At 39.8% G+C, this 72,089-nt stretch overlaps 1 protein-coding gene across 1 annotated transcript; it reads right to left on the bottom strand.

Annotated features, from left to right (window-relative positions):
* Window positions 1–15,757: 15,757 nt before the first annotated feature.
* n4bp1 (nedd4 binding protein 1) lies at window positions 15,758–42,970 on the bottom strand. The gene is made up of 12 exons (XM_033635424.2): window positions 42,457–42,970; window positions 38,185–38,412; window positions 37,812–37,985; window positions 33,577–34,088; window positions 31,165–31,519; window positions 30,233–30,568; window positions 26,662–26,897; window positions 18,790–18,920; window positions 18,402–18,498; window positions 17,623–17,730; window positions 16,415–16,516; window positions 15,758–16,299 (listed from the first exon to the last, which is right to left on the bottom strand). Exons 1-12 carry the CDS (start codon window positions 42,766–42,768, stop codon window positions 15,891–15,893), a joined length of 3,000 nt encoding a protein of 999 aa, XP_033491315.2. The 5' UTR covers window positions 42,769–42,970; the 3' UTR covers window positions 15,758–15,890.
* Window positions 42,971–72,089: the final 29,119 nt, after the last annotated feature.

Raw genomic sequence — 72,089 nt, 5'->3', positions numbered from 1 at the left:
AATGCCTGCTGGGAGATGACGGCACGCTGATCCATTATCTCTGTTGAGCCTTTACAGTCTGCTCACTCTCATGCATTATTCTGCCAAATGTGTGGTCACAGATGGTACATAGTAAATGACATCTGGTGAAGCCAGAAGTTGTAAAGTGAAGTGACAGGAAACATGACTGCAGTGGTGATATCTTACTGCACACTGACCCCTAGTGACGAATCTGCAGCAGTGACTCAGACCTGCTGTGCTGTCAGAGTACATGATCGTAGTGTGTGATGGTGATTTCAATCTGATGCTGAAGCAGTGTGTGAGGTATGGAACAGTGATAGCAATAAGGCCCAAAATGTGTGTTTAGGCTTCACTCACTAGTTTTACCTGAAGTCCAAACATCTACACTGCAGCTAAACACCAACCATGACCACATGAGGACTAGTGTGCACTGTGCAAACACAAACACATGCACAGTGACATCAGGGGGAGGATGTTCAACTGCTAACATCAAGTGGTGGAATGTAACTGAGTACATTACCTCTTGTAATGTACTTCACTTCACATTTGAGCTACTTTACAGAGTATTTCCATTTAGTGCAACTTTCTACTTGGACTCTGTTACATCTCAGAGGCAAATATTACTTTTTACTGCACTACTACATTTGTCTGACAGCTTTAGTTACTTTAAAGATGACAGTTTCCCCCATCTTCCTATTCCATGAAAATGTAGCTCCAGAAGTGTTGAATTTAAGTGTTTGTGATAAACTGAAGGATGAAGTGTTCCTTGTTCCCATGTGTTGAGAAAATGTTCCTTCTTTTTAAGGTAAATAAATTATTTAAAAACCCTGTTGGATCATCTGGAAAATGAACCATCACACAGCTGAAAACTATAGGGTGGGACATGCTGAAATTAACAGCAACATTTCCACACATTTAGCTCCAAACAATACTTGAGAAAAGTGGTGTGATTCTTTTTTTTAAGTCACTTTTTGTTTTACTAGATTGACAGCAATATTTGTGAACTGTGTCATATTTACTTTTCTTGTGAAAAAATACATTTGCTATAATACCAATGTAAAAATCTAAATCTAAATGTTAAATCTAAACTTGTTGGGTGGAAATCATTCATCATTAAAGTGATACATCAGGTGTTTCTGAAAGCTCATACACATCACCTATCTATGGAAACACCTACAGTACACACAAATGCCCAACAGCCTCCATATACCATCAATGTACTGATCTCTCAGTCGCTCACGCACACGCACGCACGTGCGTCAGTAAAAGCCATGGCAACAGAACGGCTCTACTGAGGGTATATAAAGGCTGCAGACCTTTCAAACTCCCCTTTTGCACTTGGACTTGACACGAGTTGAACTGCAAAACCTTCTGCTGGAAAGTTGGAAACAACCTGTAGCAAAAAAACACTTGGATCACTGAGCTGAAGAAAAACCTAACGAGGTCAACTTCAACTCCACCAAACCTTACCTGCTGACAACATGGCGTCCGGACCCCCTGCGATGGAGCACCTGACCAGAGCCTGGCGGTGGATGACTTCCTTTGCCGGTAAGATATCTTTTATTAATATCATGTCAAATTTAGCCTTTTTATGTTCCTTAAATCCTTAAAAGATCATTTCAGTTAAAATGTACATTGAATTATGGTTAATTGTTGAATGTAAAGACAGTTAGGCTATGTTAGTCGACCTGTCGGAAAACACTGTTGTTTTTGAGTGAAACTCGACTAAAATAAAATGTAAAATAATTATTTTATAGCCTTTTGAGAATGCGCTGAATGCGGGACAGGTGTGAAAGGTGTAAACAATGGTGTAGTGATTAGAAAACACTGTTATCTTTTTTTTGAGGGTATTGCATTTTCCAAATTGGTCATCGACATTTTTGGGAAAAAGATGGCGACTCGGCCTTTGTTTTTTTGAATGATGCCAAAAATATGTTGATCTTGTGCGCCATGGAGACGATGGAACGTTTAGAAAAGTTGAGGATGCTGCTTAAAATGTATCTGGTATGTTGTCGGGTCCTTTTGTCACATTAGTGAACTAATTTTCCGAAATTCCACAAAATGCACAAACAGATGAATATATTGCTCTGAGTCTGGATAAAAGAGATGAAGTGAACTGAAGTGTGTGACAGTTACTGGACCTACAACCAAAGCTGTTACCTGACATGTTAGTATTGTGTGAATCTATTGAAATCTGCTTCACTCGTTCATGTGGTATTTTCTGATCAAGTGAAGAAATGAGGGAGGTTTTTCATGTAGTAACTGTGCGCGTCCTGCGTCCAAAGTGCAACTTTGCAACTTATAAATTAGGAGAGTGACGTTAACTGAATAGAAACAATTAGTGTGCCGAGAAAACACAGATTTTGCTGCGATTATTTTCTGGAGAGGCTCTTTTATCGATGGTGCATAATTCATTAAAAGTGCCCACGTTTTATTGTGCGTAACTGCGTGCGCAGGTCTGTGTGCTCTAATGCTTTGGCTCCATCTCAGTGAGCACGGTTACATGCGCACAATAATCAGATAACTGGGAATAATCAGGTAGGCTAATGGTAATAATCCGATTTGACGCGTTTACGTGCACTTCAATAATCTGATAATCAGAAAAACCTGGTTTACATGATTCAGTCCTTCAGTTGGATTTCTCCCCAAGTACATGACATAAAACTCAAACTTCCTGTTACAGTAGGTACTCATATCCTTGAAAAACCTCGAAAAGTACGCATGTCATATATTTGCAAAATAAAGCACTCATCATGCTGACAGCTTATATTCTTACAGTACTGTTTGTTTAATCGTTAACAAATACATGTGAGAGCATTCTAATGTGTAGTTTATCAATGTGGAGCCAATTTTACATACTTTGGGTAGATTTGGAGTAAAAGTACTGCAAAGTGCAATATGCAAGTGTATTGTATATAAACTTGTCACACAAAGTGCATAGCATATAAGTAAGATAAAATAAAAGTGACAATTTAAACACTGAGAATATAAAAAAATATATTATTTTACTATATTACTCAGTGTTTAACACAGCTTATCTTGGAGGCAGTGACATCCTCTTAGAAACACAGTGTCAGATTGTCTCTCCTCTCATGACACAACTGTGGCTGATTGTTCTGACCACTAGTCTGACTTTTATTGTGGTTATAAGAAACAAGATGTGTTGTCAGAGGCAAAACCAGCAATGTGAGCATGATTATTATTATGTAGAATTGTGGGCAACATTTTCTTGGATAGTCTGCACACAGATAGTTTAAAGAGTATTTGTAACAACAACAGCTTATTGGTTGAGATTCAACAATTTGGTCTGTTTTATGAAGTTGAGAATGTGACTTTATTTTAAATTTATCTTTTCTTCTTCTTCTTCTTTAGGTGGCAATGCGAGCTCCCCCGATGACCGAGTCCTGCCTGTCGGGGTGGATGACGGGATCCAGGAGGCCAGGCCTGGCACCTGGTTGGGTGAGCTTTGGTTCCCACTACTGCACCCTGGGTTGGTGGGTCCTGCATTCCCTTATCCTGCCTTCTACCCTGCTCCCTATGTTCCTTACACTATTCCCCCTGCTTTGCTTTCCTCCCTGCTTTCCGCCCTCCATTTCCTCCTGCTTTCCCTCCCGCTTTCCCTCCTGCTTTTCTTCCTGCATTTCCTCCTGCAATTCCTCCTGCCTTTCCCCCGGCTTTCCTTCCTGCTTTTCCTTCTGCTGATCTGCATCTTTTCGCTGCTCCTCCTGCTGCTCCTTCTGCTGCTCCTCCTGCTGCTCCAGCTGCTCCTGAATCTGCTCATTCACCTGCTCCTCCACCTGCTCCTCCAGGTGTTTCACCACACTCATCTTCATGCCCTTCATACTGCTCTTGCAGCATGATGAGCACCTGTTTCTTACTCTGATGCTAACCTCTTGTAAGATGTTGAGCCTCTGATTGCAGGGTAGATGGCCACAAAGAGGACCAGGGAAGACAGCGATGGGGAGGAGGTTGTGAAGAGGGAGAGTGGGGCTGAGGGGTGACTCAGATTGAGTCTACGATGGTCTGGCATGAAAAATGTCAGCAGGACTAGTGATTCCCATGACAGCCTTTGTGTCTGGCAAGGCTGGTGACACCCCAGGTAGCGTCTTGCACTGGGACCATTGGATTCACCCTTTTCAACCCTGAGGGCTGGCCTTTGCGTCTGGCTGGGCAAGCAAAGCCTCAGGTAGCCTTTGCGTCTGGCGGGGCTTTTAGGACCCCAGGTAGCGTCTTGCACTGGGACTTTTGTAAGTGTCTCCTCATTTTTGCACGGTGGATCGATGAATGTTTTCTCCATCCTGAGTGTCGGCCTTTGCGTCTGGCAAGGCTGGTGATGCCACAGGGAGTCTTTGCGTCTGGCGGGGCTGTCGACCCACCGTGCATGTAGCCTTTGCGTCTGGCTGGGCTGAGGTAAATAAGGTAGCCTTTGTGTCTGGCGGGGCTGAGGTATATAAGGTAGCCTTTGCGTCTGGTGGAGCTTTTAAGACCCCAGGTAGCGTCTTGCACTGGGATTTTTAGGGAGTATCTCCTCATTCATTGCACGGTGGATTGATCAACCTTTCTTTCAACCTGAGGGCTGGCCTTTGCGTCTGGCAAGGCCTCCGATGACCCAGGTAGCCCTTGCGTCTGGCGGGGCTGTTGACACCCCGTGCATGTAGCCTTTACGTCTGGTGGGGCTGAGGAAGATGAAGTTGCCTTTGCGTCTGGCGGGGCGACGAACTGTCACCTTGGTCTGTGTTCAAATGAACACTAGCACCAGATCTCTCTCACACATATACACACATGCACACATGCACGCACACACACACACACACACACACACATAGTCCTCTCTAGGTCAACAATGAAGACGACGTCAGTGACAGAAAATGAAAGCTGCAAAATTCAAAAAGAAGGCAGGACACCACTCTCAGACCACCAGATGACTGAACATTTTCCTCCAGAAACTAAAATGCCTTCATATGGCTAAAAGGTATAGTAACTATTTTAAACATATTATACTCATAATATTCAGTAATTCAAAGAGTATATGTCTTACCAACATTTGTTTTGTCATACTCTAAAGGTTCATCTCACTCCACCACCTGAGCTGCTGCTGTTCACCATGGACGAAAAAAGTAAGTACGAGCTTCTGCCTCAGAAAGAAAGTGATTTAGAATAGGATATAATACAAAGACATAAATAGTAATCAATGCTGATGTATGAGCCTGTTAATGCATATATTACTAACTAACCAACTAACCAACTAACTAACTAACCAACTAACTAACTAACCATTATTCATGTTCCCTCTCTCCCTGAGCTGCTGCTGTTCACCATGGACGAAAAAAGTAAGTACGAGCTTCTGTGTTTTTTTCTGTGATTTAGAATAGGATACAAATACATAAATAGTAATCAATGCTGATGCATGAGCCTGTTAATGCATATTACTAACTAACTAACTAAGTAACTAAGTAACTAACTAACTAACTATTATTTATGTTCCCTGTCTTACTACACCACCTGAGCTGCTGCTGTTTGCTGCGGACTAAAGAAGAGTCTGAGCTTTTGACTTATAAAGATAATGTATGTTATTGTGTAAACTAGCCACATATGCACCTGTTTATCCTGATGTGATCACTCATTCAATAAGTCAAAGATGATCTGTTGCACTCTCAGTCTGCAGGATTATGTGAACCACTCCAACCACTCCTCTTAAAGCTAACTGCTTGTTCTCCTCTTGTGTGCAGGGGCTCCTGAGAGTGGATGTGAACCAAACCACAGAAAGCTGCCATCCCAGCCGTCCACCCGAGCGCACTCTCTCCCACTAATGTCTGAACTGCACTGGTTTGGTGTTGCATTCAATAAAACACTCAGACATATACAGTGACACTATGTATTGTGACATTTATTTTATCTTCAGTGATGTTGAGTTCATGTGAAGCTTTTTAAATAGTGAATCAGCTGCAGGTGTCATAACATGTATAAAACAGCTTTGCCACCTGGAGTCTCTTTAAACAAGCAGCTACACTGAGTCATCTGGTTCACTATGTCATTTTAAAACAATGCCACATATCCAGAAGTTCTGAAAAACCATCATATCATCAGATCATGGATGAATTGGGGAGGATGTAAACACTGCGGAAAGGGGAGAGGAAGTGTTCTGAGGCCTTCGGCCACTGCAAAAGATCAATCACACACATGCACACACACCTCCTTTATATCAACAGGCCAGCAACAACGTCCAGGGCTGTAAAATGAAGCTAACACAAAAGTGCCAGTTTCTGGAATGGCCACTTGAGACTGGCCCCCAGTCCCCACAGACCCCCATGTTTAAATGCCCAACTACAGCAGAAATAAACATGTTTACTGCCTGGTACAAAAAGTGGTTTTGGTCTCTGCAGCTAATTCCCCTTTTCACAACAAGTGTATTAGGGAATGGATATTTGTTTAACTCACCTTTTTACATTTCATTAAGGCCTAAAGTTACACATGACAAAGGGCGTGGCTGCTTTGAGTGACAGGTTGTGTGCTCATAGTGTCAGGGGCCTCTTTGTCAGATCCAAACTTCGCTACTCTACAGTGCCTCTTGCCCAAATATATTCACTTCTGACTCTAAAAAGCCAAATTTGTGACAGGCGGAATACTGAACTTGAAGCTTCAAAGCAGGGGTCCACAAACCAGTGGGTTACATTACAATAGCTATGTCCATTATTTTAATAGTCTATGGTACCAGGACATTTAGACATTGAATTGACATGGGGTTTGATGCATTTAAAAGGCTCATTCTGTTACCATGTTTGTGAAATAAATCACAGTTAACAGTTTTGTGTAATACGAGTATTTTATTAAATAATGAAGCATTACTTTGGGTGTGTAAAGCCTAGTTCACATTACACGATTTTCACCGCGATTTTGACGTCACAGAGGATTTTGAGAGCCGCCTTGGGTCGGAGGTGAGTCGGCATGTAGTCTGCCACGACGGAAAACATTCTGAGTAAGGCAAGTGCAGGGTTGCCACTTGCCAGGTCCGCTTATTAGCCGCGACTTTGGGCGTGTTTCTAAAGTGGAGTTGCTTATTTGGGCTTGCTCTCTAAACATCACCTTTCTCTATATCAGTCTAATAAGTTACTTAAATGCATGATAGTCACTTCTTTTGGGCTTGTTTCCATAGCCCTGGTTGCTTGTTTCTCTTCCAAGATCTGGCAAGACTGACAAGCCGGCAAGCAACAACAACAATGGCAGCGTCCACAAGATCACGGGGAGCGCGTTGTGTTTGAATCCAGGCCCTGCAGGCAGATCTGATTCAACACTGGGAAGAATATCCATGCCTTTACGATGTGTCGTCTCCAAGTTTGGTGACGTCACCACCTTATCTGGGGTTCTGTCGGCGAGGGCTTGGTGGAGAAATCTTGTGATGTGCACACACAGGTTGTAACGCAGAGACTCCTGCTGACAGAAACACACTCAAAAGATTACGATAGTCTCTGTGACACAAAATCAGGGTGAAAATCGTGTAACGTGAACTAGGCTTAAGACAAAAAAAAAAATCATGCTCCCTCCATAAATACAACAAGACTAAAAGTCTGTGGCCATGCTGTGAGGATGTAATGATCACTTCACGCATAAAATGTGGGAAGGGTGAAACATGGAGAAAAAACATTGCTTTGTTTGACCTGAGGGTGGCATCAGAGGTACGGCCGCTGCCTGAGAAAAGAGAATATTTCAGATGAAAACAGAGGATGCTCAGTGCTTCTTCCTGCAGTACTGAGTGTGTAAAAGGCTCTCAGCAGTCTGTCGTCATGTCTGTACCTAATCCCCCACATCAGTACACATGTGGTCCTTCAGGTTCAGTGACCTTTTTACATTTCCACATGTCAATCTGTAGAAATCAAACCTAAATCATGTTGTTTGTCAAGTTTTGGACAAAAAGATGATCTGTACAGAGACCTCAGTAATTACTTGCATCAGAGCAGGTCATATCTTCAGTTTCTTTTCTATTAAAATATGTTTACCACAGTGATGGTCTTTCGAGAACTTGCACTGTTTGGCTGTCTCACTTTGACCCACTACATTCAGTGGTTTTCCCAGTTTAATCAAGGCTATGAAGATCTCTACTATAAATAGTCCCAACAGGTATCAACAGGTCAGTCTCCTTTGTGTATAAAAATATGAGAGTCAACATAAATATCTCTGTTGGTCTCTCTTCTCCAGATCAGTTTCAGCTGAGTCTACACTTGTGTTTCTCTTATGATGATCAAATCCACAGTGTTTGGAGACATCTTCAGGAGGGACACTGCAGTCCCATGATCAATATTCACAAAGCTGTATCTGTCTGCCTGCAAGAAAAGACTGAATTTTGGTCATCATGGAGAAAAAGAGCTGAATGATGTTTTCTACAGACAGCAGAATACCTGGATCAAGGATGCTGGCGATAACATGGAAACCATCTGCACTGAGAGATACCACTGGAGGTAAGACCTTACCAGTGACCCCACGGTTGTAGCATTCAGTGTCCCACCCCACCACAAGAAAGCTGCACCTTTCCTGCAGGTGCACTACATGTGTGCTGCAGCAATAAAGTCAGTAGGGGGCGCTCAGCTCACACACAACTCCCGACTGCACTTAGGCTGTGGCATGTTACGTATCTGTGGGAGAAAGTTTTCTTATTTTCTTATGCATCAGGATGCCTGTTTCTCTCAAACTCCTGACTGGAGGCTGCTGGGCTGTAGACTACCATCTGCCTTTGTTACACACAGTGTTTCTGTATGTAACTGACAGCACGGAGTTTTATCAGTGAGAGAGTCTGACACATTCTGTGACTCTGTGAACATGTACCAGGGGGGTCATAAACAAATATTGTTATTGTCATTTTCAGTAGAAATTACTGGGAAAACTGTAGTTATAATTACCATCAGAAGGACCAGTGTTATGTAATGGTACAAGGGTTACTGGAGGGCAGCGTGTGAAATTCTGTCTGTAGTTACACTGACAGAACGTAACCAAAGCAAAAGCTCATGCCCGTAACTCAAAACATATTCATGCAAACCATCAAAACTAATGACACAAAACTTCCATGCAAAACAAGAGAAGGACAACATGTGCGACTTTAAAACATTAAAGTGACAGAATCTGATGAAAAAAAAATCCAAATGTGCAAAAATTTATCATCACTAACACAACTGAAACCGTTCAGTGACAAATTTCACACACATTATAAAAAGGAGCCATGATGAAAATACAACTATCGCTCTAGGAACTGACTTTTGGTGTTGGTTAAAAGATAGATTGGGCACCAGTCAGTGCGCATGACAGTTAATTTTGGTAATAATTTATCTTGATAAAGAGACAACCCTAAATGTAAATACTTTTTGGGTTGCTCACTGAACACATGACATCCTATTACAAAAATCAGAGAAAGAGAATTTGTGTGAGAGAGTTTATCTTTACCAGCACATTCACAATGTGTGTGACAACAATGCAGACAATCAGCTGTGTGTTTGCAATTTGAGTATTACAGAGGGGTTTCTTCACAGAAGTCAGAGTGACAGACCAAGTAAAACAACACTTTCTCAGTGTAAAGGCTGGAGCCATCACACAAACACCTACAGTACCAAATCAGACAGTAGCAACTACTGAGAGTCATCCTGGGGAAAGTGCAGTGCTGCAGGTAACATGTGGATCTACTGAAGCTGTGGTAAGTGTAGGCCAATCTGACCTGGAAGCTGCTAGCAAGGATCCAGGACTTTACAGTTGTGCTATGAATATGCCAGCTGGGCAGCTGGTGACATAGCTCTATGGCAATGTCGGTCTGTCACTGGCTGGTCCACCACTTTGGTCCAGACTAAAATATCTCATCAAATACTGGATGCATTGTCAAGTCTTTCACCAGCTGCAGATTGACATTTGTGGTTTTGACTGAAATATCTCAACAGCTGTTGGATAAGTTGTCTGACCCCCCTCATGTAAATCTGTAATAGCTTTGGTGACCCCATTCAGGTTAAAATTTGAATTCAGTGTCCAATGCAAGACAACAACATACCCATCAGCCTCAGCTGTGCTATGTTTTTTGTGCTAATTAGCAAATGTTATCAGGCTAACATGTTAAACTAAGATGGTAAACATGGTAAACATTATACCTGCTTAACATTAGCATGTTAGCGTCGCCTTTATGAATCCATCAATCAATCAATTTGTCACATGAAACATAAGATGCAGTTCCAGTAAATTGTTATTCGGGCAGTTCCTTCAGTTTGTGCATTTAAAGAACGTAATAATGAATATACAACGATCATCCAAAACATTAAAACCACTGACAGTTGAAGTGAATGACTTTGATTATTTTGTTCCAATGCATTGTTCCGCTGAGATCCCTTTGGTTCTGGCATTCATGTGGATACCACCTGACATGTTCCACCCACTCAAAAACCGTTGCAGACCAAGTACCCCCCCTCATGGCAACAGTACTGCCCAATGTGTATGTGTATGAGTGCGCAGTCTTACGCAGTGCTGGCCTGGTGTATACAGTACCTTCCTCCCAACCTCAGCAAGGTGTAAACACAGTTATCTGGTTGGCTGGGATCTTTAATGATTCTCCTGGCCTTTTGGCAGAACATGGTCTACACATCCTTTGTGCAGGGTAGAGTAGCACCTATAATGTTCAGCTGAATGAACCACTCTTGGCAGAGCCTCGCAATCCTGTTTGGTGCTGTTTCCGTACCAAGCAGTGTTGTTCCCCTCGATGGTGCAAGAGTAGAATTCCTCAGTATTTGAGGGAATACCCAGAATTTCCTCAGTTGTCTAAGGTAAAACAGTCTCTGCCTTGCCTTTCTCACAACTGGCCCTCAGTGATGTGGACACCAAGGTAACCCATGTGAAGATGTCCACCCTCTCCACACTGACACATTGGTATCAAGGGGGTGTAGCTCCTTCTCTGGTTCTTTCCAAAGTCCACTATCATCTTCTTAATTTTGCTGAGGTTCAGGAGCAGGTTGTTGTCCTGACCCCAGTGAGTCAGGTCCTCTGCTTCTTTCAGGTACCCCTTTTTTATTGTTATCTGTGATCAGGGCCACCACAGCTGGGCAAGTCTGAAGTGGCTGTTTAGTTGTGTGTGTACAGGGAGTAATGCAGGGGGCTCAAAATGAAGCCCTGTGGAGCTCCAGTGTTAAAAATGAGGATGGAAGAGGTGTGTCCATGTTAGCATGCTTAGTACGGGTCCATGTCATTGGTTCGACAGCCCATTGGTTCGACATCCCATTAGTCCAACTGTCCGCGGTGCTGAACGGCTCACGGCAGGCGTATGGTGCGCCGCGACCGGCTTGAGGTGGAGCAGGCTCACGGCTTATTTGTTTGCCACTTTCTTTTTCATTTTAACCCACAACATGATCTTTTCCTGACCCTAACCAAGTGGTTTTTGTGCCTAAACCTAACCAGACCTTAACCACAGGGCATCATGATGATTTCGGAACGGACTTCGGAACAATGAGTTTAATATGGTCGGAACAATGGGATGTCGGACCAATGGGCTGTCGAACCAATGGGCAGTTCCCGCTTAGTACAGCCTCACAGAGCTGCTAGCATGGCTGCGGACTTTTAGACTTGTTTCCAGTGAAGCAACAACACTTATTTCTGGGTTACGGTATACCTTGCTGCAACTAAGAAAAAAAAGGGGTCAAAAGATGTCAGGCAACTGCCCAATACTTTTGCATCAGGAAAATAAATCAAGCAATGTAGCTTAGTTACGTGATAACAGACATGAATATAAAATAGAATGTTACTAACTTGTAACCACCATTAACCCATTTAGAGGAATAGTTTTAAATTGTACTTTTTCTTTTTCTTGCTACATGAGAAGATCAGTATCACTCATGTCTGTACAATGAATATGAAGCTACCACCAGCAGCCAGTTAGCATAGGTTAGCCTAGTTTAGCTTAGCATATAGACTGAGTACAGGAGGAACAGCTAGCCTGCCTCCGTACACAGATGATAAAATTCTACTAACTGCAACTTCAAAGCTCATTTATTAACACATAATGTAAAGCTGACACTTTGTGGTTTTATTGGTGGTATGTGCCTGAGTATTTCTTGGCCAGGACCAGTATCCTGAAGCTAAGCTTAACCAGTTGCTTGATATTTCACTGTACAGACATCAGTTAGACCAGTCTTCAAATCTGTCTCTCAGAAAAAAAGGCTCATGAGCACATTTCCAGAAATATCACAAACTTTTTCAGTGGGTGATGACTAACTTTTGGCAGTCACAGTAATGTTGCCTCTGAAACAGGAATTAAAGAAGCAATCATTTGAATCACTGTAGATGAGCAAATATGCAAATAAACAGTAAGCACTACACAGCCATGCAAAACGTTTTATGGGGACAGCCGCATTTATTTTGTTTTTTCACATACATAAAACCCTATGTGCACCGTAGCCAAAAATGCTTGTATTTACAAAAAAGAAATCAATATACACAAAAGAATTATAATACAACAAAAGAGAAAATCCTTCAGTAATCCTTACAACAACAACATAGCAAGTACGAACAAAACGTATTTTTCAACACCTTGTAAAGTTTTTGTGCAGATATTCTTTTTCTTACAAGGAGATAAAGTGTGTGTATATTACAAAACTCAGATGCACATCAAATATGCAAGCTGCGGCCCACATTCTCTGGGTGTGTGAGGGTAAAAAAAAAAACCCCCACTACAAGCTTTCTGATGAATCATCAGTGAAACCTTGTTTTACTCACTACACCATCACTTACCTTCAGTGCATGGAATTGAGCTATTTAACACTAATTACAAATGTAACTTAAGTATATCTGTCTTCTTTGCGAGATGTTTTTTTTGGTGAGCAAACGTACTGTATGGTTAGTGATTTCAAATTGAAGTGGGTCGTTCAACTCAACAAAGGATAAATCCAAACTCTTGTAGTGTAGTGGACTGACATATGCACTGCCTTAAGACCACAGAGGACAAACCAAAGCATCTTAGAACAAAATGCTGATGTAGAACCAGTGACCGCATCCTCCTGAAAACATAGTGTATCAAACTGGAACAACTGATGCTGGGAACAGATTCAACCAAATCCAAAATGCTCGTCTCAGTCACAGACTATCACAGCAGTAAATCAAGTTTCAGTACCTGAGTTCTTCCCCAGCTTTTCAGAGATCACTTAAAAACAGAAGGTTTTAGAAGCAACACATCTTCAGTGACAGAGAATGTTGGGGTCGGGGTTATGATGATACTCAAATACTCTAAAACTTCCGGAAACACTTTATTTGGATAGACTGCCTACAAATAGTTTAGAGAGTGTTTGTGACATTTCAACAGGTTATTAGCTGAGATTCAACTATTACTATTTAACTGTTTGACTACAGATGTTTTTAGTGTAAAATCCACTACATATTCTCTACATATTCTGAGAATGTCGTAAATTGTCACATATACTCTCTACATAACCTGTTAAACATCTACAGAATAAAACAAAACAGCTGAATTGTTGAATCTCAACTAATAATCTGTTGAAATGTTACAAATACTCTTTATCTGCAGAAGACTACCTAAATACAATAGTACCTAATTTCCTTCTGATTATTGAGCCAATTTCTGCCAAACCATTAAACTCTACAGTAAAGCATCATCAATGTAAAAAAACAACAACTCTGTGACTGGAAAACAGATTCTTTATGAAAAAAAAAAAAAAAAAATTTTTTTTAAAATCAATCTATAATTAGGTAGACACTTTATGAAGAATTGGAGGTGTATAAAAACATCTGGATTCAGCAGTCATATTTGGCGTGAAGGCCAGGATATACAGGGAACATTTTAAAGGGATAGAGATGGGCAGTGCTGTGTTCGGCCCTTTCTACACGTATACAGATATATTTGAAAACATATATTTTCCTCTACTTTTTGGTTACTAAAACAGACTTTATTCACGTGTGGATTTTTCAAAACTCTATTGACGGTGTATCTGTGTGGACTTGTACAACAGAGTGTTGGGCAAACATGATGTCATCCCCTCAATTCAAGCATGTCAATTGTTGCTTTGTGTAATGAGCATGCAAAAGAAATAACAACAATGGCGGACAACCGGTTTGTTAAGTTTTGTCAGCACTGCTTTTTCTAATGACTGGGTCCACACCATTAGCACACTGACCTACGCCTGTGATGCACTGAGTAGGCGGAGTCTGCACACCATTTGACAGTAATGGGAGCCAGCAGATGCGTGTGTATACGTCATTGCTACCACATAGCCCTAACAAACACAAACAAGTCAAGGGAGATTGATAAGACAGAACTGATGAATGTCGTTCAGGCTTACATAAAATAATTTTGAACATCACTGTCCATGTAGGCAATTATTTGTCAACTAGAAAAGCTACCCTGGCTTTTGCCCTATAGGCCAGCATTGTTTGTTTTGTCAGAAAATTACGTGATGGCTGCTGCTGGCTGACAGATTACACTCCATTTAAACACCTTGCCCGGCCCTCACCATTATGTGTGAAACAGTGCACTGGCGCACTGAAATGGAGCAGCCCCACTACTTTACCCTGAAACTTAGTACTGCTGCACCTCTTCACAGACAAACAGAGCCGTCTGCAGCACCCAGTGTTATTTGGTCTACCAGAAATGTCAGTTTTGAAGAGTAGAAGAAAAACCTTTACACGTTTAGAGCATCACAGAGAGTTCCTCTGTGCTCATATCAAAGGGGAATCAATAGTGAATAGATCTCTAGTTGTTTTGACGTGTTTGGACTCATTGTAAAAAAAAAAAAAAAAAAAAAACAACAGGAAAAATATCAGATTTTAAATGTATCTGAGTACGTATAGCTGAGGCCTTAATTAGAGAAATGGATTGTTATGTGTGATTATTTCAGCCTTTATATATACTGTACATTTTGTATAATACAAATACTAAACTAAATCTAAAATAATGAGAACTACATATGCTCAGAAATGCCCATCAATATAGCTTTAAAATACTGGCCTTACACACGCTTTAAGGTGTTTCTTTAATGTAGTTATCTGCAAAACTCTTGTTGTGTCTCAGATGTGTCTCTACAAATGTGGCTTTTGAGATTTCTGTCCAACATAAACTGTCACAAATAGTGATTTTATGATGCTAATGATGCTGGTGATCTCATCATGCTTCCTAAAGTACACTGCCAAGGAAAAGGAATAAATAAAATAAAATCAGTGGTACTTTTAAACTCAGTCGATGACTCCAAACTGCTGAAACTGCTCCCAGTTCAAAAACCTAGAACTGCCTATCAGTGAACTCACCATTACAGAACAGAACAAGTGTATACCTAAAATTCTGAAAGCATAAAAACATGCAAACCCTGTCTGTCCCAAGTTAAACCTCTTAAAAGCTCAGAGCTTGGATATTCAACGAGGTGTTTGAGTCTGATGGTAAACAAGGTTTTGGAGAGGGAACCCATCATGTGCTGAGCTTCAGTCACAGTCACCAGTGTGACCAGTTCACTGTTGTTGGTCCAAAATATTTTTCTCCCAGTGCTGGTCCCACATTCAAGGAACCTCTGGACTGTTGTCAAAGATCTGTAATGACTTATAACCAATTAAACAATATAGACTTTGCTGCTTGACACGTATGGTAATTTGTTGATATTTTGGTTCTGTAGACACCAGTGTGGCTCACCTTAATCAGTTTATGAGCAAAGAAGAGGGAGAGAAAAATCTTTAAAAAAAAAAATAAAATCTTTTTGCCAATAGCAGCTAGCAGTTTGATGATCAGTCTTCATTTAAAATAATATTAAAGTTAAACTTTTCATTCCCTCCAGGCTCAAAGAAATGATAAAATAAATTATTTCTATGCTGACACGTAATATTCTTGCATATGTGTGCATATGTACTGTGTGTCTGCTGATTCTCATTGCTGAGCCAGTTATTTATCCCAGCAGCAGCCCGGACAGGGCGTTCAGGTCTCTCATGTACGGGTTGTCACTGAGGATGCGGTCGATCCGTTGCTTCTGGTCGGGGAAGATGTCATACAGCTTTCTCTTCAGCTCTGATGTCTCCCCTGGCGACCGCTGGGGAGGAGGTGAGGGCGAAGGGGAAGGGGAACGGCGGGGCGGGTGCCATTCGGGGGGACCGGAATGGGGCCAGTGTGCAGTGGGGTGAGGCATCAGGGAGGGAGGGGGCCGGGGCGTGGAGGCGGGGGTCCGAGGAGCCGAGTGGAGGGCCTGGACGTAAACTGGCTGCTGTTGCTGCTGCTGCTGCTGCTGCTGCTGCTGCTGCTGCTGGGAGGACGGCCGGAAGTCTGGGGGTCTCAGTGGGGGAGGAGTGACTGGAGCTCTTCTGACAGGAATAAAAGAGAGAAAGGAAGAGTGTGAAAGGTGCAACAGGCCGATCATTTATCATATAAATGCAAATATTTACACAACATTAAAATCATAAAAAGGTTTCCTGTTACCCTTTTTCTTTACGCAGAAAGGTGTCTAGATGAGGTCCGTTTTTCCCCAGAGGGTCATCAGGGATCATGAAGTGGTCCTCCACAAAAGTAAACTGAAGCAACCTATCAGTGAAAAGGAAAAAAACAACTATTTTATAAAGTGAAATATTTTAATTTTTATTTCTTAACAATAAAGACAAATAAGGGCACAGAGCAAAAGCCTTTGTATTTTGAGCTCCCCTTCGTCCATGACCAGATTAGTGCAAACTCCAAGCTGTCTTTAACGTGGCAATTTACTAGTCCTTCTCTGAATTTGTGCGCTACTACAGTAAAGGCTGATGCAGCACATGTGGGTAATGACGACAGGACATCGATATGTCGTATATAGTTCTTCAGTACGCTAACATACTGAAATGTATGTAACACCAAAACTAACCAAATGTATACGATGTAATGGAAATGTGAAACTTTGTTTGGACTTTCAGATATGAAAAAGCTTTAGGACAGTGAAGTGTCACAGTGAGACTTTTGTCACAGTGGTCCAAAGTTGATGCACATGATTCAACCTGGATTCACTGCCGTCCTCTGGAGGAGGGCTGAACACATATCAAGCTAGTCAGCCTGAATTAGTCAGACTTGTGTCTCCAGAAATTAACCTATAACAGCAGCATCATAAAGCCTGACTGGGTCACACAGAGGTTGAACCAGTAGGGCCTGACAGATGCTGGTTTTCTGTATTTCACCAAATCAGCTATGAGTGTGTTGCTGTGATTGTTCTAACAATATTAAATTTTCATATATTTTAAAAAATAAAAGTCAAAATTAACCTGCAAAAACTACAGCTGCAACTTTATTTGCATGTGATCATAAAAAAGTCATCTCTCTCTCTCTCTCTATATATATATATATGGTCTGTATATTTTGTATCAAATAGTTTTGAAAACTTTTAATTTTATTTTAAATCAAACAAAAAAATCTCAAATCAGACAATGTTTCTGATGATGCTAAAGTGTTTTTTTTCTTTTTTTTTGCTATTTATGTTAAGTTCTTCCTTAAAGTGCTACAAGAATGTTAATAAATGTAAATAAACCATCATTAAATATAAACCACTCTTCATGATGTGTCATCTAGCTGGCAGTGCGCCTCTGTGGACTTTCCAGTATCATGTTAGGTAATGGAACCTTTAAGTGAATGACTGACTGAGCTGTGTAAATATAACGCACAATCACCTCTCTTGAATGATCTTGCGCCAGGTGTCTGAGGTGTCAACAAAGTCCCTCAGGTTGTCGTTGGTTACAATGATCCCGTCTGTTTTCTCTGCGAGGTGGAGCAGGAACCTGATGGAGAGACAGTGTGTGGATGAGACGCTCAGGATTTTCCCTGTGTTCAAAGGTCAGAAGCTCGCTCCCAGCTCAGCTGCTAAGCACACAGATGGGAATCCACCAGTGGAAGAACACCTTGACTGCTGAGTCAGCATGAGTTTTGAAGTTGATATTTTCTTTTTTTTAAACTAACTTTTAAACAAGTTACTGAGAGATTTGGCTTTCAAAACTCACAATCAGGCCTGAACACCTTCCCAAAATCACAAAACAGAGCAGTTTTTGAAGTATTTCAATCATAACACAACACTTTTTACTAGCATCTGTTTAATCTGTCCTCTGGTTAGTGAGCTTCCTCATATCCATTATGAAAATACAGTATGACTGTAGTTGCTGATGGGCGGTGAGAGCAAGTGACACAATGATAAATATTTGCGTAGGAGGAAGATAAGCTCATAATGGAATCAAAATGCCCAGCAATAACAGAGTAGTTCAAACCCTGGCTCTGAAGGAGTTCCACCCACTGCTCCATGACTGAAACTCTTGTGCCTACAGAACTCTGCTTGCGTTGTTTTTGCAGTCTAGATATGAATAATTTGAATTTGGTGGACTCTCTCCTCAAAGAAGTCTGGTTTGATCAAAAGTTTAGGACTGTGTGTGTTTGTGTGTGTGCGTGTGTCTGTGTGTACCTGTCGTCATGTGAGGATATCCTCTGACCGCACACCTCTCTGGAGGGAGTGAAGGAGAGCAGCCGCAGGTCTTCTAGCTGGTTTAGAAAATGTTGCTCTGTAATAAAATAACAATTATATTAATATTACCTGTTAATTAATTTGAAAAGCAAGAAAATGTGCACGCACGCACGCATGCATGCACGCTTTAGTTTGATCCTGTGGACAGTGTGTATAAAAAGGTCAATATGCTTTTTAAAACACATGCAAATCACCCACACAGCTGAAAGTCAGCACATCGAGCTAATCACTCTTTGAATACAAACACAATGTGCTATAGCAAAGAGCCAAAACAGTGATATGTTTTTACTCTTCTCTTACTTAAAGACTGCCCAGTATACATGTGTACCTGTTGTGAGTCGGTCTCTCTTCTGACGCCACTGAGGGACAAATACTGTGATCTCCCTGTGGCCCCGCCTCCAAAACGTCTCCACAGCCAGCGCTATGCCTCGACAGGAGAAGAACCGATGAAGACCGTGACTGTAGAGACGAGGATGAAAAGAAGAGGGAGAAGAGGGACATGGTTAGAAGGAGGAACGTGTAGATAAATCAGTATTATGTTTGACAATGCTTACATATACATATACAGTACAGGCCAAAAGTTTGGACACACCTTCTCATTCAATGCGTTTTCTTTATTTTCATGACTATTTACATTGTAGATTCTCACTGAAGGCATCAAAACTATGAATGAACACATGTGGAGTTATGTACTTAACAAAAAAAGGTGAAATAACTGAAAACATGTTTTATATTCTAGTTTCTTCAAAATAGCCACCCTTTGCTCTGATTACTGCTTTGCACACTCTTGGCATTCTCTCCATGAGCTTCAAGAGGTAGTCACCTGAAATGGTTTCCACTTCACAGGTGTGCCTTATCAGGGTTAATTAGTGGAATTTCTTGCTTTATCAATGGGGTTGGGACCATCAGTTGTGTTGTGCAGAAGTCAGGTTAATACACAGCCGACAGCCCTATTGGACAACTGTTAAAATTCATATTATGGCAAGAACCAATCAGCTAACTAAAGAAAAACGAACGCAAGCGCTACAACGAAACTGGCACACATGAGGACCGACCCAGGAAAGGAAGACCAAGAGTCACCTCTGCTTCTGAGGATAAGTTCATCCGAGTCACCAGCCTCAGAAATCGCAAGTTAACAGCAGCTCAGATCAGAGACCAGATGAATGCCACACAGAGTTTTAGCAGCAGACCCATCTCTAGAACAACTGTTAAGAGGAGACTGTGCGAATCAGGCCTTCATGGTCAAATAGCTGCTAGGAAACCACTGCTAAGGAGAGGCAACAAGCAGAAGAGATTTGTTTGGGCCAAGAAACACAAGGAATGGACATTAGACCAGTGGAAATCTGTGCTTTGGTCTGATGAGTCCAAATTTGAGATCTTTGGTTCCAACCGCCGTGTCTTTGTGAGACGCAGAAAAGGTGAACGGATGGATTCCACATGCCTGGTTCCCACTGTGAAGCATGGAGGAGGAGGTGTGATGGTGTGGGGGTGTTTTGCTGGTGACACTGTTGGGGATTTATTCAAAATTGAAGGCACACTGAACCAGCATGGCTACCACAGCATCCTGCAGCGACATGCCATCCCATCCGGTTTGCGTTTAGTTGGACAATCATTTATTTTTCAACAGGACAATGACCCCAAACACACCTCCAGGCTGTGTAAGGGCTATTTGACCAAGAGGGAGAGTGATGGAGTGCTGCGGCAGATGACCTGGCCTCCACAGTCACCGGACCTGAACCCAATCGAGATGGTTTGGGGTGAGCTGGACCGCAGAGTGAAGGCAAAGGGGCCAACAAGTGCTAAACACCTCTGGGAACTCCTTCAAGACTGTTGGAAAACCATTTCAGGTGACTACCTCTTGAAGCTCATGGAGAGAATGCCAAGAGTGTGCAAAGCAGTAATCAGAGCAAAGGGTGGCTATTTTGAAGAAACTAGAATATAAAACATGTTTTCAGTTATTTCACCTTTTTTTGTTAAGTACATAACTCCACATGTGTTCATTCATAGTTTTGATGCCTTCAGTGAGAATCTACAATGTAAATAGTCATGAAAATAAAGAAAACGCATTGAATGAGAAGGTGTGTCCAAACTTTTGGCCTGTACTGTATATACATATATATATATATTTGTAAGTAATTTACAACAACTTAAAAAACAGCGAAAGAGCACCAACAAAACTGATAGGCTTTTAGGCCCAGGACACGAGCACGTACCTGACTAAAAAAGGACTTGTCACTTGTACAAATGCACCGTGTGGTTGTAGTGCCACACCAATCTCTGGTCTTATTTTACTTTACATAAAAAAAAAAATCCAATAAATTCAATGCAGTGAGGTATACAGATTTTAATTGCTGGTATCAGAGAGCACTGGTATCAGCAGATGGCCGATTCGTGTTGGGAAATAAAAAGTTGGATCAGTGAATCCTCACATACTGAATCACCACAAGAGAAATGACAAGTCACTACGATTTAGAGCTGCAACGATGAATCCATTAATTGTAAACTATCAAATTAATTGCAGACTAATTTGATAACCAAGTTGTGGTTTGAGAAGTTTTTTCCTCTTATTCCAGCTTGTTAAATTAGAAGAACAATAACAATAAACTGAATATCTTTCAGTTGTCGACAAAACGTCATCCAAATCGACACTTTCTACCACTTTCAAACACATGATAGAATAAACAACTTATTGTGAAAATAATCAACAGATTAATCAACAATGAAAATACCTGTTAGTTGCAGGCCTAACAGGTTCTAACATTTTGTTTAGCCTGCATTAGCAGCACCTCAGGGGATTAGAGTCAGAATAAGGAAGTAAAACAAGAGATTTAGAAATAAACTACAGAATTGGGGAAATAAGACAGTGCGGCATGTAAACATGTTATAGAAGTTCAGAATATTTAAAATATTAGCAGGACAGCAATGAATGTTAAACTGGCTTCAGTGGTCTCCGCAGCAACAGACGTTCCAATGACAAACCTGGGAGTTATTTTAGTAGTACTTACACAAAATGTCACATAAACACACACACACACACACACACACACACCATCAGCTGACCCAGATTGTTGGTGGTGACGTACGTGGCCTGTATGTGCACGTCAGACAGCTGTAATACAGCTAATGTGTACCCAGGGCAGAAAGCCACAAAACAACACAAACAACAAACATCAGCAGAGATCAGAAACTCCCTGAGAGCAGCCAGCCTCAGCGAGCAGGAAGCTGGCTGCTGCTGCAAGCCACAAACCCCAAACACCAGTGACATCCTCTGCAATGACTTATTGTCAAATATTCTTAAGAGTACATGTATCTTACCACATATATCTCATTACTACACCTTCAAATCTTTTCACTAATCATCACCTCAGGATAAACAGAGCACACATCTGTCTTTCTGACAGTGATAATCTTTTATAATTCATAATCATAATTCAGAATCAGGATTATTTTCAGGGGTTTAGTTCGACTGTGTGTCAAATCTGAAATTACAATTGCAGAACATGAAAAGAATTTTGCAACCATTTAGCAGCAGAAAACATGGCTGTCACAATACCCCGTTTTCTTCACAAGAAGAAAACAGGATGGAATACAACTTAAGGGAAATTGCGGTTTATTTCAACCCGTCTCCTATCGTCCTAAATTTGTTTCAAGTGACTAGTGACATAGAAATAATAGTTAGCATGTTAGCCGTTTGCCTAGATACAGCCGTAACGTCAGACCTGTTAAAATGTAATTGAACGGGCATCCTTTCAAGTGCAGAGTTAGTCCACTAAACAAGCTTTTTCTCCACAAAGACGGCCTCATATCATTAGGATAAATGTCAGAGAACATATAGAAAACGACATGTAAACGTGTTGTCTTAGCTTACCGGTGTGGTGCCATGTTTGTTGTTTACCATTTGGCTAAGGCTGCAACCGGTCCCATTCCTTGCAACAGAGGTATTCCTCTTCTGTGGGCATTGGGGTACAGCATTCACAGGTAACGTTACACCACCGATCTCCAGAGCTAAAGCCTTCCAGCAGCCATTCCTCCTCTGTCGTCCTCTAACGTTACCTGTTGTGCCTCTCTCTCTCTCCTCCTCCATTCTTCAATTTCACGAAGCTCTTCGTCAGTGTATTCTGGCTCAAATAAATAAGGGCGGCCATTGCCTCTCGATGTGGAAAGCCTATATACTAACATTCCACATTTAGGTGTTCTTCAGAGTTGTTGTCTTACCTTACGGTGTGTTTACCATTTATATCTGCTTCCTAAAGTGTGGCCGAAATATCGCGAGAACAAGCAGCGATCTCATACCATGCCTGAAATCTCACGAGAACAAGCAGCAGCAGCTGCAAGGCAGAACCGGACAGTAGCCTGAAAGGTTCATTCATTTATTTTATGAAAGATTTATAGAATAATGGCTGACTTTTTGCCAGACTTTGACTTTGTGGAGGAGGAATTTGATTTTGCAGAGTTTGATCGCCGCCCTTATTTATTTGAGCCAGAATACACTGATGAAGAGCTTTGTGAAATTGAAGAATGGAGGAGGAGGAGAGAGAGGCATAACAGGTAGAGGACGACAGATGAGGAATGGCTGCTGGAAGGCTTTAGCTCTGGAGATTGGTGGTGTAACGTTACATGTGAATGCTGTACCCCAATGCCCACAGAAGAGGAATACCTCTGTTGCAAGGAATGGGACCGGTTGCAGCCTTAGCCAAATGGTAAACAACAAACATGGCACCACACCGGTAAGCTAAGACAACACGTTTACATGTCGTTTTCATGCTCTCTGACATTTATCCTAACGATATGAGGCGGTCTTTGTGGAGAAAAAGCTTGTTTAGTGGACTAACTCTGCACTTGAAAGGATGCCCGTTCAATTACGTTTTAACAGGTCTGACGCTACGGCTGTATCTAGGCTAACGGCTAACATGCTAACTATTATTTCTATGTCACTAGTGACTTGAAACAAATTTAGGACGATAGGAGACGGGTTGAAATAAACCGAAATTTCCCTTTAAGACTGAATGGCCAACTACATGCACCTGCTGGTTAGTAGGGTGAATCCAAAAAGTCAGACTAGTGCTTGAGAAGCTTTTTGCAAACTCATGTTCTCAGATAAATATTTAAAAAAATGTTCTAAATGGTCAAATTGTTGCCTTATAAATGGAGCTTCTGTTCAGTGTTCTTTCCTTTTTCTCATTTGAACTTCTGTCAGTTATATCTCAACTGGCAACTTCTGTGTGCACTGAGTTACTATCTTGATCAGCAATCTGGCCTCACATGAGCTGTGGTGAAACACAGCAAACAGCCTGTGGAGCTGCTTGTTACACACAGTGGTGTGACCCAAAATATTTCGCAGGTCTCCAGCAAAGTGACGTAGGTCCAGACGGAAAAAAAAGGCACCCCTGGCACAAATAGCTGGTGATGGGGACAGTACTGAAGGGTTTACACCGCGGAAAGAACACTGATCTATGTATTCCCCTAGTCACTGTCCAAGCACTTGCACAGCTCATGTAAATGATAACAAATTTGTTTTCTGTGACACAGCACTACAAGCACAGACATATAAACACAAGGTAGATAACACACAAAGACCAACAGTCGTAAACACACACACGCATGCACTAGAGAACAAGATCATTTCAGCTTGTGGTCAGAGCAGCAATGCAACATCGAGGGAAGTTCCGCCTGTTGAAAAGAGAAAGTGATGAAGGACACCACAGCAGGAAGAGATTACAGTGAAATCACCATGGAAACACGGACGTAATCTGATGAGGAAAAACATCTCCGAGCTCATTAAGATAAGTTTACATGGCCAAATACCCTCTTTCAGGATCAGGACATACCCTCACCCTCAAACCCTAGGGACATCATCATCAATTTGAAGCAATTGTGGAGTTTTGTTTTCAATAAAACTAACACTACAAATAAAATAATTTAAAGATCCATATCTATCAGCATATTTTGTTGTCTTGAGTACTGTGGTTTTAACAGGCTATTGAATTATAACTGTGTGTCCCACTTGGCATAATGTAATAGAAACAATAATGATGAAAATTTTTTGTTCATCCTGTAGGACAGATTTTGAGTCAAAGGTGACCTCTGCTTTTCTGTTTAGGAATAATTCTACAAAGGAGGGAGGAAGGATAAAATGGAAGAGGGAGGGAGAGTGGGCGTGACAGAATGTGGAAGGAAGTGGTTGCAAAAGTGAAAAGTCAAGACAAGGTCATCCGGGATGAAGATTGTGATGACACATCAGCAGAGAGTGAGGAGAAGAACAACAGGCTGTGCTCTATCCGTCCTTTGTTGCACAATTTTTGCATAAAACAGAAACTACAAAGTCAGATTTTTTTTTACTAGACGAGGCCTTTCTTCCCAAAAACACCCCCATAATACTCCCCCACTCATTAAATCATGTTGTTATAACTGCTTTCGCTTTGTCAGGCTCACACACACTCATACACACAAAGGTGATGAGTAACAACATTTTGCGAGTGTGTGGGCTAAGTTTTGGTGCACCTACAGGGTTGTAGCTGCAGCCCACGCACAGTAACAGGTGGCCCATTTAGATTGAGAATATGATTGAGAGTGTTTGTGATCTTCACTGATGATAATGGGAAGGGTGATGGTTTCATGTGTAAAAGGAAAAACGCGGTACATTTACAGCGGGTGTGTTATTGTCATCACAGGAGCTATAACTCTTTACACCTATACCAGGAAGATAATGCTCCATCACAGTCAGTGTGTGTAATGTTCGGTTATTTTCACTCATGTACTTTTAGCACCTTTTTACCAAGTATTCTGTCTTTAACAGTTTCAGAGAAACTGATGGGTGATTCATGTAAAAAAAAAAAAAAAAAAGAAAAAAGAAAATCATCTTAAAAAGTTGAATCCTCCTTCTCATGACTAGGCCACTGGTAATGGTTACAGCCCTGTGATAAAGTTCTGGTAAACCCCAGTCTACATCTGTCTCTTGGCTTGTCACTGCAAAACTTCCATTTAAACTGCTATGGTTACAGGTCTTACTACAGGGGTCATCTTGCTTTTGTGTTTCTTGTTGCAGATTGTCACAGTTATTAATAGATACAATAGACCAATGTTTGTCCTTTTTAAGGGAACAGGGAATTTTTTGGGGGAGTTTTTCCTTATCCGCTGCGAGGGTCAGAGGGATGTTGTATGCTGTAAAGCCCTCTGAGGCAAATTGTGATTTTATTTTATTTTATTTTATTTTATTTATAAAGCCCAATATATTTGTGATATTGGGCTTTATAAATAAAATTGATTGATTGAATTGATTGATAGCAGATCAACAGTATATAAACACAGTGTTTTTGTTAGGTGCCTATTCAAACTTTAAAAAATTTACAGTGTATAAGGGCTTACAACATTATGATGTTGTAAGTATGTGATGGCCATTCCCATGCTCAATTATGTCTCATAAATTGTTAATATTAAGGGCTACATTTCAGCATTTTTGACCACTAGAGAATGGATAAAAATGGACAAAACCCCTCCAAAATACCAGATTAAGACACCAAGACCTTGAACAACACCACAGAAAAATCCATGCTGTTTTTTGGCATCCAAAACTTCTGACATTTGGATATTTCTCTAAGAACTGCGTTTTTTTTAGCTATTGGATAGCGAGCACTTCTGTTCTGGGAAACTGCTGAGAAACTCCCTTATTGTTAATACATCCATGAAAGCCAAACATCCTCTGAATGCGCGAGGTCTCTTCTTTGTGGTTGTAAAGTTTCATGAGACCATGATTATCCTAGAGGTCACAATGGGTTATTTTACACAGTGAGGTCAAGTTAAAAATGGTCTCACTACAATGAAATGGCTACTATGTGGGCTAACATCATCACACAGAAATAAAATTGGGCTCACTGAATCTACAAGACTCTCAGTTTTCCAGTCATACTCATTTTATACAAGTCCAAGACTGTGAAGAGATGCAACCTTACAGAAATATTCCAATACAACAGGGGGAAATATCACATTTATAAATTATAATAAAAGCCTAAAGAACCCCTTTTCATTCTGATATCTTGAAGAGAGAGGTCAAGGGACCCCTGTAAAAATAGCCATGCCAGTATTTCCCTGGCCAAAATTACCTAGCCTAATTATAGAGAGTTATTTACCCCCTTCCCAGATCCTGCTTCATGCCGGTGCAGTGTTTCTGGGCAATGCTTATGTGTGTGTGATGCAGACTCACGCCATAGCCACGTTGCTGCCATCTATGATGATGTGTCTGAGATCCTGACGTCCAGGCTCATTTGGCAGCTTCAGTGTGTAGGGAGTCCTCAGTGACTGATGGAAACGTGCCAGTCCCGTCACCGGGGGTGCCGGGGGGTCATTTGAAGGGGGAGTCCTGGCTCCAACCCCATGAAAGCCCATGTGGCTGATGGTCTGATAAGGAGAGGCCGAGGGCCGAATGATGGGCTGAGCTGACTGAGGAGGAAAATACACAAATGACTTTTAAAATAACAGAAAGACGAGGATGTGATTCATGACGTTAATCATGACAACACTCACACAAGTCTGGGCAATGAGTGGGCACGTTTCAAATCTCCTTCCCAGCTCTGTTATGAAAAGAATTGTGAGGGGAAGACTGAAAGAAATGGCATCAATCCTTTTGATATCATAAAGTTTACACAGTTGAACAATTACATTTTTTGTACTCTATGTGTATGTATAGTTTAAGTAGCAAGGTTGGTCTAACAAATTCAAAACATATGCAACAAAACAAAAATCTGTATTTATGACGAGTCAGAAGAACTTTTCACCCGGTTTGGGTAATATGGGTAAAGTTAACACCCACAGACTACAGTAGACAATGTATTTGATAGAGTTACTAAGCCGCCACCTGGTAATGTCAAAATAAACACCAACAGGGTGATGAAGACCCCATAGTGGAGGCCTTGTTGGATACAAAGGAGGTGATATACAGGATGGCAAACTTACAGGTCAAAGGTATTTATAAACTGGAAATACTGATTCAAAATGATGAAATCTATTCATAAATACTGGCATGTTTGTGCCATCTACTACAGGGTATATGCAGGAATCCTGAGGATAATTTCAATACCTTTTTAAGACTTTTTTAAGACCTTCCAAAAAAACCTTTAGACCTCATCGCCACTTCAAGCTGTCGTTAGCAGCAACACATTTTTAACTTACTAAACAGTTGTAGTTTGCAATTAAATCTATGGAGCACAAACATACAACAGAACTCAGATAAGATGAGAAGGAATAAAGTTTGAAAGAAAAAATTAAACCAAAGCAAGTAACACAGCTCTACAGCTCAACGTCAGCTATTCGAGGCCAGCTTGCTGAAAACAACAGCCTTATGGCTAGCCCCCTGCATGTGGGATTTAGGGCTGACCCAAAAACTTTGAAGCTTCGAAGCTTTGTTCGATGGCACGGGATTTGATTGTGAAAAACAAAATTCAAATATTCGGCCTTTTTTTTCTCCCGTTTTTTTGGGGGGACCTTGAACGCAACACTAATCATGCTGTCCGTTTACAGTTGTTTTTTCCCCCCTTTAGCCATCTGTAAACTCAAAGAACGAGAACTATTTATTTTATTTTTTTTTAATCTTAATTCTAGGGTTGCAAGAAACTACCTTTTCGCCTAATATGTAAGTTATTAACTTTTTTGGGATTTTTTTTTTTTTCCGCTCAGCACACTAGTCGACAACCAGAAATGATTCATCAGTAGGAATGTAAGCCAAAACTGACTAATTGTGATGTAATTCTCTGACTATTGCTGTGTCAAATTCCCTGACTTTCCCAGTGTCCGGTCCAGCAGGAGCCTTGGAAGTTAACCCCCTTAACACTGCGCAGTATGCTAAAAGCAAACCAATATACTGTAGATCTCCTCCAGACATATTTTAAGATACATAAAAATACTCTTATACTTGGAATGATATTGTGTACTTGATGTTCACAAATGTTAACTGCCTAACACAATTATGTCTCCTGCTTCACTGAAAAGCCAATTCTCCATGTATATGCACTGGAGTTTTTATGCAAAACTTGTATACGTTTCATATTGGACAATGATTAGCTTCCAAACAAGTTGTGATATCACAAATGACCTTATCTATAAATGTCTTAAACTGAGATTTAAAGCCCCAATCCAGTGTATTTTGGCATTTTCATTAAGGCTGTCAAAATAATGCGTTCATTTTGATTAAATACTCACACAAAAAGTAATGTGTTAAAAACAGAACGCTGATTAATTGCGTACCATGATGCCCTTTGACCTGGTGTGTCATTGAAGGCCACAGTGGCTTTGTTACATGATGGAGGCAGACAAGATAATGCTGCTTGGCTCCGTTAATGGAACATTTACATTTATTAAACACTCAATGGAACTGTTCATATGTGCACCGTACTGTAGGAATTTTTACGTACCATCACACTTCAAGCCTGAAATATCACCTCAATGCAAAGCATTTAGCAGTGAACCTGTAGGTCCGAGCTAGCACTGCCTCTGTTGTGATCGCCAACAGCCAGCCACGTCAAGTCACACAGGCATTCAGACACAAACTGAGAAAGTCCACCTGTGACCGAGTAGCTAAAACCCTTGCAAAATGGACTTCTGGTGGTAGAAGACAGGGGGACAATTGTGTCCAAAATCCAGCAGCTTCATGATGACACATCTGCCAATGTTCATTTGAATTCAATTCTTTTAAATACATTCACTGCAAAAGGTGATATGTGCGATTAATTTATATTAATTAATCACAGAGCATGTAATTAATTAGATCAATATTTTCTTAATTGCTTCACAGCCCTAATTTTTATATTTCACATTTTCCTGACACTGTTGATTAGCCACCCTGCCAAATATTTTTGACAAATAACTTAATGTTTGTGTTTAAAGTCTTAAAAAGAAGTTTGCTGTTAAAATGGGAAGATGATGTATGATGGCAGTAGAAGCTGCGGGTCAGATGTCATCCTCCAAGCTGGCACAGGTGCACTGTCATGCCTCTTTGCATCTGAGCCCCAAACCAATAAACAGTGAGCTGGGAGTTCAACTTATATTTTGACTACACTGAAGATGTAACGAATGCCGACTGCTGGCGGGGCAAATGTGCTGCAAAATGCATCCTTTCCTGGCTATGCCTTCTGACACATACAGCGCTGGGTTGTGAGTCACAAGAAAAAGAAGACGGTGAGTTTTTCTGTTTTGGGATTGTGTGGGATTTGTTTTTTCAGTTTCTGAACCCAGCACAGCACTGTGAAACTTCAGCTTTTCACCCAGTTTGTGTAATATGGGCACTAAGCAATGTCAAAATAAATGCCAACAGTGTGATGAAGACCCCATAGTGGAGGCCTTGTTGGATACAAAAGAGGTGATATACAGGATGGCAAACTTAATATCAAAGGTATTTATAAATGGACTGGAAATACTGTTTCAAATATGGGGGATTTCACCGTTAGAGTGACCGGTATCGCTATCCATGCAAATATCCAATTTTATCACTATGATATGTATGCTAGAACGGCAATATCATTGCCAGGGTAATGGATCATGTCTGACTATTAACCTCACTCGCATTCTCTATTTGAGAAAGAAGGTTTATCAACAAACAGGAAGTAACACTGGCTTGAGTGCAGCTTTAAGTTAAGCACAGACAAACTTTCGTTATTCAGCATATCAGCATGAAAATAGTCTTCTAATTTAACTCTGCCCATACGGGGGTCAGTGATCAAAGACGTAGTAAAAACAAGGAAAACTCCTAAATGAGTGGATGAGGACTTTAAGGTGATACCTACACTGGGGGTTGAAGCTAAGGAGGTGGTGGTGGCAGTCAGCCACTGAGGCGTGCTACGCAGCGCTGTCACGGTTTCAACTTTCACTGATCCTCCCAAAGTCTGTGTCCCGCCCCTTGACAGGTAATCCCTCTGTGAGGCGCCGCCACCTCCCCGCGCCAAGTAGTCTGTTCGGGATCCTGACTGGGTGTCCAGGTGTGGCACTGTCATCATCCGGGATGTTCTACTATCCGCTGTTTTGGTATTCGTGGGTATGACGTCCTCGTCATCGTCAATGGTAATAACCTCATAGTTTCCTGCTCCTCCTTGAGCACTAGAGCTCCTCTTGATCGTGATGGCCTGAAATGAGATTTGGTATTTGCCATTTCAAAATCTCTTATTCAGAAACAAATGAGACAACAATTTTTGAAAATTTAATTCTAAGCATCTTTATGACTTACACATTTGTACGCAGTCATCATCATCAATGAAAACTTTCTTTATCACAGTGTTAAATGTATCCATATTGTCAAGCCATAAGTGTGATTCTTGATGAGCCGCAATAGGCATGATATGGGGTGAGAGTGTGTGATGTGATGATGAAGATCCAGTAAGATGACTCATACGATATGAGGCAATTTATTGGAAATGATTTGAGATGAAGAGATAAAGAGATCAGAGTACATGGTAGAAGGTAAAACGGGGAGAATGCAGCTTTATAGAAAACATTGATATGTGTCATGGGAGTTAAGATATGAGAGATGTAAATGTGATGTGGGGCGTTAGATTAAATGTGGATATCACAGGTGAGATGATTTGCTCTGTGATTTCAAACATAGCCAGGAACTTAAAATGGAGATTTGATCTTTGATTAAATTTGGGTGTTTTATCCAAGGAAAAGAAGAAAAAGTAATGCTGAACTGAAAACCAACAATCCTTTTGTGAAGGGGATGTACCTGCTGAGTGCTGGTCTCACTGCCGCTGCACTGCCTCCGATGGCCCAGACCGTTGCTACTTCCTCCATGCTGGTTGGGCTTAATGTTCTCTTTAGACCTGCCCGGGTCCACCAATGCTCTGCTCAGCTCGCGCTCCTTCTCTCTGAATCGAGAGACTGTGGACGAGGATGATGATGAGGAGGGAATGTCTTGGGAGCGCACAGAGTTCAATCGTCTTTCTTTTTCCCCTCCTTTTGAACCGTCTTCACAGCGCTTGGTTTCCTCAACAATTTTTTCCAGAATGAGGAAGGTATCCTCTGTCTGTCCCGTCTCCTTGACAACACGCTCCACCACTTCCTGCTGGTAGCCCATGGTTCTGAAGAAGATGAGTTTTAACAAGGTTTCATTTGGCACTCAAGAGAAGTGATGCAGAGTTGAAGGATAGGGTTACATTTTTGAATGCTGTCTGAAAACAATACTCACATGTCCAGTTGCCCACACACTGTACACTGAGAGAGTTATTGGTGGCTGTTATCCTTCAGGTCTCATTTTGTGCAACACTGTGCTTTAAACTTTAACCAAAGCTAATGTAAGTCTGAGTTAGACAAGAAAAATAGTGTTTTCCAAAATGATGGTCTTTTTAGTGTAATATTCCCTTGTTTTTGTCACTATCCCACCACTACCGCTAAGCAAGGAAAAACATTTACATCTTTAACACCTGAATTTAGGGTAATTTTGTCCGGACCAGCAGGAAAAAATTATATATTGTCTAATTTTAGTTCTGACTCATTTTAAACAAATCTAGAAGAGTAAACGCAAAGCAATTTTGACTGACAGGCAACTTGTTGATTGTACAGTTTTGGAGAGTGTCATCCTGCATCTTCAGGACCCCTGTGTGCGGTGACTGACAGGAGTTTAGTAGCACTTTAACGCTTCTGATGTGTATATTTCTGGTCTTTTGTGTCACAAAGAGCTCACTGAGAAGTAACTGACTGTGAGCATTTTTAGTAAGCTATCACGACTTGAAAATGAAAATTGATCTCACGTAATGAAAAATGACTAACACAGAAACAGGACGAAAAGGAGGCGTCTTGTTCAGAAATGATTCAGGGCTTATTACTGTGGGAACACTGTCACACACTTAAACCCCATTTATACTCCCTTTACACAGAAAAACAGATGTGTTTGTTTCAAATGTTGTAAACATCCCTGCCCTCATACATCCATGTATCTTTTATGATGGCCTAGATTCAGCTAATAGATGGCACTAGAGGGAGGAGTTAAAAGTTTCAGACATCAACAAATGGCCGATGGTGGAGGAGGTCGTCATAAATACCTTTAAGGGAGGTAGTATTGTAGATGGCGGTGTCTGTGAGGCCATTAAATATGTCCCGACATGTGGAAGGAGAATTCTTTTCAATGTATTACCACTTTATTTGGTTTTGCCATTATTTAAATGTTTTTATCGTCTCCTACGTTCATATCTACACTGCCTCCACGATATCAAGTGGTACTGCATTTTGTCTATATCAGTTAAGCTTTCAAAAAATGTGTGCAAATAAGGACGACATGAACGCAGGGTACAGCCTGAAGGCTCCGTCCATCTCTGACTCTATCTTATGTTGAGCATAAATGAGCCCTTAGACCTAATGAACTGGCAACGTACACAAATACTGAATATAATCATGGCAGTTTTTACGGCTTCCAATCAGGGAAAATACCATAGCTGGCGTGCATACATTTGACCATGGTTACATATATGCATTAGCATAAGAGCTTACAGGCTTTTTTATATGGATCAATTATAAGATTGCTAAAGTAGTTTAGCTTTCAAATCATGCTATAATCTCATATCTGTCATCATCCTGTGGTTGCTTCTATTGCTTTCACATCACAACCAAACTGCACCAGAATCAGCTTGAAAGCAGACAGAGACTTGCATTCTCCAACCGGTCTTGTGACTCTCGTCTTGGTTGTTTGGTGCACACCAGGGTTTGATTGACAGCAAACCGTATTAACCCGGGAAACAGACTTGAGTTTGTCTTAATCATAGGTTTGAAGGCATCCTGACTTAGTCTGCTGAAGCCTCATATTAGCTTTAGCCGGACATTAATTAGAGTGTATTTTGCATGGAAAAGGGCTGTGGATTTTAAACCCCATCTTTACATTGAAATCTCATAGCTTCACGACCAGTATGGAGAGGAGGGACAATTACAGCAACTGTTCAGTCTTTCTATGCACATATGGGTAACTATCTATAACCCTGTATAGCCTGATACAAGACATGAATAGAAAAGTTAATCACAAATTCAAACGGCCAATGATCTACTTGGCCAATGATTATGTATTTGGTTAATAAATAATTCCCTAAGCAGCCCTAATGTAACAAAGATTAGTTCCTTTGCAAACATTTCAAACTATTATGAGCTTTACCTGAAAAAATTGACCAAGCAGCGGAGGTTGGTTTCTGGGCTTACAGCCTCTCCGTCATCGGAGACTTCACTGGAGTCCAACATGATCACACCGGCTACTGTGTTTGCTTTTCCTGAGGAGGAGAGGGATGACGAGGCAGAGGGGGTTTTGGATCTACAGCTGCTACTGCTCCCCCGGCCTTCTCTGTCCCTCTGTCGCTCCCTCTCTCTCGCTCTCTCCGGCGACTCGTCCCTCCGCTCCAGAGAGTACTGTCTCTTTGTGTCGCGAGTCTCGCTCTCAGATGAGCGCCGCTTGTGCGAGGGCCGAGTGCCGTTGAGCAGGACGGCCTCAGGACCTAAGCCTATCGCTCCTCCTGTTTTAATTCCTCCGCTGACAGTTGCTGCTCCGCTCCCTTTCTCCTCAAAGCTGGTGCCCAGGATACGGTTGGAGAGTTCTGTCACAGGGGTGCTGCTCTGTGAGCGGTCCTGGTCGACCTCTGCCATGCTGGGATGCAGCGTCTGGTTGAGCTGAGCCTGGGAGAGGAAACAACATCATATCAGTAAAGAAAGTACAGTAAAAGTTCCTCTCAAACATTTGCTATGGTCATGATTCATATTGTACTTCCCTGCGTGCCCTACATGGTTCTCCTTACCAAAAGTTTGTCACGAATGTTCTTTACTTACTGGACGGCTACCAAAATTATCTGACTTGATCTTAAACTTTCTGCTGTTCATTGCTTGCTCTGAATTAGAACAGCTGCAAACTGCCTAAAAGTAACACTTGGAAAGTAACACATAAAAGGCTTTAATAAACTTCATTCATGTTTTCAAGTTTAATCAATTTATATTGAAAGGTTTGAAGCTTTTAAAATGTACATTAAAAAGTTTCTGTGGTAGGCCTGATTCGTCACTGAAATATGTTTCACCCTATACTCACATTAGTTTTAAGACTAGTAGGAATACTCAACCTTCTCATTGGACTAAAACATAGACAGAATCATTCCAGCTGGAAAAATACACATCTCAAGCTTTGTTTAGTCTCAGAGAGGTTTAGTTCTTTGAGATTAGAGTTTTCTGTAGAATATAAACAAAAACAACCTGCATTATTGTGACTAATACAAAAAGGTATCCTACAGCCAAGGACAAACAGACCTTCACAGCAGTGGCGTGGGTGGAAAAAACATTTGGGCAGGCCTGTAAAAAAAAAAAACTGCACAGGCTTAGGGGTTTTGTTTTTAAAAGTCTACATTTCCCATCATCGTCCTGCTATTCAAAATCTACACAGGCTTGACATAACAGCCTCCAATATGCACCTGCTAGGCATAACTGTGATAAGCCCTTAGAGTAAAAGGGCCCAGGTACTATTCCACAGCTGCTGTAGATCGGTGTTGCTCTTGATGCTTGATGATTTTTCACATTTCACTGGTAACTTATGCTGCTGTGAAGCAGTTAGTTTGTCATGTTTCCTCATGAGCTACTGAGTAAGCTTTGGACTTTGACAATATCACCGATGATATTATCTCTCAACTTCATCCAGTCAGTCTTGGGGATTTCAATCAGACTGATGTGACCCATTTTTTGATAACGTTGAAGACTGTAGTTCAAATGTTGCAAAATTGCTGCTTTTTAAGAGTTCAGAGAAAAAGAAAAACTTGTTTTGGTTTAAATCTGCTGTAGGATCTGCAGTTTTGAGCTTATTAAAATTCAGCACGAGTCTCAAAAATCTGATCCAGCAGCATCAGCTTCTTACTGTCTGATCCAGATTCTAGTTAATCTTTCTAACTCAAGTGTTCTGGTTTCTGCTTGTAGTCTGTCTGCAGTCCACGTAATATCGACCAATCAGGCAGGTAAACAGTACATGCGGAAAGGCTGAAGTGCAGTCTCAGAATCGCCTATCATCTGACAGCAATTGCTTTTTTCGAGCTTTATTTAAGTTAGTGTCTGTTTATAGTGATAGCCAAAATGAGCGGTAAAGAGGAAGTCTTGGCCTGGATATCCAGTTGCTACTCTGGATCTCCCAAAATTAGGGCGGCACGGTATATGTGGTAGACGGTAGAAATGATATAAATTTGGCCCACGGTAGAGATTTGCGCTCTACCGTCCTATCGTCAATGACGTCATCGCACCTGCCTCAGTGTGAAAATGGCTGCGAGCACAGAGACAGCGGAGCAAGAGGAGCTGGTTCACGTCCGTGATTTAGCATAGCACGTGCAACATGTGTTGCTGGAGAACTTGTGAGTGAGTGAGTTAATGTTTTATGAACAGCCCCGGACTTCTCAGACTCTTTTAGCGACTTACCGCTCAGAGGGAACTCATTCAGTGTCTCCTCTGGCAGCAGCACAGCGTCTCTCCCTCTCCTCTCTCGCCGTGCGCACACGGGAGTTGGTTTTCGGCAAGAGAGTTTGTCATAAACCTTTGGTAATGTAAACCTATGTGACGCTAGGGGCTCCACAAAAAACTCCATACGTGAATGTGTGATAGTTGTGGTATCATAACAGCCTGTCACAGGTTACAGCGTGATGATTAGAGGAGAAATGGCAGAGCATAAAGGTCCAGGTGGAAAAAACACAACTCAGTCATTTAGGATTTTGCTAAAAGAAGGAAATTACCTTTTGATATAGATCCCAGGGGACATTTTGCACCATAAAGTACTGGGTTTTAATTTTGAGTTTTGAGATCTGCATTCTGCACAATAAATGCTCTAAAAAATACATTATATCTTTGCTTTTGTTGTTGTTGTTTTTTTTTTATCAATTTAGCTTTGCTAAGGGACTACAAAACCCATTCAGAAACACTTCTATTATAACTTTTACACTTAAATTTATACCGCGATATATACCATTACCGTGAAGGGATTCGATTTATACCGTGATATAAATTTTAGGTCATACCGCCCAGCCCTACCCAAAATATTGACCAACTTCAAGATTGCAGTGTACATAAAGTGCATATTTAAATACCCAACATTACAGACGCACTGTCAAAGCAGAAGCCCACGCATAGCGCTGGGTCCAAATCCAGTGGCTTAGGCACTTACAGAATCCTCTGTGAAATTCCCTCTGCTGACATGTCAGCTGTTTCCACAAACCCAACAACCCTCTCTTTATCGCTCCATCGTTTATGTAGCAAACACACACAACAGCCAGTTCTTGCAAATGTCAACTCTCAGTGTGAGGAGCCACTGGAAAATGCCTCCAGGCCTTGCAACAGATTGCATCTTTTTCCTTACTGTACTTGATCCACTTGAACTGATCATACAGTCATCTAGAAAAGCAAGAGGATTTTTCTGAGATGGGAAAATAACACCAGCACACATTGGTTGAGTAGCCCGTAAAGGGCAGACAAATCTGATGGTGTCCCTGCAGACTCTGGAGTAGGAGCTGCTGGGGGTAAAGCCAGCCATGGTGGTGGCTGTCAAGTCTGCAGTCCTTCTCCTGCTGTATTATATAGTTTCTTTTAAGCCAAATCCCCACTTGTTTTGGGCACTCTTTGCTCTTCCAGTCATGGTTTCTTTAAATATCTCACCATGGACATTTACATTAACATTTTTATCATCTAACTTAATAAGTGCCATTTTTTAAAATTTCACTGCAAAATCTGAGTATTTCCAAATCTCAACCCATTGAGGCACTTGATGACAGCGAATGCACGTAAACATTTTCACAAGCAACTGCCAAATGTCAACCCTGCCCATGCTTACATTGCAGACTGTTTATTGGCTACAATATACTGGTGACATCTCCAGACAACAAATCACATTCATGAAAAGACCAATATTTAACTGGCTAAGCCTGTAGTCAGTCTGGCTAGGCCTGGGCCTATCCAGGTATACCCTTGGCTATGCACCTGCTGCATAGATAAGAGCAAGAAGTAAATTTACTTCAGTCACAGTGAGATATATCACTTCAAAACATCTAATTAAGACAATAACTTAAGGATGTTCATCTGTAAGCTCAACTGAATCCTTGCATCTCAGCTGCAAATGCAGAATTTGTAGTTTTTTGGCTGAGCTATGGCAGAACACATGCTCTGGATGCTCTGGAGACTGGAATAGGACACCTCACCTTTTAAAATCTAAACTCTCACAAGCCGCTGAGGAGTCATACAGTATGAGGTTATAATCCCAACAAACCAGCTGATACATTTTACTGTTTTCTAAATTTGCTGCTGTTGTTCAAAGGCACTCTAGGGAATTTAGCTGGACACAGTGGTTATGCTGTATTGTAATAATTCATTGTCAAACAGGTACACACTAACCAGGGAGGATGTGTTTGTGGTAGTGGGGCTATGAGCCAGTCCCAGTAACTCTTCCTTCAGGGCACTGGGCAGCAAAAGAAGCTCCATAGTGTACTTATCATCCCTTTCCTCCACAAAGGACTTGAACGCTCGTTTCACTGCTGGTTCTCTGTCACTCGGTAGACTTCGCTTCTCCTAGGCACAACACACAAACACACAGATATTCAATGATCTTCAAGATTTCTCTAGTAGATTTATGGTCAAAATACTTATGACAGATGTACAAAACAGCAAAGGTGGCTGAACAGTCCTCTGCCATGAAAGCTCTCAGGTTGACTGGACTAACAACTATATAGTAACATGGTGTAAAATCACAGATTATTAGTTCCCCTACCTGGAATAATGCTACAAATTGCTGAACTCTGCTCTGGGCCATCACAACTGGTTCAGCACGGCCCAACAACCGCAGACGGCCTGGCTCAGGCACCACAACCTCAGCACTTGTGTCCCGTATGAGCCTGTCCAAGAAGAGGCCCCGCGCACCAGCAAAAATACAGTGCATGTCCACTGGGTACCGCTCTTCTTTCTGCAGCTCTGGGTCACAGAGTCCTCGAACATATTCCTGCATGACAAAGAGAAGTGATAGAACTATGATTATTATATATGATGGTATGGTTTATTGCAAAAAACAAAACAAAAACACAAATTTTAAAATGAAAATCATCTGGTCAAAACTACACCAGCCAAGAATTTTGGTGACCCATGCTCTTAAAAACACATCTGTGATGTCTGCAAAATTCAGGATGAAACACATCAAGCAAAAGGAAATATATCTATTATACAGGGATAGTGCCAAAGTTGCTTGTACGCTCTCCCTAGTTGAGCACACACACACAGACACACACAGACACACACACAGGCCAATGCACCTCGCTGTCGATTAGTAGAGCTGACACGTGCTGAAACTAAACACTCGTGATTGATTCAGGGAATCTCCTGACTATGGGATGTCCGCATGAATCAGCTACAGGTGGGTGTGGTAACTTCAGATACTGTGTCACATTTCTTAAGCATTAATAAAGAAAGAAGAAGAAAACTCAGTGCTGAGAATGTAAAATGACTCAACTATGACACAGTGGGACATAAAGAAAGAAAGGATGTCAGACATCAACAGGCACCAGCTCACAAATATTTGGGTGTGGCTTTTAAAATCAGACAATCAATAAAATGAGGTGGGATTTCCAGTAGGTTTGGCCCTGAGCCCTCTGCAATAATCAGACCTCTGATTATGTGCGTCATGGTTAATGACCTTAGAGCTTACCCAACAACTCTCACCATGTATTTCAAATCATATTAAACAGCAGCACACACAGACAGGCAGTGCGTTCTGGGTTAATATTCGTCTAATGGCAGTTAGGGACCTCTCTGGTAAAATCCCACCACATCACAATGATCAACAGAATATAAGTAGCTCTAGTGATTATTGGTTGTATTTTAGCTTTATTTTGAATTACGCTTTAAAGAATCAATGGGCAACTTCTCAAACCAAAGTGGTGTGCCTGACTGGATCGAAACTAATTTTGACAGAGGGGACTCTGAGACCTAAAAGCAACTGACAGAGGGGACTCTGAGACCTAAAAGCTACTTGCAGCTATCTCCCCCTTTGTGTAGTCACAGCCAAAATACACTACAAAAGCAAAATATGACATTCAGGTATAAGAAGTAAATACTTGGCTGCCAATAAAGCAGAATAATACACTCAGTCAAAAACTGTATTGTGCTTTCTGGAAGTGAAGCAGACAGCTTTTCATAGCCGACTTGATGATGCTGTGAGAATCAGCTTCAAATTGTTGCAAATCGTAGAAAGAGAAAATAACAATCAGGACTACTTTCACTCATATGCAGCATTTTTCTAGTGGTTGACGTGATACGCAAACTTGTGAAACTACATTACAAGAAAGGTTGTTATGGGAACAATGGCAGTGATTTCCCAAACTAGAGGAAGCACCAACAGAACTTGGTAATGTTATGCAGGAAACCATTCATGACGCCTGTGTCATCCTCATCATGAGCTGAACAGACTGACAGTAAAATTACCATTTCCACATCACATTCTCGGTTGACTGGCAGAGCTCGGAACAGCTGGTTACAGGGGGAGCAACTTACGCACTAAAGAGAGACTCATGACACAAGATGCAGAAGTGTGACAGATACTCTTGAATGGGAAATCACACAGGAATAAATAAATGCCACAGATGTTAACAGCTATTTTACATGTTTAAGTGTAATGTCTACTCTCTAAATGCAGCTTAGGCCCAGACGCCTTTTAAACTGATTGTTGTTATGAAGTTAACTTTTGTGTCAGATGGTGTGATTCAGTCATTGTGAGCTCTATTTATTTAGGAGTGCTACCACACTGTCCCCCCACTTCTAGATGTGTAATATGATGGTTTTGATCCAAGATGGATCAGAAGGAGCATTTGAAGCAGTTAACAAATGCAATGCATTTATTTCATCATGACTGATTCCTTCAAAAATAAAAAATAAAAATCAACCTAAATGTATGATACACAAAATAAAGACATAATGAAATATTGCCTATTCATGACTACTTGACAGATGACTATTGTAATCACAAGTTCATTATGTATCTAAATGTCAGATACAATTCTACAATAAATCAGCAACAACAAAATGTCCTATATGGACATCCCCAGGGCCTGAATCCTGTAAGATGATAGTTTGTGGTCAGAAAATATATTAAGAAATTATGGTTGCGTAACCGATACTAGCCCATACACAGTCCTTGATATCTACATCCTCACAATAAGGGGTATTCTGCAATAATTGAGTAAGAAAGTCTTACAATATTTTGTAATATCTGTGCACATATTCCCATAAATGGCAAAATATTTTTTTAATGCTACAATGTATCACATGTATGATGGGGACAAAAAAATACAGCAATATATTGCGATTTATAGATACATTATGTTTACTTCTCATACTGCAGACAACTTATTTATTTTCTGTCACTTTGAACTTTTGCTCGTTTATGGTGGCAAAACACTATGCACTTTGTTATAATGTTTTTCTCTGCTCAGTTGTCTGATAAAATAAAAAATCTTATGTCAATTTAAATTTTAAGTTTACCTTGGTGTCCACATCACAAAGGGCCTGACCTGGGTGCTGCGTACTGACTCAGTGGTAAGAAAGGCATGGCAGAGACCGTTTCACCTTAGACGCCTGAGGAAATTGCGGGTATCCCTTCAGACACGGAGGAATTTCTACTCCTGCATCACTGAGAGCTTCCTGACAAGGGACACCACTGCTTGGTACAGACACAGCAGCCAACAGGACTGCAAAGCCCTGCGAGGAGTGGTTTGTTCAGCTGAATTTGATTTCAAGAGACAAATTAACAGATAAATTGAAAAAAAATTGTTTTGTTTAACAGTATTGTATAAACATGTGAAACAGTGTGTTATGAACTGCATGGAGTCCAAGTTCTGTTAACACAAACACAACATGTATATATTAGGGGTGTAACGATACATCGATCCACATCGATGCATCGATTCATTGATTAACAATCCGATTATATCGTTGCAAAATGAAAACATCGATCCATATCGTCATCTTAAAGATACGCATTATTTTTAAATTCACATAGCACGTCTGTGTCACCATTTCTGGGCAAGCGCACCTCCGCTCAAACAACAAACAGAGCTCAGAAATAAAATGGTCAAATCATATTCTAGTTGTTTTTGTGAGTTGATGTAAATGATTGTGTTAGATGGGCATATGATACCGCGTCATATCGATCGCAGGCTCCTGAATCGAATCGAATCAAAATCGTATTGTGACAGACTTTGTGATATTGGCAAACATCGTATCGTCATCCAAACAAATCAATATAATATCGTATCGTGATGAAGCTGGTGATTTACACCCCTAGTAAATATATGCTTATATCTGAATGTGCAGTGCAAACAGCCATGAAATAATAAATATCATATTGAAACTGAAATGACCTGTCCATGTCCACAGGTGTGACTGTGTTCATGACATTCTGTGGCTTAACTGTTGGCCAGTGACAACTTTAAGGCTGACATTACGACGACAAAATCAAATGTCATAAGATTTTTTCCTAGACACCACAATGTCAATAGTGTGGTGATACACTGGGAACGTTATGACTATTGTTGCTTTCATAGACTATCTGATCTAAATTAAGTGTGGGTGATATTATGCAGGAGAAAACACCGTTTGTACTGCGGGTGTGAAAGAGAGACAGACTTTATTTAACCTATGATAATAGCTACAAATTCAACAAAGACAACTTTGTGGCGAAACCTTTACAGGCCAGTAAAAACAGAACTAAAAACACTACAATGTCAAGGCCAGATCTAATCTCAATACGACACCCCCTCCCAGCTCTGATGTTATATAGGTTGATATGTTGGTAAGGTATGTGATAAAACTGCAGAGACAGGTGCCAATCACCTGACACTGATACACCTGTTCATCAGCCACTAGCAGGCAGGCAGACAGTCAGCGGTGCCGCCAGCGTGGTGGTTGTTATATCTTTGATAAAAACAGCTGTGTCACAGTGGACTGCTGGCTAATCTGTAGAAAATGCAAGTGAAACAGTAAAACAAGACCTCACCTTCGCCTTCGACACGTCGTCTCTGTTTCCTCTGAGCTGCAGCCATATCTGCCGTGATGTTTTGCTACCGTGCGGCTGTCCTGTGTGGTCCAAAAGACCAATAATGGTGAACGTTACTTTAAAAACCTGCTCCACTCGAGGCTTGGCACATTTCAGCTCGTCTTCTTTATCCTCTAGCACCGTAAACTCGTCCACTGTGGGGGCCTCTAGCTGCTGCCTCGCGGCTGACGCAGGGAGCCTGCTGGTCGGCTGCTCAGGGCACGTTAGCTCGGTGACTCGTCTCATTCCGAGGAGGGGCCGCGTTGTTGACATTCCGCCTCTCGGTCTGACTGTCGCTCCCGACAACGACGTCTCAATATTCAAACCTCTCGGTGCTGTTAGGAGCCTTTGGCGTTTTCATGGTCTCTTTTGGCGTGTACTCCAGAGCAACGAGGCGACGTTTACAGTGTCTAACGATATGAACACAGAGGTAGAGCTAGCTTAATAACTCGGAAGCCCCGAGTGACGTATCCGGAAAGTCCCAGTGATTGCGTCATCAAAACACGACAGTTAAGTGTGCTCCTCACGGCGATGGTTATCTGCTGTGGTGGATGAGGTATAAATTTTTTTTTTTTTTTTGCGTAAAAGTAGCAACACGTGAGTAGAAATACTCTGTTACAAGTTAAAGTCGTGATATTAAAATTGTAAGTGTACAAAAGGTTCAACCTCTGAAAAACTGTGTTGTTCGTCTTCCTCTCTGCATTGTTTCCCTTCTTATGGATTGTTACAACTTTGTTTGTTTTTGTCTTTGTTTTGTTGTTGTTGTTGTAAAGCGCCCTTGAATGTGCCAGAAAAGCGCAATTTAAATCCAATGTATCATTGTTATTATGATTAAAAGTATAAGCATTACAGTATACTAATACCAGAAGTAAAAGTGCTTATGCAGAATCACTTCATGGTAAAGTCGGACCATTTGGGACATATGATGGGACATAAGATAAAATGGAATAAAAAAAAGATTTTACATTCTGGGCTCTTTTTGTATTAAAGCCCATTCACCGACAGAACATGTTATTGCATGGATGCTACAAATGCGCTTTACCTGGAATAATATTTTTTATTGTTTTGACATGATAAGATCTGGTCCCAGGTATTTTCTGGGAAAGCTATTTGGCATGTCGATTTTCTCCTGATGGTTGTGAGAGTAGGCTACTTCAGCTAAAACAATAAAGGTATAACAACATAAATGGTTGTAAGGTGTTGCATTTTATAATGTTTGACTTATAGTCAAAGTATATTCACATTACACTTTGCTTTTAATGGGAAAGGGTTTTGAGTGTTTAATGCATTTAGGTAAAATGGGACGTTATTTGTGAAGTGAAAAACGCATGTTTTCAGGCTACCAGGTGCCATTAAATCATAACTTAGGCACACACACACACACACACACACACACACACACACACACACACACATTCATTGTAGACAATAAAGCACCAAGGGAACAGGAAGTAAAAGAACAGGGAATGCAGGGCAGAAAAGTTGGACAATCTGTTTTGATGAATAGCCAAATGTTACATGAATTATTTAATATATTAATGACTGAACTGATAAATGCATTTAAACATTTAAAAAAATAAACAAACACGAGTGACCCATTTAACCTGAACATGTCATTGGAGTGAGGTAAGGGTACTAAATGTGTTTGAAGGTCCAAAGTTTCTACAATAATTTACTTAGCAACATATTTTTCATAGAAACATAGCAGAGAACTATTAAAATTTCTTAAAGTAACACTTGAAGTAGTAATCAGAGTTTTAGGTGGTTTTCTTGGTAATCTACCAAAAGTGTCTCAAATGACCTGACTTCACCCCTAAAGTGTGATATAGATAGCTACGAAAGTCTGATACCATCATTCATTTGTTGATTATATTTTGTATTATTAATCGGAATCCTGGAAATAACTGAAGTGATCAAATAAATGTAGTACTTACTTTTTCCCTCTGAATTGTACTTGAGTGATACATTATAATATTGCAGAGAACTCAAGTACAGTACTTATAAATGTTGTTATTACTTTCCACCATTGTCTATCTGTTATGGTGTTGTGAAAACAAACTATAAAACATAGACGCACAGTGACTTATATTCTTACGACATCAACACCATAGATGGAGATCGTGTGAGATCAGACCGTCAGTTCTCAAAAACCAACAGTAGGTGTTGAGACAGCATCTATGTGAGAATATGAGCAGTCGATGGTTGCTTGATTGAGTAAGATAAGCAAGTGTGCAGCTGTGCAGGCCCTGACAGGCAACACAATCCAAAATCATTACAGTACCCAGTACAGCATGAGGCAGCAGTTATAACAACCTTTGACTGGCTTTTTCAGATGTGCTCACTGGGTGTTAAGGTAGGATTACCAATTTGGCATGTAAGCAACTGTTTCTGGGACAGCAACAAACCCAGATTAACAGCATAGTTTTGGTAATTTGATTACTTTCAGTTTACATGACTAAAGAAAAATATCAGCAAACCTAGGTCATGTGTTATACATAATTATATGGCCATGTTTTTTTGAAGGACCCTGTGTCAATATGTAGTTTAAGGTCATAAAATGGATAGCCTACATATTCTAATTAAGTTGCATCTAATCAAATGACTATAAACAAACACAAAATTTTAGAGCACAGGAGTGCTAGTTGCACTGGACTCAATGCAAACATGGAGACAACAAGATACATGTGCACTGTGCATAGAGCGGTAGTTAGGTGGGAGCCAAGGGCCCAACAGTAGATTTTTGCCCAATAAAGGGATCGAAAAATAGAAACTCAATGTGCCAGATCATTTTTATGAAGGACCAGCATGGTGTTGCTGTCTGTCAATCTCTTAATTTACAATATTTCACAACAAAACTCAGTAGTTCCTACAGATTACAGGAACTGATGCTGCATGTAAATGCCATAAGCATGAATACTGCAATGACAAACAGTCCGTACATCACTGCACAGAGGCTTTTAATAGATAGATAGTAAGGGTGGATAAAAATGAAATTTACTACCAAAGTGGACTAAATGTGGACTAAGTTGGACATGTGCTGGAAGTGGTCATATTATGAAATACCAGATCCCCACCATGTGTGAAGAAAGCAGACAGTAAAATACAACATGTCAGAGGTATATTGGAAGTCACAAGTATGAGGGTTGACTGAATAGTTTTGAGCCTAACTCAGAAATTGGGTCGCTAGGTTAGTCACGTGACTATTTTTTATAATCTACCGCCTTTTGTTTTTGTCATTAAACATATTCATGTTTCAAACTCTTTGTTTTATGTTTGCAGATTTTTGAAGTGAATAGTGGTCAGTGATTTGTTGTTGTATTGCGCTGTGATCAAATATCTTCATCTCAAAGGAAGGTCATCATCTGAAATTTATCAAGACATGCTCAATACTTTACATGACAATGCCCCTTCATATGCCACAGTCAAACGCTGGGTAGAAGAATTCAAGCGCGGCAGGGAGGGTGTTTAAGATGAGTCGAGGTCAGGGAGACCATCAACTGCTACCACCAAAGAAAACCTTGACCTTGCCCTGGACATGATCATCCAAGATTGCCAATTGTCAATACGTCAAGTAGCAGACAGGTTGGGCATCTCACAGGAGCGACCAGATCATATTCTGAAAAATGAGCTTGGCTTCTTAAAAGTTTCCGCTAGATGGGTCCCACATCTTCTGACTCCTAAGCAAAAATGCACTCGTCGCACCATGTCAATGAACAATTTGGAAATGTCAAGTCAAGATTGTATTTTCAAATCAAAAGACTGAAATCCAAGTGAAGTCACAAGTCATTGGAGTTAAAGTCCAAGTCAAGCTGCAACTTGTTTTTGATTTTGTCAAGATGAGTATAAAGCCATCAAATTTGTGACTCGAATTTGACTCAAGACTACACCTCTAGTGCACATAATACACCCCTTATTATTTCTCCATATGTGAAGTAGCATTATGTTGGAGAAACTCTGGAAGAATTGGGGACTATGTACATATCTTGCGGGACCGCCCAAGAACTAAAGGGTTCTGGAAAAGTGGTAAAGAAGAATTGACAATATTATAGAAATTAATGTCTCTCAGATCCATCATTATTTTTGTGAGGATATTTATAAAGATATATGGTAGTGATCAGGGATATATATTGCAAATACTTGTATGACTGACAAGAAAATGTGAACTGCAACTGAAAATGGACACTTTTATAGAAAGGTGGACTTTATCTATTTATGCCAAGTATTCATACTTGTAGTATACCAGGAACAATACACAGGACAATTTTTTTGCGCATCAGTGTGTGCGTTATTCTTACTGAACACTTATACTCGTGTTACTTCCAATACGTAGATATCTCTTAGTGCAGTGGTTCCCAACTGGTGGGTCACGGTCCAAAATTGGGTGGAGGGCCCATTCTGAAAGGACCACAAGTGACTCGCAAATGTGTCAAGTGTGTAAAAAACACACTTAGAACTTTTATTTTGAAGGGCTGTTTTCTGCTATAGAGTGAGTCATTAAAAGCCAGCTACTTGACAGAGACAGAGAACTGGCTAAACGCAAGTATGACACAGAATGTATTAAACTGTGGGATCTCCAACTAATGACCATGGAGAAATCTGGACCCCGTGGCCAGACAGTTGGGAACCACTGTCTTAGTGTATTTGTACCTTTTGAGGTATTTTGTAAGCCACATTCTTTATTTCTTTTCACCGAGGCATGATGTGTTACTAGATTTGAAAATGCATCCATTACAAAGTGTGCACGCATTTATTTCATGTATAAATCTGGATATATACTAAAAACTTAATCTGAAGTCAATTTTAATGATCATAAACATGAATCAAGTGAATGCTAAAATCATGAATATTTACTTGAGAAGTTTGTGTATTAATTTACATATAAAATCCAAAGCTAAAGTGAAGATGTTAATTCAAAGTTTACAAAGATGATTTTTTTTAACCTTTGTCAGTGTGTAAATGTGATATCAAAGTGTTGTGAGACTGAGAGACAGTGCCCCCAAAACTGTCATGAAATCTGTTTATTAATTCACACTTATTCACACAATTTATATACTGTAGGTTTTAATGGTAACTTCTTGTAACAGTGGTAACACTCTTCACAGCTTGCAAAGCAAACAAGCAGCAACCATATTTTCAGTATTCATGAGACTGAACAGAAACTTAAGCCAAGTGATGACATTTTACATGAAGTTATTTTTAAACCGCATTGCTGCCAGTAAGAGTCATTTATTCTCTGTATCAATTTAAAGAGGCTGCTGTAACTTTTTGCATTTTGTTTTTGGATGCCAACATTTTTTCCACACAAATGACATGCTGTCTTATTCCATTTCCCTTTTTTGGACCATTCTGTATTGACAAGCGAGAATGATCAGTGTAAAACAAAGTGCAGTCAAAGTGCATTTTGTTATCAGACAAAACTCACACTAAAGAAGTAAGCAAATGTGAGGTTGAAATTAAGCAATTTCAATGATGGAACTGGAATAAGATTTTATGACAGCAGTAAAGTGAAAACAGGTTGGTGTTGCAAAGTAATTAGCCTGTAAATGTTTCATATTTACTCTTGTCCATGGAAACTATAAGTACCAAACCTGGAAGAACTCGTCCATAATAAACCCGTCATTATGCTCCTCTTTAACACAACATTCATCATTGGTCAAACATGTTCCTCTATCTTTTCTTCACCCAAGATTAGTTGTTACAGTCGGGCTCGGGGACTGCAACCAATAACAGGAGGGGAGACGAGGTTCCAAAACAAAAGTGACATGTTTATTGAAACATAGTAAAAATAAGGCGAACGATCAGTATCAGTGATCAGTAGTGTAGGCGGGTGTGGATGCATATGTGTGTGTGTGTGTGCGAAACAAAAAGGAAAACCAAAGAGCACAGCCGCGCTGTGGCGTCCCCCTCTGACGGCGTGGATGGAGTGAACCCAGAGTCTCGGCCAGCATGGGGATAAATGCGCTCCACCGGGCCCAGGTGTAGCACATCTCCTGATGACAGTCCCACCTCTGCCGAACCTGGAACATAGAGCAGACCAACCAGCAACCTGCCCACACACACCCCCAGCGTAGAGGGCGGGGCCGTCACATAGTGTCACCAATTTAGTAACTGACCAAATGTCCCTATCTGTTACTGAGTCGTGACATTGATTAATGGCCAAGTGTTTTTCCAGCACATTATGATGTCACAGTAAAGTTGACCTTTGACCTGTTGGATGTAAAATGTCATCACTTCATCATTATATCCCATTAGACATTTGTATGAAATTTTGTTATGATTAGCATATGAAACCTATGGCAAAAACATGTTTTGTGAGGTCACAGTGACCTTGACCTTTGACCACCAAATTCTAATCACTTCATTCTTACGTCTAAGTGGATGTTTGTGCCTAATTTGAGGAAATTCCCTCAAGGCCTTCTTGACATTTGCATTCATGAGAATGGGACAGTTTCAAGGTCACAGTGACCTTGACCTTTGATCACCAAATTCTAATCAGTTCACTGACAAGTCCACGTAGATGTTTGTTCCAAATTTGAAGAAATTCCTCAAGGTGTTCTTGAGATAAAATATTAAGGATGAGATGGGTGCAAGGTCACAGTGACCATCAAAATCTTATCAGTTCATGGTTGAGTCCAGGGGAACATTTGCGCCAATTTGAAAAACTCCCTCAAGAGGTCCTTAAGATATTGTATTCATAAGAATGAATGACCTTCAACCACCAAAATCTCAGTTAATCGTTTAGTCCAAGTGGATGTTTGCCAAAACTGAGAAAATGTCCTCAAGTGGTTCTTGAGATATTGCAATCAAGAGAATGGGACAGACGTACGGATGGACACACAGAAAACCTAAAAACATAATGCCTCCAGCTACGGCTATCACCAGTGTGGAGGCATTAAAAGGTTGACAAGTAAAATTATAATACAGTAGAGTGCTCTGCATTAACAGCTGCCACATAAAATGGCATGTATTTAAGCTGTTAACTGTATTGTTTGGCAGCAGTAGTAACGTCTCACACTGAATGTGTTAGTGATGTATGATTTTAAAACATCTTTTGTAGAAAGATCCTGAAAGACTATATTGTGCCAATTTAAACTTTTGAATCCCAAAGAGATAGCAGAGCAGCCAGAACTTAAGCTGCAAAGCGCTCACAGTTTTTTTTCATCTGTTGTTCACTCTAAAAAGACTTGATTTGGTTTGGTTTGGCTTTACTGCCAGGAAAGATTCTGAAAGTTGTTTTGCATCCATGAACAACTGTTTCACATAAAAACAAAAATACAAAACAACATGTAACTCTTAACAGTATAACGTCCCATCCACAGGTTCTTGCAAGGTTTTATTTAAAGGAGCTATATGTAAGAAATCTAAAGCAAATAGTCGTAAAATCCTCCTAATATGTCACAGAGACTAAGGAATAATGTTCATATAACATACTGATCTCACCGACAACAATAGTACAGCCAGAATATTCGTATTTAAAAAAAATATTTTACGGTCCGCAAATCATGTTTATGTTTTGAATTTGCGTTTTGGCCTGTTGCTCCACCCACCGCCGTCTACCAGTCACGCAGTCAGTAGAGTCTCAGCATCAGTTAAAGTTACGACTAAGCTACAGCAGCACGGCAAGCAGCATTAGCAGTGTCCCAGTACATAGCATTAGTAGTCTCCTCAGCTGTATCCTGGCAGCAGCGTTAGCAGCAGAGAAGCCGGACTTGCTCGAACGGTCCGCTGGAAAACCGAAGATCAAGGACGCAGCGACGCGGCCCTGCCACGGCAGCCGTCCGTGGGCAAACAAATCAGTCTCCAGCGTGCCGCTGTCCAGCAACCTCCAATCTGTAGGGGAGGGGGGGCGGACTCGACTCGCGGCAGTATTTTGAATTTGAGTGCAGTAACCGTTTTGGCCACATTCTTACATACAACGCCTTTAATGATTATGATATGTAAACAACTGCTGTGTTTAAGTGCAGTTGGATTAATCTGAACTGTTTCAAGAAACAACCACCACAGAAGGTTCAATAAACGCTTCTGTCAGACAAAAAACAAACAGTTAAAACAGCTCCCAGTTCAGTTTCCACACATTGCCAGTGGTCCAAACAAACCATATCCAGCAAAATATTTAGTCCAAACACATTATAACATCCACAGAAATCCACGAACTGCCATTGCATCGTTTCAAATGTTCATATTTCTCTTCTTACTGTATGCAGTATCTCCCATTTGCAGGTGAATATGCCAATTCATTGCTATCAATATGGTGGCTGAACTCTGACCTTTTGATTGACACCTCACTTTAACCAATAGGAGCTTCCATAATGGCAGTCTGGGCTTCAATAGCCAGCAAGGGCCTGTGTAAAAAGAAAGGGCCTGCCTCACTTTGTCAGTTACAGAGAAAATCAATAGCCAGCGATTGGTTTATGTACTCAAAAAAATGTTATGAAGGTATATAAATAAGAGACAAATGGCTTTCTAAAAGTCTTTTTCTGTTTTCTGTCTTTGTCGACTTGTTTTTCACTCATATTCACACGTTCAGTGCATTGTTTTACCCTCCTCTTTTGAAAACCGCCTGGACAAAACCTCAGAAAAACATGTGTCCAATGTTTATTTTCTGTGATATTGTTATCTACTTTGACTTTGGACTAAGTGAGGCTTCATGATATAGCACCATTGTGTTTCCAACTAATAAATACCAGCTCTACTCATCTGTTGTGTTTTTTTTTTCAAGAAAATATTCAGCTGAAGATGAAAAAACAAACAAACATTAATTTCAATGTGTTGAAACTTATATAACTCAATGATGGAAGCACATCCATTGATTCTGACTGTTGGGGAAAAAACTTCACAGGGTTACCTTTCAAATGAGACCATGCATGTACATGTACTAAACATAGAGCAAGAACAGCTTCCACTTTTCTTTAGGTATGCCTTGGATTGCCGTTTTTCGGAGAATGGTTAACCAGGAAGGGTTGACCAAACAACGAAAAAACTAGTGGCTGACTGTTGCGTCACCTCACAATGCCTCACATCACTTGTGCCTCGGCCAAAAAGTTGCACTTGAACACACCGCAAAGACTGCAGCCAATGGCCAGCTTACATGAGAAGAAATAACTCCCCATACTGGCAGGCTGGGGTAGTCTGTATTCATCATTCAAAAAGGGAAACAGGAATAAAATAATAAGAAGAGATATTTACTGTGAGCTTGTAAACAATAACATAACAATTATGAAACATTTCTGCTTCTGAGTTCAGTCATCTTACCTTATCAGACAAAATAGTTTTGATCTCACACCTTCTTGACTTTAGTAGTTTGTTTGCTTTCTTTATTTCCGTTTCTCTTCTTGTGCACTGAGCTAATTGATCGGTCAGAGTGATTTTATTCACTGATGGGCTCAGACGCTGATGCAGTATGCTGAATCGGCTGACAAAGACCAACTAGTGCAGAAGGTGTGGCGCATAAACTGCAAAAACTTGGGCAAAAAACACTCATAGACGGCCAACCATTTCTTTGGGGTGTCAGGGCCCTTAGAGTCTATGTAACTTGACACAGTGACCAAAAGGTGACAGTTATGTGATAATTGTAAATGCTAAAATGTGTGGATGAAGGAGTAATACAGAAGAGACACAAAGTCAACAAACTCAGTCATGATAAAATTTATTCAGCAGTATCTATCTAATGTTTGTTAGCATTAGCCACCATAAGCTACTGGTCATACCCATGGACTGTATTTGCCCATAGGTTATATCAGACCAAGAGTGTATTGGATTGAGGGAGGATCATGAATTCAACTCTTCATTTGTGAATTGAAAAATGTGTCATTTCTCTTTTTGTCAAAAGCTATTTAGCCCAACTGTAAAGGGATGTGTAAAAAGGGGAGTGAAACTGTTGCCAGGTTGGTAAGTGCCATCCCACAGTCAGGTACACATATCACACATATCATAAAAGGCTAAATAAAAAACATCCTTTTTTTGTTTTGTTTCTTTTGGTAAAACCACATCCTCTACTAAATACAGTCATGGCTCAGAAGCTCATCATCACTCTGTTTACACACCCACACTTACCGTAGGCTGACAATTACAAAGTATCACCCACCTTTTTCCACCATTACCATCACTTGTGAAACGTTTGACCCTGCTGGCTTGAAATGGTTTCACAGTCTGACTGTATCATGTATGTAACAACACCCTTACGAAACAACGCCAAAGTACAAGAAGGCTAACAACATTAAACATGGACAATAAAGGTCTCTGTGCATGTAATGCCAATGCAAGTATTTTATAATGAAATCAATCTTTCATTCAGTAGACCTTGTTGTGGATAATTTGTAGCCTTCAAACCAAAAATAGGCCTGTGGTGTTGGTCAAAATTCAGTACACTTGCTTCCAATAAAACCAAAGAAAGTTCAGAGCACTCTGAAGCAAAACCAGGAGGCTGATCAGAAGTCCAATGCAAGAAGGTTTATTCTTTGTTCAGAGATGACATCCAAATAAACCCATGTGAGTTGGTGGTCTGGACCAAGAACTGAACCCAAAAGGTTCGGGTACTGACCTTTATACCTATCGCTCTCTCTTTCTCTTGCTCACTTTCTTAAGTTTTTAACCAATCATATGTATAGAACCACTCTTCTTTTTTCTAATTCATATATGTCACAACATCGCTTCTACGTCACTTGACCCCTGACAGACCCCTGGAAACCCACGTCAAACCAGATAAAATTGGTTGGATGGGTTGTTTTTCTCAAGTGTCGACCTCAGCAGTTTTCTTCCCTTATCTTACCCCCTCCCTTTATGTATCTCCAGGTCTGAGTTGGTGTGGAAGTTGTGGGTGCTTGGACTGGCCTCAGAGTGTGTGTATGTCTCAGGCCTTGCATGTACTATGGTGTCTATTAGCCTGCCAGTGTGTCCTGGTGTCTCTGTTTTCAAAGCTTCCCCCTCCCTCTCCTGGCTTGCTTTTACTATAGGGCCTTCATTCTACTATTATTTTTGGATCTTGCTTGGCTCTTTCTTTCAAATTCACACAGTGATAACATATTGATGATGCAGTAGCAACATATTGATGACACAGTGGTAATATATTGATTATATATTGACAATACAACGCAACACAGTGATTATGTATTATTATGTATATTAGATTTTGGTGCTCTTGGTTACCTTTTTACTCAGTTTGATAGGATATAATATACATGTACACACATACATATTCATATATACATACATACACACACCTGTATGTATATATATACACACACATATATATATACATTCACACGCACATAATGATAAGATAGCTGTTAACAAAACCTCAACAACCTTCATCATGGCCTAATATGTTCAAAAATTCAGTGATAAATCAGCTCTGCTACTGTTACCATATATTATTTATTCATCCCTTGCAAAACTTAAATAAAAAGAATTTTTAAAAAGCAGTATGAAATAAATAGAATTATATCAATATAGATATCAACATGGTAGCTGTCTGTGCCCTGTTCATTTAATGGTATTCTAATAACCTATCCTTATGTTTAGTGACAATTTGTGAGTGGGTGAGTGGAATAAACAGGACATACTTTTTTCTCTTATGTTTGCCATAATTTAATATAAAATAAAATAATCTGTTTGGCAATTTCATGTCCTCCTATTGCATCATGGGAGTTATTGTGATAACGATTATTCCATTAGGCACACAATGTTCCTGTTTCTGTCTCCCCACCCCAACAACTTTCCTACAGTCCCTAGTTCATTTTCATATGTGAATAATATTCTCATAAGCTACAAAATACTGCTGATGTTTTTGGTGATCGGATGACAGCACGGAGTGTGATTACTGTCAGTGATATTCACCACTGGTATGTTACGGTATATTATTGCACTGAGTGATTGAGGAACATTTTCCATCTCTGTGTGTTACATGCCCTACAGGAAGCTGTGACATGCATCACTGTCGCTCATGGCCTAAAAGTAACAGCATCCAGGTGACAGTGAATTGTAGCAGAAGCTTGGCTTGTAGTCTTGACCACTTTTCTGCAAAAACAAAACAAACAAAAAACCCCCAGCTCCAACCATTTGAGTGGATTGAATGTGTCTTCTACTACAGTATCTTTTGCTTTAGCCCCTATCACATTCAATGCCAGGATAATTTATTAGAGGAAAATTAAAATTTAATACTTTTTTGGCTCATTACTTTATAAAAAGTATCTTGGGAATCAAGCTGATAAAAAATAAATTGCCTTTTAATAAATAAAAGATACATTTAGATGAAGAACCATATCACTTTAAGGTTTTTCACATATGGGATGCTTTTAGATCTCACTGTCCCGAGATTGCCAGGAGAAAGCTGTGTGCTTGTATTGCAAAAGGCAGTTGATTTTTGTTTCAGGTGATACACAATGGCCTCCCACTAAATACTGTATAATTAATGCACAAATACACACATCTATGGTACCATGTTGCCTCTGGGTAACATGCATGTATCATGAGACATGGATACAGCACTGAGGGCAGGGCTCCATTCCTTCCTAATAAAGTTGCTCAGTGGCCGTGCACAGCAATACATTCTCACTCCAACCTCGTCACATATTGACGTTTGGTCATGGACTTTCCATGTCCACATATGTCATGCAAGGTACCCTGGGTGCTTTGGCTGTTGACATTCTGGGGAATGGATTACATCTTGATAGTGGAAGGAGTCATTTCACAAGGGTTGTGACACAAAAAAATGAACTGATTTACAGATGTCTCTTTCCATAATGTAAGTCTTTGGGAAAAAAGTCTTTTTGCGACCAATAGCATCATGTGAACGACCCTTGAAATTGCAGTGGCACTGTTTGGCCACTATGAAAATTGGCTTTCAAGCCTGGCACACTTCCTGGGGGCCTGCTGGGTAACATACTCATTTTTGGCCTTTACACTCACACAATACATCCTCTTTTATGATGTAGTACTTAAACAAATCCCAGAGCCCTAATGAAACCAATAGCAGTGTTTTTAATTTGTCTCAGGACTCTCTGGAGGTCAACTTTAATCCTTTTTTTGCAGCCTTTCTCACATGGTTCAGCTCCATCATCTCTCTTCGCAAAAATGGTCTGAAAACATCCTTTTTTCTGTCATTTTGCAATCTGGAAAAAAAATAATTTACAATAGCATGAGTAAAGCTTAATATTTTAATTAATCCTGGATGCTTTCAGCCACCTCTCTTTCAGCTCCACTAAGTTTGTGTGCAAAAATTTGGGCACCCCTGGTCAAAATGTCTTTTACTGAAAATAATTAAGGGAGTAGAAGACGAACTGATCTTCAACAGGCATGAAGTTAAAGATGAAACATGCTTTTAAAAATTTTAAGCAACATAAGTGTATTATTTTTGTTTTGTATCATTTTAGAGTGAAAAAAAGGAAAGGAGCACCATGCAAAAGTTTGGGCGCCCCGATACATTTGAGCTTTCAGACAACTTTTACCAGGGTCTCAGACCATAATTACCTTGTTGGGACTGTGGCTTCGTCACAATCATTGTTAGAAAAGGCCAGGTGATGCAAATTTCAAAGCTTTGTAAATACGCTGACTCCTGAAACCTTGTCCCAACAACCAGCAGCCATGAGCTCCTCTAAACAGCTGCCTAGCACTTTGAAAACTAAAATAATTGATGCACACAAAGCAGGACAATGTTATAAGGAGATAGATAAGTGTTTTCATGTAGTTGTTTCCTCAGTTCATAGTGTAATTAAGAAATGTCAATTAACTGTAGAAGGTCAAGTTGGGGTCTGGAAGGCCGAGAATACTTTCTGAGAGAGCTGCTTGTAGAATTGTTAGAAATGCAAATCAAAACCACTGTTTGACTGCAAAAGACCTGCAGGAAGATTTATCAGACTCTGGAGTGGTTGTGCACTGTTCTACTGTGCAGTGACACCTGTACAAATATGATCTTCATGGAAGAGTCATCAGGAGAAAACCTTTCCTGTGTCCTCACCACAAAATTCAGCGTCAGACATTTGCAAAGGAACATCTAAACAAGCCTGATGCTTTTTGAAAACAAGTCCTGTGGACTGATGGAGTTAAAATAGAACTTTTTAGATGCAATGAATAAAGGTATGTTTGGAAAAAAAGGGATGCAGAATTTAATGAAAAGAACACCTGTCTAACTGTAATACACAGGAGTGGATTGATCATGCTTTGGGCTTGTGTTGCAGCCAGTGGTACAGGGAACATTTCACAGGTAGAGGGAAGAATGGATTCAATTAAATTCCAGCAAATTCTGGAAGCAAACATCACACCATCTGTAAAAAAGCTGAAGATGAAGAGAGGATGGCTTCTACAACAGGACAATGATAACGATCCTAAACACACCTTGAAATCCACAATGGACTACCTCAAGAGGCACAAGCTGGAGGTTTTGCCATGGCCCTCACAGTCCCCCGACCTAAACATCATTAAAAATATGTGGATAGACCTTAAAAGAGCAGTGCATGCAAGATGGCCCAAGAATCTCACAGAACTAGAAGCCTTTTTCAGGAAGAATGGATGAAAATCTCTCAAACAAGAACTGACAGACTCTTAGCTGGTTACAAAAAGCATTTAGAAGCTGTGACACTTGCCAAAGGGGGTGTTACTAGGTACTAGCCATGCAGGGTGCCCAAACTTTTGCATCAGGCCCTTTTCCTTTTTTGTTATTTTGAAAATGTAAAAGATTGAAATCCAAAAAGGAATCTTGCCTAAATTTTAAAGAATTGTGTCATCTTAACTTTTTACCTTTTGGAAATCAGTTTATTTTTAACTTGATTGACTTTTCACAGTAAAGTAGTAAATAAAAAGTAAATAAAAAGTAAGTCTTGGTGGTGCTTTTTGTGGCTGGTGCTGGAGGGTGGTGATGTGTGGCTGCAAGTCACTCATTGGGATGACCAAATCAACTCACCAGTCTGTAAAGTTGTAAGTCTTCAGCTATATCAGAAGAAGCAAAAAGGGAATAATTTCCAGTGCACAAGTTAAAAGAACGGATGGAATCACTTTTCACTAGAGTTATACATTGTATAATTACATTTGATGAGTAAATGATTGATTGATTGACATTACACTGTACAGTCTCCTGTAACATAGAACTTTGAGAGTCCTCTCAGCAAAGCATACGGTATATTTAACACCAATTTTCTTCCATTTAAAGAGTGAACACAACATTATTCTATGTCTCTTAAAGAAGAAGAGGGTAGAGTTAGTTCTCCCAGTTGATCTCTGTGACACTGAATTAGAATTTAGTGGTGAGGAAGACAATGAGCTGCTAACCCAGCAAACACAACAACTGGTGGCAACATACAGTATGTCAGGAAAGATTCATACTATAACACAAGTAATCAAACACTGAAATATAACTCATTGTCTTGTTTTGAAGAAGGTTGTGATAGGTTGATATAATAATTATTAATGAAGTAAAGTTAAGAAATATGCATACATTCCCATTTGCTGTTCCACAATGGTACAGTGATGTCTGAGGGTAACACTGACAAACAAACTTATAAAATGAGTTTATTTTTAATGTTTTTCAACTTCAAATGGCATGGATTTTAAACTGGTGAGGTTAGTGAATATTTTCCACCAGTGTTCTTATACATTTTATAAAAAAAATGTAAACACTTAATCTCTCTCTTTTTTAAGTATTAACACTATGGTACTATGAGTTTATTAAAGGTAACGTAACATGGAGTGTACCCCCCAGAGAACATTTCTTGAAAAAAATTTAAATTATGATTACTTAATGATGAAAACAAAAACATTTTGAACCCACTGGCATCATTGTTGCTACAATCCCTGTTTTCCAACTTTTTATCATCATTAGCCACTAGATGGTGCTGTAAGCTTCAAAATGGTGCTTGGTACTGCGCTCTCCTCTGTCGGTGCTCCCTGATGACAGAGAGTAATATCGACGTGAAGATGTTTCAAATCAATATTTTTCATTATTTGAGGACCAGATGCAAACAGCAAAGGAATATTGGCTTTATTAAGGTTCATTGTGTTCTAATATGTGCAGAGCCGGGGAGAGAGACAGAGATGGAGGTGACAGCAATATCCACTGTTGTACTGTACTGCTTAGGCTTACTGTAATTTTAGCAGTGTTGATGTGATGCTGTCAGTCTGCAGAGTTGTTGAAGTCCTGCCAGTAGCTTTGTGCAGAATACATTACACTGATCAGCCACTATTTTTGGACAAGAATGGCAGCAAAGTGTATTATTCATCTCATCATAATTCAAAAGGCAAGCATACAGGAAAACACAGCAAAATAATAAATGTCATATTTAGGTTAAGTCGTTGTCAGTGCAAATATTAAAAAGTCTAAATACAGAAAAAGGACCACCAGTGAAGCAGAGTGAAAATTCACCCTTTGCCTCAGTGCTTCGCTAGGGGGCTCCATACTGCAGTCACAGAAATATGTGTGTTTGTGTGTGTGTGTGCGTGAACAGCTGTGACTGCCACCTGTGAGGTGAAAGGAAGGCTGACCTGCGACACATGCTCCTCTTTAGTTGCACGTGACTTGTGTGTGTGTGTGTGTGTGTGTGTGTGTGTGTGTGTGTGATTGAGGTAGTGACAAAGAGAGGGAGTCAGGGACAGAGACAGTATCTTGGGGACCACTTAGTTAAAATGGCCTCGCTACATGAAATGAAAACCCAGCAGCATCCACGCGAGTTGAATCTTTCAGTGATAGAGTTTGAATATCCAAAGGAAGATGCAAGCAGGCGCCTGTGAGGCAGAAGTAGGTCTTAGATCTTTATTAATAATTACTTGATTTCTGGCTGCACTTGAAAATGAATCAAAAAGCAAATATAGCCCAAGAGAAGAACATTAAAGACAGCCCAGAGGAAGCTGACATTATTTATTTGTATATGAATCAACCTGTAAGCAAAACACTTCACCCCTCATGTCCACAGGATGTGTTTCAGAGGCAGCGCGTCTTTCAGGAGTTTGTTTTTGAGCAGCCACTTTTCCAGTATTATTTTGCTGACATTTTATGAGTTTTACAAACATATTGAAAAGCCCATTTATGATCGATGCCGTAACTGATATCTTCTGGCTGTGCTTGTTTTAATTATTGAGCACAGCATGCTGTGTTATCCTTATTGTGTATCTGTATGCAGAGGGAAAATCATAGAACTCTTTCTCCCACTTCACAGATACATTTGCAGAAAAGTGGCATACATAAACAAAAAATGTTGCATAGCGTTAAGACATGATCACATTACATTTCTTTCTCTGTCTCCCACACACTTTATTTAGGCTCAATCCCAATTTCACCACTTAGCCCTCCCCCTTAGCCCTACCCCTTAGTTTTGTGTGTTCACGTGAGGGGAAGGGGTATCCCAATTCTCCTGTGGATCGAGGGCGAGTGCCAAGGGCTAGGGCCAAATAGCCCTTAAAACGAAGATTTTCCTGGACCACACTAGCAACCAAGGGGTACATGGAATTTTCCCATAATTAAGTGTGAACACCGTCAAAATGGCGCAACGAGCAGCCAAAGTGAGCTATAAATGTATACACAAATGTTTACACATGTTTAGGTAAGCTTGTTAGCTAACGTTAGCGTTGATTAGCTCGGTTAATGTTAAATACAATAAAACGTCTATTTACAGCCAATCCATACATGCCAAAAACTGGTCCATCAGCACTTGTATGCGTCGAAGATATCTTCTCCTCCTTTGATTTCTGCGACTTGTGGACAGATGCAGAAATAACACTAAAACCCAAGCAATAGACATTACAACGTTTGCAGACAGCATTTTGAATGTTTGTGATAAACACTTGTCGCCTCTGCTGACGTAGCAGCCAGCTAGCGACAATGTTTGATGATGTAGCGGTAATTGAGTGCTGTCCCATTTCTTAGGGGAATATCTTCACCCCTAGCCCTTGGCACTCCGTTTTAAGGGGCAAGGGCTAGACAAAAGGGAAGGGGTAGACGAAGGGGTAGGGGTAAAAATGAGAATTGGGACTGAGCCTTAAGTCTGAATGACCGACAAATTCAAGAGTACATCCTGTTTCCTTGGATCTTCAGCTTCCCAGGTTAGCGTCATTGTTGGGAACTAATGTTACTTTCTCCAGTAAAGAGTAGTGTAACTAACTATGAACAAAATTACAGTAATACAATAATTACGGTTACCCCAAAACCAAACAACTCGTTAGAACGTAACACTTGTTATCACATCACTACTGACTTGAAATACAACAATCACATCAGTGGACTCATTTTCGTAATCGTCGTGCTGCACAGGCACGTCACAAAGCAGCAAGCTTATTAGGAAGATGGAAACGCTTCTTTAAGTGCCTGGAAATATTCCCATTACTTTGATTTTGTCAGGTTGAAAGATGACAAGAACACTGTTTCTGCAGGTAGTCGTACTAAAACTCTTTCACCTGTGAGAAACACGTCTTCAAACCTTTGGTCTGAAACACCTACTACGACCAACAGCACAACACTGGGAAGTGCCAGGAAATACACTCCACCAAAGGGGAGCCTTCCGCGGCCGCAGAGGTTGGCTGTAGCCCTACACTGGCTGAACAACCAAAACTGGATTTTAATCATGGACAGCTGCAGCTTCAAGTAATGAAGATTGTGGCTGTATATGTGGTGGATGAAATCACAGGCAACTGAAGATCTTCAGGTAAAAAAAAAAAAAAAAAAAAAAAAAAAGAAGCTGTGTGGATATTAGCTAACTAATAATGTCCACCAACCTGCCTCATTACGCAGACAATAGAGCTCTCAAAACTTCCACCATGGAACAGACAGTTGTGTTGATGGCATTTACACTCCGTTAGTGTTGAAGCAAAATGATGATGATTCATAGGTGTCAAAAATGTAAACTCTCTATTGCCTATTGAGCGTACATTCAGCTATATATTCCTGGTACTGTACACGCTGACTCATTGGCACCTTGTCATGATTTACTGGAATACTTGAATAGAACACAGCCATCATTATTGTCATTAGTAACACCGGTGCTTTATGCCAAGTCCTCTGCTTTTTTTTTTTTTTTTTTAGTAATCTGACTCACTGCTGCCCAGCTGATATGCTCATGAAAGACGTTCATGCATGTGCTTGTGAAAGGGGGACTGATTCTCAAAGAAGAGTCAGTGTTGCTGCTCAAGATACAGTACACAAAGAGCAGAGGATCTTCTGTCAAATCTGTGTAGCCATTTGTGACAAATGGTCAAGTCCTGATGCAAGTGTCTCTGACTTATAACATTTTGCTATGTCTGTAAAGACAAAATCATTAACAAAATAGATGTATCATTTAATATTACATTTAATGTCAATACATTATCCTTTGTTTAGAAATTATAAATCTTAACTGCAATCTTTCCCTAACTTCAGTGTTTTAGTAGCCTAACTCAACCACATCAGAACCATATGTTTATTTGCCATTTACATGATCTTTACCAAGTGGCAACCTCCGGGGCTGAAAAATGAAGCTAGGAGGCTGGCTCCAAAAGCAAGTCAATTTATGTAGACCCCCATTTTAAAATGCCCAACTTTACAGCAGAAATAAACATGTTTACAGCCGGGTACAAAAAAAGAAGAAGAAGAAAAAGAAAAGAAAATGGTTTTGGTCTCTATGGCTTATTGTCTTGTTCATGAAAACTGTACGGGGGGTACATTTTTATATAACTCACCCATTTGAATGTTATTTAAGGCTTGGGTCAGGAATGTTTACCATTTAAGGAGCCATTATTGGCCAAAAAAAGAAAAAAGAAACAAAAAAAAATTGTCTGAAGCCGCAAAACATATTTGAATAAAGGTAACAGCCCGTTAAGTCTAAAGTAGCCCATCAGCATTACGAATTGGTTTTAATGAGAAGTCATTAATATCATTTACTACAATGTGGCTACTCCACAGTGTGCTATTTATAAATATTTAGTACTTTAACTTTGCAGCTTTGATGGGGATAGTAAATGAATCTGTCTACACACTATTAAATGTTCTTTTTTCCTCCAAGACTTTTCCTTTTTTGGTTTTGGAATCCATAGCTAGCCACCGCTACTTAAGCAAAGTACAGAGGAAGAGGCACCAGGTCGTAGATGTATGATGCACATTTAACTTGATGAAACGTTAAAACATTTTATAATTTGATGTATAGGCTATACATTTTTACAGTTGTAGAATGCAATAATCACCCTAGGCCTACAACGATGACAAATCCAAATCTGGATGTGAAAAAAAATAACTGTAATTTATTTCCATACCATTTTATGTTAAAGCCACAGGAAGCCAATGGAGAAGGTCTAAAGAGCGGCATGCAGCTCCACAGCCACAGGTTGCTTTCCCCTGGCTTAAAGTTATGTGTAAATTAGGGTGTGGCCACTTTAAGCATCCATTGACATGTCGCTACCACTGCAACAACACTGTTACAACACTGCTAACACTGGTTAGCTAACGTCAGTATGGTGTAACCTCAGATTTACAGGGTGTAAGTGCAACTGTAGTTGTAATTATTTCAGTGTGTTTGTAGTTCATAAAAGTTAATTGTAGGTGAATGTTTTAGGCTTAATTAGCGTTTGCTTATAGGCTATTTAAAGACCCTCAAATGAGTCGGATATTCGTTTTCTTTTTATTTTATTTTTTTGCTGGCTTGTATTTGTTTTAATGGTTTTAAGCCTGTTTTTTGCTAACAGAAATTATCATTAGCACCATAAAGTACCACGCTAACTAAGCTGGCAGCTAGTGTTAGGGTTATCCTCACCCTCTCACCCAACTATGGTCACTTCCAGCTCTAAAAATCCAAGATGGTGACAGAAAAAATGTCAAACTCATCCAAAACAGGAGTCCACAAACCAATGGGTGACGTCACAGTTGCAATGTCCATTATTATATACAGTCTATTATCTTTCCCTAACTTTGATACCATCATAGTTGCCACAAACAGATATTAAAAAATTGAATTATTAGCCTACTGCATTGTCACTGAACATACGCTAACTCAGGGTTTTTGCACAATTATCCAATACTGCGATATCTGTCTTGTAATCGGGATGCTGAGCCATATGTCTGGAAGACAGTGTAGGTCAGGTCAAATCTGCTCACACAAAAGTCGTCAGCCCTTAATGGTTGAAACTGGAACAAAGTGATTAAATGGACTGAGCATCAAAATGAGCATTTTAGTGGTCTTTATAGTGGGGCTAAAAGAATCAAATTATTTTTATAGAGCAAAGAGTGATTGTGCCACAGCAGTGCAATTTCACTTGCCACAAGGGAAATAACATACATATTCACTCTTAATGGTCTAATCCGAAAAACGTAACTTTAACAATGATGTAAGGACAGGGAAAATTTACAAATGAAACAATACTACATGGGAGATAGAAAGGAATGATGCATATGTGAAAAGGAAGAAAAGCAAAAAAGAGGGAAAGAGCAGAATGTGTTATGCAGGACTGCTGCGTGTGGTTTTTGGGCCTCATGGTGGGAGAATCGAAGGTAACACTCGCAAAAAAACCACACATGCTCACACACAAACACTCAACCACACCCGCCTACTTAACAAATTTATTTATGTACAGCTCAGCTAAAGCCTCCCACCCCCTCCAAACACAGGAACACACTGACTTTTCCCTCCTCCCTCTTTCTTTTGCAGGTCATGGGAGATAGCGAAGAGATAAATATCGCTGGCAATAAAAGGCCTGCATCATGAATAATAAAACAGCCGTAATCTCGACCAATGATTTATATATCTACAGGCTCTGATGGCCGCACACACACACACACACACACACACACGGGCACAGCAACGAGTCACACATTGAGCACTGTTAAATTGAGATGAATGGTGATGCAGAATGTGGGACTGGTGTTGGACACACACCCAAACAGTCACTTACCCATACACACACACACACAGACAGACACTCGCCCACACGTGCTAAAGAAGAACACAAGAGATTCATGCTGAAAATATGGAGACGTGTAAAAACACACACTCACTCTGGATCAGCGGTGGGTGAGAAGACAAAGAGAAGAAAGAGGAACATTTACAGAGTCAAAAACAGTATGGCAGTATGATGGAGACCACAAGAGAGGATAGATAATGCTTACCAGTGCAGATTTTTTTTAGGTCTGAGCATCACTGATGGCACAGGATGAGAGGTCACCAAACTTGTCCAATGAATGAGTTACCTGTCATGTGACTTAATGTTTTACAGCTCTTTAAGAATGCAGCACAAACTGTTAACTGATGTGAAGCACAACAAGGGAACTTTTTCTGAACTGACAGTAAACTGTGATCACGCCCTTTCACTTCTGATGAGGTGAATCACTGAGTTTCCATATAGAATCCAAACAGGAAGATGTGCTTTAATTAGAGAGGCACAATGAGTTACCCAAGGACTTGAACTGTGAAAAAGGTTCTACAGCTCAATATCAGGAAGATGTCTGTATCTACTGTATAATCTAAAGGTCATTTGAAAAGCATTAGAACAGAATGAAATGCTTCTTTTTTTGGCACTGAACTGACTTGTTTGGCCACTTGAGGGCAGCAGAAACAAGCTGCAAACACAACACTTAAATTGTATTACCTTTTAAATTCATATGGCAAACTTGTTAGCAAACACCTGCTTATTTACGCATCCAGCAGATATGGAGATATATTAGCATTCATTTGGAGTCGTATTCATGCCCATCTGATGAATGTAAATCAAATATTCACTCTCCTTTTAGCTGTGTGTCTCTCCGCCAAATCCTGAGGGAAATATCTGGTTCTATAGCTGCTAAATGCTCCGCTATGTTCACCAACTAGTCGCTAACTTTGTCTGCCTGCTGTTTTCTGCTGGGTAAGAATCATTTGGTGGGTTTTTAGAGCATTTTGCACTGAAAGCAACACTGAGAGGGCAGTTGTGTGAACCAAAACAGTGAAGTTGCAGGCTGGAAAAGCAAAACATGAGCTGAAAGATGTTAAAGAGGATCTACAGTCAGGTGATAATTGTCTGCATCACTGTGATCAACCTCTTTTTCATACAAGTGGTTATTTAATTCACTATTTGTAGAATATTAATTATGGCAGCTTTAATGAAAAAATAACTTGATTTGACAAGTTCAGGGCTCAACCTGAATACAGTCTCAGAACCCTCTCCACACCACCAGAAATAAAACCCAGGAGTTTGGATGATGAATCTTTTCTTTATTGGCCCACGATTAGTCAAAACTGCACCAACTGTCAAAAAAAATACTGGAATCAACCTATAAGAAATCCACAAATATAGAATTTAAACTCCCCCTAGGTTTCGAAATATGCAACCTCAATGTCCTCAAAAGCCAGATTTACACCTTCAAGCATATGTGCATTTGTTTACAGACGTCTGTAAAGAGATCAAGCCTGCTCAATGTAATTATCATTCCCTTTTTGTCTGTGTAATCCTATAACACAATTATATTATTTTTGCACATTGATTTTTTTTAATTTGTTAATAATTCAAGGCACTAACAGGCAACCACACATGCCTGTCTGAAATATTCATTAACAAAAGTTATCATAATCATAAATCAGCTTAACAAATTGCAATTTTTATTACTGGGGTTTCTAATATTACAATGTACTGCAGTTCATGCCCATGTGCTTTACCCATTTTTGGTGAAAATGGGCCAATTTGTAATCGATCAACCATCACTAATGTTAGCGATCATAGCTAAAGTACTTGCAATTAATAAACCACACATTCACACAGCTACCAACAATGCTAGCCGTTCTCAAGTGTGTACATTTTCCAATATAAAGTAATACACCACAATTCGTACATATCCCACGTAATTATAAGCCAGTAATTAATGTATAAGACACATATTTTGGAAGGTTGCAATCACCTGAACAATGAGCTGATGGGTGTAAAGTCATCCCAAGCGGTCTGTAAGGAGGCAGGTTGGGGCAGTGGAAGGGTCACAAAACACTAGACTTTCCTGCGAGAGTTTACCCAGGAGACTCCTGCTTGGAACCGTGTTAACTTTGACTCATTTTAAAATTTTCACCATGTTTGTTTTCCTAAACCCATCCTCCATAACTTAAGGTGAAGACCTAGCTTCATCTGTGGGCAGCTCATTTGTAGGATATCATATGTACTCTAGTGTGTGCATTCTTGTAGGATAGCATACGAACCATTGTATGAAGAAACACTGAACAATGTGCATAAGAATCTGCACAAGAATCCTAATGGCCTTGTACACCTGTACCTGAGCAAATGGCAAATAAAAGTATTGAATCTTAAACAATAGTGCAGATTTAACTAATGTTAATACCTTAATTGCGTTTTATTTGTCAGATAGCCCACATCAAGTCTAAATGAAGTGTCATTTCTGTTGCTTGAGTAATATATGTAGACAGTAGTAACTTTCATTAATTGCATATTTATACATACTGTATAGCTTGCTTATGAATGAACCCAGACCCACGTCTTATTTGGTCCCCTCCATTGTTGAATCCATGGCTACGGCCTTGAAATATTTCACTAAAAACTGATTTCAGGGGGACTGATTTGAGGACTGATTTCATCAATAATAGCAATTCAAATTTATGTATAACACTATTAAAAGGGGAACTGTGACAGTGAGCACTTTATTTTAGATACTTTGTGTATATTCTAAGACCGCTGGTGTACTCCAATGTTTTGGTAAAACAAAATGTAAAATGTAGGACTTTTCTTGTAACAACAGATATTTAGATTGTGGTATTATCACCTTCACTTGATTAAAATATATGAGTACCTCCTCCATCACTGGTGCTACAATACATAGTGTAGAGTAATTTGAAAGTCATAAGGTGGTAAACCCATGCATGATCTAAATAGGATTCAGTTAGAGCTGTTTTACTTGAAATTATTATTATATTTGTTTACATGTCGGACATTTATCGCCAAGTCAGAGGCATAAGAAATTCCATGTTGTAATAACCAATTAAATGTTGAGGTTCATGTTAAGCGTCTGATATTTAGGTATCATAAAGTAACACAAATCCCCATTTTAACAGATGATGTGCAGCTGACCTGTGTTTTTTATTTCTTTTAGAAATGAGTGATGCATCCTACTATAAAACATGTAATCTTTGTTCAGTTTAATTTCAGTTAAAAAATAAAAAATCGCACTGCTCAGTATGGCAGAGGCCTGTTTCATGTTTTGCACTTTCCACAGAGACTCAGGTGTCCCTTCCTCTCCAACATTAAGCCTGTCAGCAACTCTACATCTTTTCAATGAGCTGAATGCTGCGATTATAATGACACATAATGTCCTCTTTAATGTCACTTAATGAATAATCTATGTCACATTATACTGCCTTATGTGTTTGCTTGTACAGAGTTGAATCTACCAGTGCATGCACAAACACAAACATATTATGTTTATTATTCATTTATTACACCCAGATCTTCATCAACATACTGCTCAGCCTGCCCTCGCTGCTGTCTGGGCTTTAATATCATCACAGGTCTAATATTTCTCACACCATTGTTTTGTGTGCAGAGGTGGGGTGAAAAATATCTGTCTGCACTATCCACACACACACACACACACACACACACACACACACACACACACACTAAAATCGCCTCTTTATTGCCTGCATGTAAAGAAAATTTGGTAAGAGTCAGGATTCAAAATAAAAACACAATCTGAAGGATATAAACAATAAAACACAGAACAAATCGCCACAACATTTAACAAGCCCCAGTTTATAAGACACGACAGGTAGCAGTAAAATGTAAAATGTTGATTGTCAGTGTTAAATACAAAGTACTCACAGAGACACTGGATGCTACATCAAATCCTGTTTCACTTAACAGTGAATAATGAGTTCCTGGATCCTCAAACCTCCTGTGTTTGTGAATACTAGGATGTTAATAAGCATTTAGCATGGTTCAGCAGACGTGTTACTTTCACAATATCTTACACACCTATGGTCAGACTTGGACAGAGGCATGATGCTTTTTCTAAAAAAAACTTGAACTCAGCTGAATTGTGAAATGATCTGTAATTGACATGAATGAAATTCTAATTTTGACTTAATGTTTGTCATGATAGTCGCTGCTGACAAACTCAGACAGACTGTGATGACGTATAAGGCAATATATCTGTCTTATTTGTCAGTAACTACAGCCCCTAACAGACAACACATGACTAACAATATAATAATCATATAAATATGTCTTTCTATTTTGTTTATCTTTTACCTGATTTTCAACAGGGTGCAAATTTAGTTTTATATATATATATATATATATATATATATATATATATATATATATATATATTTATGTATATATATATATCATTTATTTAACCAGGTAAAAGTCTCATTGAGATTTAACATCTTTTTTTCATGAGCAACCATGAAGCAGACGAGTACAACTTTTTCAACAATTTTCTAAAAAGATTTCAATGAGAATTTGAATAGCAATCACGTTAACCAAGACTGCTATTTTCTTGATCCTTTATAACTGACTTAAATTCCCCCACAGTACTCAGCTCAGACAATTTTAGGTCCTTCTGTAAATTATTCCAAGAAGAAGGGGCAGCATATTCAAAGGCTTTTTTTTTTTGTGTAGTTCTGTTTGAACCTTGGGGATCATCATCCGTAAAATATTGTATGAGTGCAGGACATATTGGTTTTCGTTTTTACACATGTATGTACACAGATAAGAAGGAACCAGCCCAGCACAGATTTATGTATAAAAAACAATCGATGCAAAAGTCCAAAGAAGGCCATTTAGCAGCAGCATACAAAGTAAGATGATGAAGAAGGTTTCTAGAGCTAGTGATAAATCGTAAAGCCAAATGGTATACAGTATCCAACTTCTCAAAATACACACAAATTTGATGTATTATTAGCAAAGATAAATACGCTTATTCATAAGAACAAATATTTAATTTTCAGAACACAACATTAATGTTACCCATAAACCCCTGTGCAATCATGTGAGCTAGCTAATGTTAAATCACTCTGCAGCACCTGAACATGACAGCATGTACTTTAGCTAGGTAACTATTGAAACATATTGGCCAGTTAGCTATATTATTATTATTGTTATTCCCAGCCACATTGGATCATGTGTAACTTTTCGAGGAAGAGACCTTGAAATACTGTCCACCTCAAAAACAAACACTTTATTAATGTATGCATCTGCCCACAATTATTATTTTAATAGCTTAGTATTGTATACACCATAAGGAGATGTTTACACACAGCACTTTCGACAGCCCCACACATTATTGTAGGCCAAGTTTAATATGCAACTCAATTCTATACAATATAGGTGGTGGAGGGTCCCTACTCTAGCTTTCTTTCAGCTAAGGGGTCTTTGGCCGGAAAAATGGTTGAAGACCCTTGATCTATTACATCATTTACATATATTTATGAAGTATTTATTCATTTATTTATTTATTTATTTTTTCACTTTTGATAACGTCTGAGCAAATTCCGCTGCTGATGAAGGCCACTAGATGTGACTGAAAACTCCACAAAATTTAAGTGAGTGGACCTGGTGTTTTGAGAATGTTATACTCAACTCAGCGATGAATCGTCACATTTCCATGGAATTTGGACATATTTAAAAACCACCCACTGTCACTCCCACATTGTTTTAAGATATACCGTGATATGAAAATAAATAGATAATCACACCATGGTCATTTGCTTGTCTATGATATGAAAAAAAATTGCAAATGGAAGAAGAATCTCAACTATATTTTAGTTATTTTCAAAAGGGAGACATCTTACACATACTTTCATTGTAAAAAATAGTTTCAAGTTTTAGTTTTTTACAGTAATAAAATGTTCATTCAACCAAAGATAACCCTTCTGTTGTCATTCCTTTAAGGGTCATTCTGACTAATAATGATAATAATTCTGCAATACAGAGATGCCAGAGACCACGATATCGTCTGTGATGGTTATGGTGCGGTGAAAATCTTACACCACTGTAACCTAATTACATGCCAGATATCCTGTCAACATTCATGTGGGAAGCAAGCACTGGCCTCCTGGGTGAAAGTCCTGTGTTGTTGGACCCACCCACCACCCCTCCCTTCCACCCTATATGGACTTTGCACATCCTTAAATTATGTTGTTGTTCAGTGGCGTTTCAAACTGAAGTCGTTTGCTGGTGTTACTAACAGATGCTTCCTGTTTTTGTCGTGTGTCAGATGCAGAAATCAATGACAAAGCGGCGGTATTTGCTGACTTCAGAATAAGAACCGTTTGTAAAAACAGTTTTAAATTAGCTTGTGAATACTGATACACGTATATAAACAGGTGATAAATACTTGATTTTAAACAGTATTATTATGTGTGTCTATATAATCATATTTCATTACATATAATTACAGTTAAAGGAAAATTTGATTGCCAAACACTTTTTTATGCACCAATTTACGGAGGAAATGTTTTTATTTATGTAAAGGAAAGCACAATATACAGGTGGCAGGTGACAGGTCAGAATATCAAAATATATTGAAATATAATGCAGCAAGTTGCTCAGACATCTTGTGTTGCTTTTAAATATTTATCCTCCTGTAGATCAGCTTTTCGCACTTTATGTTATCCCTGCTGAGTCAACACACATGTGGCAGGATATACTTTTCCACCCTGCTTTGTTTGGGGAGATAACCTCTTTAAATGTGCACCTATTCACATCGATGAAACATTTATTAATTTTGATTCATTTAAAGACCTCTGGACTTTTAAAGCTCATATGTGTTGTCTGGTCCACAAAAAGGATGGAAAAGGTGGACAAGAAGATTCTGAATGAAGAATTTCTTAAAGTCACTGATTAGTGCTGCATGTTTTTGAATTATTTTAGAATCTGTATAATATTTTTTTTATATCTGTTACTCTTACTGAATGAGACACACTTGTTTATTCAAAACTTACATCACATTTTATGTTTTCACATTTCATAAAGCATTTACATTTGAACATTTCTTAGTGCAAGCTATTTTAGAGCATTTTTAAACAAGTTATGGTTTTAAAAAGTGTTGGGGACACATGTCCCTATCCTTCGTATGAATGACACCTACTGTTATAAGCCAGTTATAATGTTTAATATGCTGCTCATAAATGCTAACTGGGAGGGTTAATGTAACATGCTCCCACATTGGTGTGATGTTGAGATATATGAAGCTCATTTTGTTAAACAGGACAATAGAAATATACATTTTTGTCTTTCAAATAACTTCCTGTTGTAAGAGGAAATGCTGCTGTTTCATGATGCCAAAACTAATTAAATTCTCAATGAAACCAACAGAATTTCCGTTAAGTCGGGACAGCTGCTCTCCTCCTAACTGTGCTAACCTTGCCAATTCCTGAGTAGGCATTTAAAGAACATAGTATGAAAGATAGAAGCCATTTTGACTTTGTGTATTGCTGCAGTTATATTAAGACTGTTGAATGCATCCAGCAGGTTTTCAGGACGCTGCTCCTTTGATGTTGCATTTTTTTGTTTTTTCTTTAGATACAAAAATAGACCAATAACGCAAATTTTGATTTTACTTCTATGTAGTATAAATCACACAAATTGTATCTTGCATTAGGCTCAGTAAGATCATTTTCTTAAGCTGTGTAGGAAATGACAGCTCCTTTTCATTCTCACCCACTCATGGCCTTTAT

Source organism: Epinephelus lanceolatus, chromosome 5, assembly GCF_041903045.1.
Source record: "Epinephelus lanceolatus isolate andai-2023 chromosome 5, ASM4190304v1, whole genome shotgun sequence".
Classification (NCBI taxonomy): Eukaryota; Metazoa; Chordata; class Actinopteri; order Perciformes; family Serranidae; genus Epinephelus; species Epinephelus lanceolatus.
Note: the sequence above shows the minus strand (reverse complement) of the source record. Positions and strands in the feature narration are given on the sequence as shown.

Bases quoted from the DNA above. Each gene is read 5' to 3' on its own strand.
- n4bp1 (XM_033635424.2), bottom strand. From the start codon at position 42,768: ATGTCAACAACGCGGCCCCTCCTCGGAATGAGACGAGTCACCGAGCTA. The intron at 31,520-33,576 runs GTAAAGCTCATA...CATCTTCTTCAG, and splicing joins TGCTTGGTCAATTTTTTCAG to AACCATGGGCTACCAGCAGG. The intron at 18,921-26,661 runs GTGAGTCTGCAT...TCGTCTCTACAG, and splicing joins GGCAGCAACGTGGCTATGGC to TCACGGTCTTCATCGGTTCT.